The sequence below is a fragment of the Apodemus sylvaticus genome, chromosome 21 (assembly GCF_947179515.1).
Source record: "Apodemus sylvaticus chromosome 21, mApoSyl1.1, whole genome shotgun sequence".
NCBI classification, from domain to species: Eukaryota; Metazoa; Chordata; class Mammalia; order Rodentia; family Muridae; genus Apodemus; species Apodemus sylvaticus.
In genome coordinates this window covers 24,840,276-24,911,892 of record NC_067492.1, presented here as the reverse complement: position 1 = coordinate 24,911,892, position 71,617 = coordinate 24,840,276, and the positions used below count along the sequence as shown (strand labels likewise).

Genomic DNA, 71,617 nt, shown 5'->3' with positions numbered 1-71,617 from the left:
GCTCAAAGATATAAGTTTCTGACCTGGATCTTGGCATGGAGACCTTGAAGCATAGTGGCTAAGACAAGGAGATCTCCGAGTTCAAGATCATTTGGGATTAAAGGCATGGATGCACATACATTTAATCTGGGCCACACCCTCTGCTGGAGACCCACATGCCAATAATCTGGGCCACACTCTCTGTTGGAGACCTACAGCCTTTAATCTGGGCTACACCCTCTGCTGGTGATATATAAGGACATTGGAAGAAGGAAGACTTGCTCTCACTCTTCCTTGCCTGCTTGCTTTGTGGGACTGAGAAACTGCTAGATCCTTGGACTTCCATCCACAGCTGCTGCTGATCATTGTTGGGGAGTTGGACTATAGACTGTAAGTCATTGACAAATTCCCTAACTATATAAAGACTATCCATACGTTCTGTGACTCTAGAGAACCCAAACTAATACAACCTTCTCTGCTTGGGCCATTGTTCGGTCTGCTCACCCTATTTTCACTTGATCCAGTTTTATTCAATAAGCTGATGAACTTTCTGAAATGACTGATCAAATTCAATCTAAACCTATACAAGTTAATTATCAGCATCTAGCCTTAGCTGATGAGTAGTCAATGGTGGGTAATACTCACAGTGACAGCTCTACAGGGGGCATCATGTTTTTGAGCTAAGATAGAAGGCATCCCTTTTGCTGGATGTTCATTCAGAGATGGCTGCAACATGACCTGAAGCTGCTTGAATCAAGGAACTTAAGATAGGTTCTCATCCTTTGGCTTTTATTTTATTTTACAGAAGGGGGATATGTAGGAGACCACTGGAGTCAGACATGTCTTTCTCAGGCCTGAGCAGGGTCAAGGTGGGGGCATTAGTCACAGGAAGTGGTTTGGTCAGTCTGGAACTGTTGCTGTTGACTGTACCATGAGCTCTTGATGAGACACTGTGTGGTGATGTATACTTTATAGATTCTCTGTAAGGTCAGGTTGTTTATCTTTGCTCGTTGCTTACCACATCCTGTTTTATTTTTTTGCTGCCAAATGCTTTACCATATAATGGCTATGTGAACCTGCTTAAAGGAGACTTGATCAGAATCCTGTCTTGTCTCCATTTCTCGCACCTCTTGCCCCTAGGTCCTCCTTCAACCCTTCAGGAACCTCTTCGACAGTCCGCAGGTGGGTTCACATGAGGGTCAGACCAGGGAAGGCAGCAACAGAAGATTCACCAGGCCAATTAGGGGCTTTTAACTTCTCATCAGGTTTGTCAACTTCTGCAGTATAAGAAAGTGGTGTACTGGGAATGGGGGATGGCTGGAGGTAGGAGCTGGTGGAAATATCTCTCTCTCTCTCTCTCTCTCTCTCTCTCTCTCTCTCTCTCACACACACACACACACACACAGCAGAAGGAGGATCTCGCTGAGACCCTTGTGTATACTTAGGCACAGAAAATCAGGACTGCTTATGGATGACACAGCATTCAAACAGAACCTTTCCTGAGGTAAAGAATCAAAGCCATGGTGTCCAACTGCTTCTCATCCTCTAATATGAAGACTTGGAACATAGAGAAGTTTTAGGTCATTGGGTGTTTCTCCATCACCATTTCCTGCACAGCAGGTTGGGCATTTTATGTGCAGGGCACAGCTGCGATTTCCTAGCAATTCCTCATGTGAGTCCTGGCACAGACAATGATGAAGATGATAAAGATGTGTGTGTGTGTGTGTGTGTGTGTGTGTGTGTGCGCGCGTGTGTGTGTATTGGGTATGTATGTCTCTGGCTGTGTGTGCTCCTGGATGTGTCTGTGTGTTTGTGTCTGTGTATGAGTCTGTGTATACGTGTGGATCTGTGTATGTTTGTGTCTCTGTGTATGTGTGTGATGAGGGTGGTTGTGTCAGTGTGTATGTGTGAGTCTATATCTGTGTGTCTATGTGTACATCTGTCTGTGTGTCAGTCTGTCTGTCTGTCTGTCTGTCTCTTTCTGTGTGTGTGTGTGTGCATGTGTGTGTGTGTGTGTGTGTTGGAATGTGCTGAAGTTTCTTCCCAGTCCCCAGGGCTTAGAGATACTACAAGGTTCACGTTCACATGCTCAGAGCATCTGTGAATGTGTTTGACTATGAGGTATGTCTTGGCAATGGAATGGGAGCATTCCTGTCTCCCTGAGTGCCTGCCCTTGTATAGTCACGGATTTCTGACTTTCACAGACCCTCTGAGATTCTTTGGTTGCTTGTGACACAATCACTCTCCTTCAGCTTCCATATTATTAATTTATTGATGTCCGTAATCTTCTCTAGGCCCTCTATTAAAAATATTCTTTTGTACTTTATGCTATTATACAATAGTGTCAAATGTTACTCTATCTGCCTCTGTGTTCTCCTAGGCATGTTTTCTCTGTCCTTAATGGGCTCTATCTCTCCTTCTCTAGATCCCCATGTTTCCAGGCACTCTACATATGACAAACCTGTGTCTTCCCAGGGTGCTAGCTTTTGCAGGATTCATGCAGTAACATGAAGGCCAATTCTTGGACACTACTAAAATGATGATTCTTGTAATGTCAATCTTCCACAACAGGAAACACCTTGACTGTGTACCTATTGACAGGAGCCCCATAGCTTCTCCAGATACAGCTTTCCTTTCTCCTCCCCGATCTTCACAGCAACACCTATGTTTGGCCTGTGAATAAGAGAGATAGGGATCCTGATGACTCCATATGTGAGGTCAGGGATCCTGGCATTGCAGAAGGACCTCAGATGCCATGTTGTGTCTGTTCAAGAGGCCAGGGAAGGAACAGAATCTGCAGAGGTGACTTGGCACTGCCTTCTGGCTCTTGGCTTCCTGTGGCTTCTGCCTTATCAGTTCTTCTACAATAAGAACTTTGCCCCCATCCAATCAAATGTCCACACCTACACCCCAAAGGTACAAATTCCTGCCTGGGCCAGGCCAATCTGTTCTGTTTCCTGCTGTGAGACTCTCATCTACAGTAGCACAGGTTTGAGCCTGAGATTCAACCATGCCTTTGGCTGGACTTCCCGGTTGGCTGTATGTTGTCGCTTGTGGGCTCCTGTTTCTCTTCCAGCATGTGCATGGTGAGACTATCTACATGAGCAGAGGGGACCAGGGTCAGAGATGTCCCAGGTCTGCAAAGACAGAGGCTGAGCTTGGGAATGGAAGGCACCAGGGAGGGAAAAGAAGCTGGTAGAGAATGACAGGTGACAGCATGGGACTGTGTGCTTTCTAATGTCACACCAGGGCACACAGGGGTCAGAGATGTCTGAGGTTAGCACATACTGAGGAGGAAAAGGGACAGAAGAACAAGAACATGTTCCTCCTCTGAATGTGGTTGTGGCTAGAAATCCTACTGAACTTGGATAATGACAACAATTCCTTCATAATGCCAAGTGCTCTGAGGCTGTCATTTTGTTGACTATGGAACAACCCTGTCACTTTGCAAGAGGATCAGTGGACAAGGTTTCTGTCCCTAGGGAATCCAGAAGCCCTTATTTCCTCATCCTACTGCTGAACTGAGATGACCCAGGTTACCTTCTCCATGTACCATGGTGATGATGAGGTAGAAAGCCCAAGTGTGGTGACAGCTGACGGCATCTCTCCTCTTACAGGCCAGGACTCAGCCAGCCCCATCAGGAACACGCACACGGGCCAGGTGAGAGGCAGCCTCGTCCACGTGAAAGCCACTAAATCTGATGTCCACGCCTTCCTGGGAATTCCCTTTGCCAAGCCTCCTGTAGGACCACTGCGCTTCGCACCTCCTGAGGACCCTGAGCCTTGGAGTGGTGTGAGAGATGGGACCTCACAGCCGGCCATGTAAGTCCTGGGACCCAGGGGACTTCAGTCCTCATCTCTAGGCCAAACAGCTATCTGTGCTTCCTCCCCCTCATCTCTATAGCAGTGCTATAGAGCCTGTGCTGAGGGGCGTCTCCCATGCTTGTCCCTGATGAATGTGCTAGGGATTAGAGTGAAACAGCTGTGCCAGCCTGCTGGGTCAGAGCTTGGCACCTGTAGGGACTTAGTCGTAGGGACTGCAGTAAGGAGCACAGACTGAGGCCATTATTCACTGTCCACTGTTCATGTGCCATTGACTAAGGAACAAATACTCATGCTTCCAACTGGAGATGATGTGGAACAAGCAGGTACCTTATTGGTATGTGGAAGTGAAAAGAAGAATGTCTCACTACCCTATGGAATGGTGTTGTCCATTCATTCCTATAGTTGCTATGTGGGCACAGTACCCCAGTACCCCAGTATCTTAGTTCCCTTTCTGTTGCTGTGATAAAGTATTTTTTACATTAGCAACTTAGTGAGGAAAGACTTTATGATGGGTACAATTCCAGTTTGTAATCTACCATAGGTGGGAAAGCACAGAGGCAGAAATTTAAGAGAGCTGATCACATCATATCCATGAACAGGAACAGAGTTTAAAGGACACATGCATGCCTACTAACCTTCACTTACTCTGTCCATTCTTATACAATCCAGAAGACCCCATCCTGGGGAATAGTGCCTCCTACCATGGGTATTCCTATTGCAACAGGCATTTCTATTGCAATGAACATGATCTAGATAACTTCTCACTGGCATACCGACCAGTCACCAGGATCTAAACAATCCCTCAATAAGACTCTTTTCCCAGATGATTCTACAGTGTGTCAAGTCAATAATCTAAACTAACCACCACATCAGGACGTAAATTTTACACACAGGATTGAACGTTGGAACAGAAAGCCAATCATTTTCAATGAAGCTGTGGGAATTCTCCATATACCAGCTCCCAGAATCTTACTACATAATGACAGTCCTCCCTAAAATATCTGGGTCCCTTTCCATTTCCACAGACTTGGTGGCATTTACTGTGGTAGAGACTTTAGAGACAAATCTTGTGTTAGCAGGCCATAGTAGAAGGCAGTAGCTGTGAGTGGCCCAGGGAAAGTTCAGAATAAGAGATAGATCTGACCACTATAGATCTTGGACTACCTCCTTTCCTTCTTATTAGGTGTCTGCAAACTGATATAATGAATATGGAAGGTGTAAAGGAGATGGAGCTGACTCTGTCTCCCATCCCTATGTCTGAGGACTGTCTCTATCTCAACATCTACACACCAGCCCATGCCCATGAGGGCTCTAATCTGCCTGTGAGTATCAGGCTATGGTCAGCTGGGGAACAGGCCATTTATTTTCTGGAAGATGGAAGGGACAAAATCTGAGTTCCACTGTAGTTTAGTTCCAGATTAGTAGTTTTACCTTACTGGGTTCAGGAAGATCCTGTCAGCTGATGGTGAGCTGCACGTGCGTGCGCGCGCGCGCGCGTGTGTGTGTGTGTATCTCAGAGTCCTGTGGCTCTGGAGGTAAGAGAGTCTATGTATTTGATTAAACTATGAATTCTTCTATTAACTTGGCAAACCCACTCAGGATTGGGGAAGTGGGAATGGAAATATGCTCACGGGCCTAAAGCTCCCCATCTGTGGCTCACTTCTTGAGATCCTGAGGAGATCTGTTTGTAGGTCGCAAAGCAGTTGATAATCTAGTGGGCAGTCTAGATGAGCTTGGGCTGTGTGCGGGCCTCCTGGCATCTGAGTTGCTGTCTCCAGGTAATGGTCTGGATCCACGGTGGTGCACTGGTTCTAGGATCCGCTTCCATGCTTGATGTATCCCCACTGGCAGCCACTGAGGAAATAATAATTGTTGCCATCCAGTATCGCTTGGGTATCCTTGGCTTCTTCAGGTAAGCCTGGGACTGGGCTGGGTAAAGGGAACTAAGTAGCACATGGGCAGACATGCATTGCTCTTCCTGCTCCTTCACAGCACTGGAGACCAGCATGCCACAGGCAACTGGGGATACCTGGACCAAGTGGCTGCCCTACGCTGGGTGCAGAAAAATATTGCTTACTTTGGAGGCAACCGTGACAGGGTCACTATATTTGGAATCTCAGCAGGAGGCACAAGTGTGTCTTCCCACGTTGTGTCTCCCATGTCCAAAGGACTCTTTCATGGGGCCATTATGCAGAGTGGAGTGGCCCTGCTGCCTGACCTCATCTCTGACACGTCTGAGGTGGTCTACAAGGTAAGTGCTCTCAAGAACACCAGCTACCTCAGTCTTTGCCTCTGGTGCTCTGGTATTCAGTCAAATGGATTTTATGTATGCTAAGCACGTTATGTGACAGAAAAACTCTATCATGGCTTCTGTCATTAGCAAAAACTCTTGTGCATTCCTTCCTATTTTGTTTCTTAACCTTCTGATGAAGACTGTTGCCACAAGGTTCTTGAGGAGGAACAGGCTTATTTCATCTCACCGTTTATAATCTGACAGTATGGGAAGTGTGTACTCAGGCATGAACCTGGAGACCAGAACTGAATCAGAGGCCAAGGAGCAACATGTTTTCTGGCTTTTAACTCATGGCATTCTCAGCTAGATTTATTGTACAACCAGGGCACCTGTCTTTGGGTGACATGGCCCACAGTGAGATGGGCTCTTTTCCATCAGTCATTTCTCAGGAAAATGCCCAGACCTGCATATGGGCCAATATGATAGAGACAAAATTCTCAGTTGAAGTTCCTCTTTTCAGATGATTCTGGTTTGTATTCAGATGATAAAAAGGAAATCTAACAAGAATAAATGATTGACGTAAAGGGTCAGCTTGTAAAAATATTTGCTGTGGAAGCAAGAGGTCCCAAGTTCAAATCCTCTGAACCCATACAAAGTTGGTGGTGGCAATATGTGTTAGAAAACCCAGTGTTTCTATGAAGGTAAAGAAACCAAAGATAGAAGACTCTGTGGAAGGTCATAGGCCAGCTAAGCTCCTGTAGAGAGATTTGCAGAAGTGATAGGGTGACATGTAACAGCTGAGATAATTCTCTGGCCTTTACAGACAAAAATGTGCTTTCACACCTATTGCCACACATGCATAACACACACACACACACACACACACACACCAAAGCAACATCAAAATTGTATGAAGGCACAATGCCCTTTCCTAGCAGTCACCTCTGATAGACAGAAAATGTTAAGAATTCCAGTCACTACTTTCATATACAACAAACACTAGGATGTGCTATTTAGGAGTAATGACATCTACTGGAATAAAAAAAGACTCTGCTCCCTGCTGCTAGGCATGAGTTAACTATCATTTGTTCCATTAACAGACAGTATCCAACCTGTCTGGTTGTGAAGCCAAGGACTCTGAAGCCCTGGTGCACTGCCTGCGAGCAAAGAGTAAAGAAGAGATCCTGGCTATTAACCAGGTTGGGAGAATTGTGTGTCTTGGAGGACCTGATGAACAGGGTGTGGGATTACCATCAATCACTTACAACTCAAATGTGTTAACTTATCTCCATGGTTTGGTGTCTTTTCAGTACTGTGTACAAAAAGAACAAGACAGGCTAATTATGATTTCAAGTTTCTTCTAGAGTGTGCCTAGAACCCAGAGATGAGATAGGCTATAGGGAATTGCTGTGTATTTTCATGGGCATTAGAATATTTATAGGATTGATCTTCAGCACTGACCATCAATGTGTATAGGTCTTCAAGATGATCCCTGGTGTGGTGGATGGCAAGTTCCTACCCAAGCATCCTCAGGAGCTGTTGGCCTCTAAGGATTTTCACCCTGTTCCCAGCATCATTGGTGTCACCACAGATGAATGTGGCTGGGGAATCCCCCTGGTGAGACCTAGTTCCAAGCCCCTGAAAACATAAACACAAATGGTGGGAGGTGGGAACTCAGAGTTTGATATAGTTCCAATCCATCCAAAACTTAAGATTTATCTTCTTCCTCCCAGTTCATGGGCCTTTATCATATCATGGAGAACATAACCAGAGACACCCTGCCAGCTATTCTGAAGAGCAGAGCAGCACAGATGGTGAGAGAGACCTTGGCTCCTGTTCTGAAAGAGGGGGTTCCTTATATTTTTCCCAGATGTCATGCTCAGAAATAATGTGTGTGTGTGTGTGTGTGTGTGTGTGTGTGTGTGTTCCTGTACAGGATCACCCCAAAGCTTCTGCCTTTCCCCCTAGACCCTCTTTTATCCCTGGTCACATTCCTTATTTAGAGGCTGCTGTCTGCCTCTCATCATTCTTCCTGATTCCTATTGGTGTAGATGCTGCCTCCAGGATGCAGTGACCTGATAATGGAAGAGTACATGGGGGACACTGAGGACTCAGAGATCCTGAAAGCACAGTTCAAAGAGATGCTGGCGGACTTCATGTTTGTGATCCCTGCTCTCCGAGTGGCACATTTCCAGCGTGAGTACATCTGGGACAAGAGCAAGGACAGGGAGTGCTCAGAGCTGTGGGACCCTGGTGAGCTCTGCAGTGCCCAGGCCGGACTCATCTTGGTCAGGTCTCTGACAGCGGGCAGCTTTCCTCCACTAAATCTTTATGTCTAGTGTAAGGGCTGGCATCCTCTCCAGGTCTAGAACAGGAAACATGTTAGTTACACTCAATGTCTTGTCAACTACTCAGCTGGGAAATATAGGGTCCCTGTTTAACAAAGGTTTCCCATATCCAATGATCCAGTCTGAAAGTCCCCATTCAACTCTGATTCCAGGTGACTTTAGAGCAAGTTTTCTTGTCATCAAAGATTAGTCGAATAAGCTCCAAAGGAGAAATTACAATGTCTACATGTGTCCTCCCTTCCAGGTCCCCAGGCTCCTGTCTACTTCTATGAGTTCCAGCATCGGTCCAGCTTCATCAAGCATGCCAGACCATCCCATGTGAGGGCAGACCATGGTGATGATGCCCCCTTTGTCTTTGGCTCCCATTTGTGGGGCATGAATTGTGAGTCTTTCTTGTTTCCTTCAGCTGAATGGAGCATCAAATGAGTTCCCGAGGGATTATTGAGCTCTCTGTCCAGTTGGGGAAACTGGGAGTCTGGGTGGGGACAACATAAGTGTTCACCATATGTAAGTTACAAAAAAACTCAAGCTCCTCCCCCAAAATATACTAGAGCTCGAATGTGAACCTTTGCTTGTCTGGCTTGCTCTAGAAGGAATGAGAGCACACCGGTGTAGAAAAGAACCCGAGAAACGTCAAGTAGTGCTTTGGATGGATCCTAGATTCTGAGTGGGAGGGAAGAGGCAATAAACCAGCCCTAGGGTGCACCATTGGGCTGTGGATTCTGTAGGAGAACATGAGTTGGCACCTGCATGAGGCTAGGACTTGGACTCTTGTTCTCTGTTGGCAGTGGACCTCACTGAGGAGGAGGAGCAGCTGAAGAGGAGGGTGATGAAGTACTGGGCCAACTTTGCCAGAACTGGGTGAGAACACACCCATTCCTCAACCTCCTTATTTGTCAGTCTCCTTTTAGTGTCCCAATGTTCCATCAGTATGCATGTGTCCTTAATTACATGATAGTCTTCAACTCAGGACACACTCCGGCAAATACCTTCTAGCTTTCACTCACTGCTCATCCCCCAGAGACAGGATGGGGGAGTCACACTATTGTGGAACTGTTCTTTAGCTGTGTTGTCTCAGAAGGAGACATAAAACTGGCCTGCTCCCCTTGCTTCACCTGGAGTACACACACACTGTGGTGACACTTGTATCTATATGAGTACAGCAGGCCATCTGTCCCCTGAGACCCTTGGTCTGTTCATCCACTGCTCTGACTAAAGAAGGGGATCAGGCTTTGGGTCAGAGTGACCTCAGTCTCCCCTGCTGCCTGGCATATCCACAGGAACCCCAACAGCGAGGGTCTACCCTACTGGCCTGTGATGGACCAAGATGAGCAGTACCTGCAGCTGAACACCCAGCCTGCTGTGGGCCGAACCCTGAAGGCCAGAAGGCTGCAGTTCTGGACCAAGACTCTGCCCCAGAAGATCCAGGAGCTAAAAGGTTCTCAGGACAAGCATGCAGAACTATAGAGTCTTCTGTCAGGAAAGGTGTATGAGATTGAAAGCAGATGGGGTAATTCTGAGGTTACAAGTCCATTTATCTGTATTTATTTGCTCCAACAAGTGTATAACCATTTCAAACCTCAGCATTTGCCCTTGCAGACATGTATGAAAATCACTCTGTGTGTTGTTTCTTATTTCTGGGCAAACATTCACTAGAGTCAATAAAAGCTCTCATAATGATCTGGATGTTTGAGCCCCAAAATACCCCAATTTCTATAACACTTCATTGAGATGAGGCTTCTTTTTCCTTTCTTGCTTCCTTCTGTCCCTGTTTCCTTTCTTCCTTCCTTCTCTCTTACTTCTTTCCTTCCTTCCTTCTTTCCTTCCTTCCTTCCTTCTTTCCATTATCTTCTCCACATCCTCACTCTTTTCTTAAGTTCCAGACCCTCTTCATATGAAGTGGAGGATTCAGAGATTATGGACTGCAGCAACTGACTACACCAAATCCTGTACCTTCTCTCGGCAAGTTCGTCTTCTCATATATGTAATTACCATTAGAAAATCTACTTTCCGTAAGTCTTTTTGCCTTCAGAATTCTGTTCCTAACATTGTATCATAAAACAGCATTGACTATAAATAGGAATTAGTATCTGTGTCCTCAGATGTGTGGGGCTGAAATAGGAGAATGATATAAACCTGAGACAAGATAACAAGACCCACATCTCTGAAACAAACACAATATCATAACCTCAGTATCTTATAAGAAGTTACAAATATACAGCTTAAAGATTGAGAAATTCAGGTTCAAGATGCACACAGATTTGCTGTGTGGTGAGAAACATTTCTCTGGGATATCAGTCTCAAGGAATACTTCTTGTTCCCTCTCCTGGTAGGATGTGTAAACTAGGCCTTTACACGGATAATATTAAGTCCTTGCTGACTTGAACTGGTGGCAGGGAAGTCCAGTGAGACTGACCACTTTGGATGTTTCCTTTTATTTAAGTGCCTACCGCTGGCGTGCCTCTGCTCATCAGCTCTGTATATACACACTAAACCAATAACAGACACTCAGAATATGCTCTAGATCTTTAATAATCACCTCATTTTTGATAGCTTGAGTGTGGATTGTTTTTATGGTGCTAGGGATTGATCTTAGGACTTGTGCCTATTAGGCAATGATTCTGCCCATGAACTCTACCTTCAGACTACCGTGGATCATTTCATGCAATTAAATTGATCTATCTTAGGTGTGTGGTTTAGTAGGCCATGAGTAAGTTCTCTGCTTCCCTCGGGCTTTCTTCCTGCCATTCAGTATCTTTAACCCTGCTTCAGAGTAAACATGACATTACTTTATCTTACTATACTGGGACTAGTCTCGAATCCAGCATAAATAGAATGTTTTGTGACTGGTTGGGTCACTTTACATAATGTTTTTGTTTCCCCTTATTGTGGAATGCCATCCAAGTATGTACCCAACACAGGAAATATAAGGATCATGCAAAACCACCCAATGACCTGAAAGTCCTGTATGCTCCAAGACTTGATATTAGGGGAGACAAGCAGTTGGACACTATGGTTTTACTAATTCTTCTTCACCTCAGAAAAGGTTCTGCGTTTGACACTGTGTGGTCCATAAGCAGTCTTGATTTTCTGTGCCTAAGTGCATACACAGGTCTCAGTGAGATCCTCCTTCTGCTCTGTGTGTGTGTGTGTGTGTGTGTGTGTGTGTGAGAGAGAGAGAGAGAGAGAGAGAGAGAGAGAGAGAGAGAGAGAGAGAGATTTCCACCAGCTCCCACTTCCAGCCACGTCCTGCTCACAAAACAACACTCTCTGACACTGCAGAAGTTGACATACCTGATGAGCTGCCACAAGAGAAGTAAAAACCCCAAACTGGCCTGGTGAACCTTCTGTTGCTGCCCTACCTGATCCAACCCACATGAATCAGCATATTGGGCGCCATGTTTGTGGATGATGCCAGGGTCACAAAAGAGAAATTTTCAACATCTTTCTGAGTCCAAATTCTCATCCTGTCTCCTGTGACTTGCTGCCTACAAACAATGCCTTATATCTTCTAAGAAAAACTATGAAATCCTTTATGATCAGGTGAAATGTCCTTCTGGCTGTAAGCTAAAAGGCCATACCCTAGAACGGGAGCCAATGGTGGAACTCAAATTAGGTGAACACATTTCTTTTTTTGGTTTTTGGTTTTTCAAGACAGGGTTTCTCTGTATAGCCCTGACTGTCCTGGTACTCACTCTATAGACCAGGCAGGCCTCGAATTGGGAAATCTGCCTGCCTCTGCCTCCTAAGTACAGGGATTAAAGGCATGTGCCACCACCACCAGGCTATGAAGGAAGATCTTGAAAACAGGAGCCACTGGTGGAATTCAAATTACGTGAACACATTTTTTTCTTTTCTGCTTTCATTTTAGTTTAGTGTTTGAGACAGAATATTGTCTATAGTCCAGACTGGCCTGCTATCTCAGCTTCTTGGGTTCTGGGTTTACAGGTGTATCACAAAGCATCCGGCTAATACATCTGCTCTAGGTAATCCTCGGCATCCCCCATTAGGCTCCGACAAGTTGATGTTCCCAACTATGTTGCAGAAGAGGGTGAGATGGGAGAGGGGATAGGATTCAACTCCACCCTTCTTACTGCTGTCAGTGATTCTAAGCACAGGAATCCAAACAAAGAATGTTCCAAACAGTAGCCACAAGTGAGTCAGGCAGATCTTCCTGCATGGAGAACCCTGGTGACCTTCCAGAGTCTGGTGACCTACAGCAGGGGTCACAGGTGAGGCAAGTTCAGTATACTGGGCAGGCTTAGGAAGAGGTTAATGAAGTTTACAGTATCAGATTGGAGAGGCCAGGAGGAGGTATGGGTGGGGACATCAACTGCAGCACACACTCTCTGGGCAGAAAGCCATTCTGGCTCAGCTTCTGATAAGGGGGTGAAAGTTGCTGACAGGCTCAGAGCACACATGCCATTTGCATTGAAATCCAACCTGCCTTTGCCCCAGCTTGTGTGCATGGTGAAGTGAACCCAGGGACTGCTAAGGTCAACTGAGGCATGGTGGGTGCACCAGGAACTTCTGTTTACCCTAATAACTTTGTATAGTAACCTGTTGAAGGATGCCAGTCTGTTCTATACTAGGGCTTGGCACATACAGAGATAGTTGACAGCATGAATATATTATAATATTATTATTATCCAAAAGTCCAGTAGCAGCTACAGCTACAAATGCACTAAGGGTAAAGATCCATTTGATCCTTTATTCTCTGACTTGCAAGTCCAGCATAACTCAGATCCCCTCACTCTGGGCTGCCTCCTCAGCATGAGAGACCTGCTCTGGGATCCTTTGCTTGGTAGAGGGCTACTCTGTGTCTTTGGTTGTGTATTTCAGTCTGTGTACTTTGACCGGGGCATGTGGAGACAGTTATCTCTTTCCACAATGCCGGTTCTTGGGGTTGAACTCTAGCCACCAGTTTGGAGGCAGAGTTCCTTACTTGCAACGTCATTTCACAGGCCCTGGTGAGGGAATTTGGAGAAGCACATTTATAACAAGTTCTTCTGACAAGCTCTGTGAGTTACTCTCTCTCTGTGGCCTCAGCCTCTGAGTCAGCAGAACTCACCAGTTTTAACAAGGTTCCCTATAAGACCCTTAAGAGTCTCACCATGCATGAGGAGAGGGAGAATCAAGAGCACATAGGCTACAGCATTAAACCAGTTAGGAGGAAGTTGTTCTAGCAGTATGATGGGCTTGTCGGTCAAAGTCTGTTTCCTGTGAGTCATTGATAGGAAACAGAATATTGGGACTTTTCTCAGACAAGAATTTGGAGCCCACGTGGAGTAGGTGGAGAGTTTGCCGGGACAGGGCAAAGTCACAGAACATGAACTCACTAGGCAGAGACCACAAGAGCCAGAAGGCAACAGAGAGGTCAAGGCACCTCCACCATTCATGCTTCAAGTTTAGCCCCTGTAGAAGGCACAGCAGGACTCCTAAGGTCCTTCTAGGATACCAGCAATCCTCTCTGCAAACCCAGAGTCACTGTGTTCACAGTCCTCTCAGTAACAAGCCCAGAGCAAGTGTTGGTCTGGACAGGAGGCTATGGAAAGTCACAATGGGAAATGCCAGGCAGGCTCCTCTGATAGATGAATGCTGAGGATATCACAGGAGGAGAACTGGGTGCAGCTCTGAGAATATGACATGGAGAAAATGAGCATGCCCAGCACCCTGAAAACCACTCCCTGCTTTCTGGACTTTGTTTCCGGGGTCCCCCATCCACTACAATCATGATTTTACATCCACATCCTCTTCCTTGTAATAACACAGCTGTTTCACTGAAATTCACTGCTACTTGGAGCCAGCCCTGGTGAGAGGTGTTTCTTCTTTTTGGTTCTTCTTCAGGCAGCAGAGGGGGTAAAGGGCATCTGTGGGGGCCATTCCTATTCAAACCACTGTACCATGCTTGTACTGTTTGTCGTCCCAGCCCTTCATTGCAGATGTTCTCTCTACTCTTAATTATGATTTGACCAGGCAATTCGTGAGCTGGTGCTGAGGGAAAGCCTATTGCTTCAATCTCTAGCCCAAGGAACGACCTCCTTTATTTTCTGCACATCTTAGTGCTTCTTTTCAAGGCTGAAATCTGGCATCACATCTAATGGAAATGTATCTGCCATTTATAGAGCATCACTCAAAGGATGTTTATTGATGATTTTCTAAGATAAAATGTGAACTTTTGAGAAAGGTCTGGTTCAGTTTCCTTGAAAAAGACAGCCATAGATGAAGCCAATCTTTTTTTTTAATATTTTTATTGAATGTATTCTTCATTTACATTTGAAATGCTAAATCCTTTCCAGGTTTCCTCCTTCCCTGAAAACCCACAACCCGTCCTCCCACTCTGTGCCTGCAAGTGTTTGCCCCCCTATCCGTCCCTCTCCCACCTAACCCCCCCCTTGATTTGCCTTTATTTGGGGCATTTATTGAGCCCTCACAAGACCAAGGACCTCTCCTACCACTGATGCCCCACAAGGCATTCTTCTGCCACACTTTTGGCTGGAACAATGTGTACCCCTTGGTTGATGGCTTAGTCCCTGGGAATCCTTGGGCATCTGTGTGACCAACTTAGTTGTTAAAAGAAACCATTCTTAATAGGGATGAATGGCCTATAATTCATACAGAACCAGAGGCCACAGAAGTATGGCTGGTCTCAGCAGAGTGATCAAAGAGGACACCAATCATTTGGTTGTAGGTTCACTGGGAAAAATAAGGCAGAGGTTGGTGAAGCATGTTGCAAAATTCTTGCCCTCAGAATGCCATTCAGGAGGTCACTAGTACTGGCAAGTCAGTGGAGAGGCATACCCTGCAAGTAAATTTCCATTCTGGACAAAGGTACTCTCCCCATACAAATTCTATGAATAACATATTGAGGAAAGTTCCAGGTGAGCAAAAGGTATAGAGTTGGCTAAAAGAGAGGTGTTTTGGGGGTTATTGGAAAAGTTGCATTAATACCTGCCATTGAACCATTTATAAATGTGTACCAGAAATGAGTCATGGACTTATTACCTACAGAAGAAGCATAATTGGGAACAGCCCAACATCTCTGGAATCCATATCAAAAATTAGTCCCATTGCAAATATCACTTGTCACTTCTTTGGCTAGAGCAACAAAGTCCAGTGGACAAGCAGTTGCCTAGGCAGAATCCCACCAGGCCATGTGTAAGACAGTATGAGCCATTAAAGGCTACTTCTAGAGTGGAATTAACTGGAAAATGGTTTCCTCCCATCAGCAGGTTATTGCTGTACATTATAGGGAATCTGGAATCCCAACTCACAGGGAGTAGAATTGGTGGGTTTCTCACTGCTGCCCATAAAAGGGAGTAGTGCATCTCTGTGAGTTGACTATTCTAATTGCACATCTGAGCAAGAATAGGTATAGGGTCCTGCCCCTTTCCCTTCAGGGAACATTCTCTGGGGTTGGTTTATGAAGGCCTTGAGGGTCCCCCAAGTCACTTGAGTGAGGGCTGATTGAGGGTGTCCTCTCCTCCAGTGTGTGTTCCCTGTTGGTCTGTAGTATAGAGAGTGCTGCTCTGTAGGTGCAGTAGTCCCTCTTCCCCATCAGACTCCCTTAGAGAGAGGATCTGAAATTCGATCCTCAGAGATTCCATCTGTTCTCTCTAGGTCTTTGGCAGTACAGGGCTTGATGGATCAACCAGGAACCTGGATGAGGTTTTCAGCTACTTTTGGGGAAAAAAACCAAGCAAACCCTCATCCTATGATTGTCTGTGAGGCTGATCCTCCTAGATGTTGGTTAGGGAATCCTTCCAGTAAGCAAAGGGTAGAGGGGTGATGCAGGGCAACATGGTACCCCAATGCTTATAGGCAAGAAGCAGGCTTTATTTATCAAAGTTTTTAAAGTAAGGATAAATAAGGCATGTGTTAACTTGTCTTGAGGCTTTAGCCCTTGGGTTCCCTGTATCCCCTTCTTTAATTGTTATTTGAGGGATGAGTAGGCTGGTTCTACCATGCCTTTTCCATTGGGATTGTGAAGTATTACCAGAGGAGTGACCTATTCCCCGTTCTTTGTGCAGGCCAATTGTTTTTATAGCAAAGGGTTCACCCACTGTAACTACCATTTTCATGGATGCAATGACCATTTTTGTATTTTCCTTGGGTTTCCTGGGATGGCAGAAGTAATCAAACCCCAGGATAACATCAATAATACAGAAACAAACAGAAAATACCAAAAAAGATCAATAAAAAGAGAGATGGTTATTTTTTAAAAAATCAGGAAGTTTGACAAACCCTTTTCCAAAAATTTAAAAGTTTGAGAGAGACGATTCAAATTAACAAAACTAGAAAGGAAAAGCTGGACATTAACAACAAATGCTGAGGAAATCCAGAGAATCCTAAGAACATACTTTAAAAACCTGCACTCCACCAAATTGGAAAAGCTAAAAGAAAAAGATAATTTTCCCAGGACATACCACTTACCACAGTTAAATCAAATAAGATAAGCAATTCAAACAGATATATAACCCCTAGTGAAATAGAAGCGGCCTTTAAAAGCCTCCCAACCAAAAGAAACACAAGGGCAGATGGTTTTAGTGGAGAATTCTACAAAAATTTCACATAAGAATTAGTGTTAATGCTCCTCAAGTTATTCCACAAAATAGAAACAAAAGGAACCTTGTCCAACTCATTTTATGAAACCACAGTTACTCTGGTACTCAAACCATCATTTTCCTCATTAACACAGGTATAAAAATAATCCAATCCTTGCAATCTGAACCCAAGAACATATCAAAAGATCATGATCAAATAGACTATCTCAGAGATGCAGGGATGGCTCAACACAAATAAATTGATAAATGCAATGTACCATTCAAGCAAACTGAAAATAACACATGGTCATCTCTTTAGATGCAGAAAAGGCATTTGGGATACTCTTGGTAAAATTTCTGAAGAGATTACAGATGCATCTCAACATAATAAAGGTGGTTTAGAGCGAGGCTATAGGCAACACCAACGTAAATGGGGAGAAAGCTAAAATGATTTCACCAAAATTAGGAACAAGACAAATTTGTCTACTCTCTTCATGCTTATTCAATATAGTACTTGAATTGTAAACTAGATCAGTAAGACGACTGAAAGAGATCAAGGGGATACAGACTGGAAAGGAAGAAGTCAAAGCACCTGTATTTTCAGATAATGTGATAGTATGCATAGTGACCTTAAAAGTTCCACCAGGAAACTTCTAGAGTTGATATACACTTTCAGCAATGTAGCTAGATACAAAATTAGCTCACAAAAATCAATCACTCTCCTATATACAAAGACAAGTGACTGATAAAGAAATCAGGGAAAAGCTTTCATAATAGCTGAAAATAATTTACAATATCTGAGGTAACTCAAGATAAAAACTTCAAGTCACTGAAGAGAGAAATTGAAGAACATATAAGAAGATATAAAGATCTCCCCTGCTCATGAATTGTTAAGATTAGTGTAGTAAAAAATCCTGTAAAATGTATTCTAGGTTTCCACCTGCCCTTTCTGCTGCTGCAGACTCTTGCCAGGTCTGCCACAGTGACGGCACCAACTCCTGATACACCCTAGAGAACCAACTGCACTCAGGGCATTTGTAGTGCAGAGAGCTGGTCTCCCAGGAGTGTCTACAACATACTTGTGTGCACAGAGAGAACAGGAATCCCAGGAGTACAGATACACAGGATTGCAGGACAGATAAGCCATAGTCAGAGACAGTAAACAACAGAGATAACCAGATGGCAAAAGGCAAAAAGAAGAACATTACCAACAGAAACCAAGGCAACATGACACCATCTGAACCCAGTTCTCCCACAACAGCAAATCCTGAATACCCCAACACACTGGAAGAGCAAGTGCAGGGTTTAAAATCACATCTCATGATACTGATAGAGGACTTTAAGAAGGGCATACATAACTCCCTTAAAGAAAAACAGGAAAACATGTGACAACAGGAAGAAGCCCTTAAAGAGGAAATACAAAAATCCCTTAAAGAATTTCAGAAAAGCACAAACAAACAAACAAGTGAAGAAACTGAACAAAACCATCCAGGATCTAAAAATGGAAGTAGAAAAAATACAGAAATCACAAAGGGAGACAACGCTGGAGATAGAAAATCTTGGAAAGAAATCAGGAATCATAAATGCAAGAATCAATTAACAGAATACAAGAGATAGAAGAAAGATACCATAGAAACCATTGGCTCAACAGTCAAAGAAAATGCAAAATGCAAAAAGCATGTAACCCCAAACATCCAGGAAATCCAGGATACAATAAGAAGACCAAACCTAAGGATTATAGGTATAGAAGAGAGCAAAGATTTGCAACTTAAAGGGCCAGTAAATATCTTCAGCAAAATTATAGAAGAAAACTTCCCTAGCCTAAAGAAAGAGATTCCCATGAACATACAAGAAGTCTACAGAACTCCAAACAGACTGCACCAGAACAGAAATTCTTCCCATCACATAATAATCAAAACACCAAATGCACTAAACAAATAAAGAATATTAAAAGCAGTAAGGGGAAAAGGTCAAATAACATAAAGGCAAGCCTATTAGAATTACAACAGACTTCTCATCAGAAACTATGAAAGCTAGAAGATCTCTGGCAGATATCATACAGACCCTAAGAGAACATAAATGTCAGTCCAGGCTACTATACCCATCAAAACACTCAATTACCATAGACAGAGAAAATAAGACATTCCATGACAAAATCAAATTTGCACAATATCTTTGCACAAACCCATCTCTACAAAGGATAATGAGTGGAAAATACCAACACAAGGGAGGGTGTGTGAAACTACACCCTAGAAGAAGCAGTAATCTTCTTTCAACAAACCCAAATGAAGACAGCCACACAAACAGAATTCCACCTTTAACAATGAAAATAACAGGAAGTAACAATCATTTTTCCTTAATAGCTCAACATCAGTGGACTCAATTCCTCAATAAAAAGACATAGACTAACAGACTGGATATGTAAACAGGACCCAACATTTTACTGCATACAAGAAACCCACCTCAGTGACAAAGGCAGTCGCTACCTCAGAGTCAAAGGTTGAAAAAGAACTTTTCAAGCAAATGGTGCCAAGAAACAAGCTGAAGTGGTCATTCTTTTTTTTTTTTAATTTTATTCGATATATTTTTAATTTACATTTCAAATGATTTCCCCTTTTCTGTTTCCCCACTCCCCGAAAGTCACATAAGCCCCCTTCCCTCCCTCTGTTCTCCCACCCATCCCTTCCCACTTCCCTGTTCTGGTTTTGTCTTATACTGCTACACTGGGTCTTTCCAGAACTAGGGGCCTAGAGTGGTCATTCTTATATTGGATAAAATTGACTTTCAACCAAAAGTACTTGAAAATGATAAGGAAGGATACTTCATACTGGTCAATGGAAAAATCTACCAAGATGAACTCTCAATTATGAACATCTATGCTCCAAATGCAAGGGCACCCACATTCATGAAAGAAACTTTACTAAAGTTCAAAGCACACATTGTTCCCCACACAAATAATAGTGGGAGACCTCAACACCCCACTCTCAGCAATGGAAAAATCATAGAAACAGAAACTAAATAGAGACACAGTGAAACTAATTGAAGTTATGGACCAAATGGATCTAACTTAGATTTATAGAACATTTCATCCTAAAGCAAAAGAATACACCTTCTTCTCAGCACCTCATGGTACCTTCTTCAAAACTGACCACATAATTGGTCACAAAACAGGCCTCAACAGATACAGGAATATTGAAATGATTCCACACACCCTATCAGATCTCCATGGCCTAAGGGTGGTCTTAAGTTCAGACAAAAACAATGGAAGACACATACATATGGACGTTGAACAATGCTCTACTAGATGATAGCTTGGTCAAGGAAGAAATAATGAAAGAAATGAAAGACTTTTTAGAATTTAATGAAAATGAGGACACATCATACCCAAATTTATGGGACACAATGAAAGCAGTGCAAAGAGGAAAACTCATAGCTCTAAGTGCCTCCAAAATGAAAATGGAGAGAGCTTACACTAGCAGCTTGACAACACACCTGAAACTCTAGAACAAAAAGAAGCAAATGCACCCAAGAGGAGTAGATGGCAGGAAGTAAACTCAGGGCCAAAATCAACCAAAGAGAAACAAAAAGAACTATACAAAGAATCAACAAAACCAGGATCTGGTTCTTTGAGAAAAACCAACAAGATAGATAAACCCTCAGACAAAGTAACCAGAGGGCACAGAGGAACTACCCAAATTAATAAAATCAGAAATGAAAAGGGAAACATAACAACAGCAACTGTGGAAATTCAAAAAATCATCAGATCCTACTAATAGAGCTTATACTCAACAAAATTGGAAAATCTGGATGGAATGGACAATTTTCTAGACACATACCAGGTGCCAAAATTAAAACAGGAACAGAAAAACCATCTAAATAGTCCCATAAGTCCTGAGGAAATAGAAGCAGTTGTTAATAGTTTCTCTCCCCCTCCTCCCCTCCCCAAAGTCCAATACCAGATGGGTTAGTGCGGAATTCTATCAGGTCTTCAAAGAAGAGCTAATACAGACACTCTTCAAACTATTCCACAAAATATAAACACAAGGAACACTACCCAATTCATTCTATGAAGCCACAATAACACATTTACCTAAACTAAACAAAGACCAAACATGGAAAGAGAACTTAAGACCAATTTCCCTTATGAACATTGATGCAAAAATACTCAACAAAATACTGGCCAAACGAATCCAAGAATGCATCAAAACAATAATTTACCATGATCTAGTAAGCTTCCTCCCAGGGATTCAGGAATGGTTTAATATATGGAAATACATCAATGTGATCCCCTACATAAACAAACTCAAGGGAAAAAAAACCACTTGGTCATTTCATTAGATGCTAAAAAAACTTTTGACAAAATTCAGCATCCCTTCATGATAAAAGTTTCAGAGAGATTCGGAATTCAAGACCCATACCTAAACACAGTGAAAGCAATATACAGCTAACCGGTAGCCAACATCAAAGTAAATGGAGGGAAACTTGAAGCAATCCCACTACCTTTGCTACCTCAGTCTGTACCTTTGGTACTCTGGTATTCAGTTAAATGAATTTCATGTATGCAGATCATGTTATATGACAGCAAACTCTATCCAGTGGTTTATATCATTAGCAAAAACACTTATGCATGATTTCCCAGTTTGTTTCTTATCATTGTGTTGAAGATCCTTGTAAAAAGCTCTATGCAGAGGAACAGGCTTATTTCAGTTCACAGTTTATAATCTATCTTGAGGGGAAGTACATACTAAGACATGTACCTTGAGGCCAGAACTGAATAAGGGGCCAAGGAGCAACACGCTTACTGGCTTGTTACCCATGGTTTCCTCAGCTTTATTATACAACCCAGAATACCTGTCCATGTGTGGTACTGCCCACAGTAAGGGCTCTTCTGCAGTAGTCATTTCTCAGGAAAATGCCAAGACTTCCCTATGGACCAGTTTGATAGAGGCAATATTCTTAGCTAACGCTCCTCTTCCCCAGATGATTCTGGCATGAGTTCATAAAAAGGAAATCTAACAAGAACACATGAATTGAGGGAAAGGGTCATCTGGTAAAAGGATTTGCTCTACAAGTGCGATGTCCCAACTTCAAGTTCTCTGAACCCATACAAACTTGGTGGTTTTAATATGTTTCAGAAATTCCAGTGTTCCTATGGAGATACAGGAAATGAGAGAAGAATCTCTGGAAGATCATAGGCCAGCTAAACTTGTGTAGACAAATGTGAATAAGAGATATGACGACATATGACAGCTGAGATTATTCGAGATTATTCTCTGACCTTTACAGACAAAATGTGCCTCACCATACATATTGTCACCCATGAGTAACACATAAATACGTAAACACACACACACACACACACACACACACCAAAACAATTCACAGGTAGAAAGTCCTTTCCTAGGTATCAACTCTGAGAAACAGACAATGTGACAAATTCTACTTACTCCTTTCAAATACAACAAACACTAAGATTTGGTATTTAAGGGTAATGACATCTAATAGATCAAAGAAATTCTGCTCCCTGCTGGGAGGGATGAGCTAACCATTGTTAGTTCCATTTACAGACAGTAGCCAACTTATCAGGTTGTGAAGCCAAGGACTCAGAAGCCGTGATGAACTGTTTGTGAGAAAAGAGTAAACAGGAGATCCTGGCTATTAACCAGGTTGGGAGAATTGTGTGTCTTGGAGGAACTGATGAACAGGGTTTGGGATTATCATCAATTACTACTCAAATATGCAAACTCATCTCCATGATTTTGTATCCTTTTAGTACAGTGTGCAAAAAGAACAAGAGAATCTAATTTTGATGTACAGTTTCTCTTAGCGTGTGCATAGCATACTAAGATGAGATAGGATATAGGGATTGCTGTGAATATTCATGGACATTAGAATATTTCAGCACTGACTGTCAATGTTGTATAGTATAGGTATAGATGATCCCTGGTGTGGTGGATGGGAAGTTTCTACCCAAACATCCTCAGGAGCTGTTGGCCTCTAAGGATTTTCACCCTGTCCCCAGCATCATTGGTGTCACCACAGATGAATGTGACTGGGGAGTCCCCACGGTGAGACCTAGTTCTAAGTCCCTGAGAACACAAACTCAAATGGTGTGTGGTGGGAACTCAGAGTTACTTTGATATAGTTCCAAACCATTCAATATTTAAGACTTCTGCCCAGATCATGGGCCTTTATCATATCATAGAGAACATAACTAGAGAGACCCTGCCAGCTGTTCTGAAGAGCACAGCAGCACAGATGGTGAGAGAAACTTCGTCTCCTGTCTTTATAAGAGAGGGTTCCTGTATACCTAGATGTCTTTGCCTCTGTCTCTGTCTGTCTCTCTGTCTCTGTCTCTGTCTCTGTCTCTGTCTCTCTCTCTCTCTCTCTCTCTCTCTCTCTCTCTCTCTCTCTCTCTCTCTGTGTGTGTGTGTGTGTGTGTGTCTTTCTGTGCTGTGTCATCTCAAAGCTTCTAAATTTACCCATAAACCCTGTTTTATCCCTGGTCATATTCCTTACTTAGAGGCTGCTATCTGTCTGTCATCATTCTTCTTGATTCCTCCTAGTATAGAGGCTGCCTCAAGAATGTAGTGACCTGATAATGGAAGAGTACATGGGGGACACTGAGGACTAGGAGACACTGCAAGCACAGTTCAAAGCGATGCTGGCAGTCTTCATGTCTGTGATCTCTGCTCTCCAACTGGCATATTTCCAGCGAGAGTACATCTGTGACAAGAGCAAGAACAGGGAGTGCTCACAGTTGTGGGACTCTGGTGAGCTCTGCAGTGTCCAGGCCGGACTCATCTTGGTCGGGTCTCTGATCGAAGGCAGCTTTCCTCCATTAAATCTTTATGTCTAATGTAAAGGCTGGCATCCTCTCCAGGTCTAGAAGAGGAAATATTAGTTACCCTCAAGGCCTTGTCAATCACTCAGCATGGAATGCCAGGGTCCCTGTTTAACCAAGGTTTCCCATACCCAATGCTGCAGTCTGAAGCTCACCACTCAACTATGATTCCAGATAACTGTAGAGCAAGGTTTCTTTTCACCAAAGGTTAAGCAGATATGCTCTATTTGAGAAATCCATGATGTCAACATGTGTCCTCACCTCCAGGTTCCCAGGCTCCTGTCTACTTCTATGAGTTCCAGTATCTGCCTAGCTTCGTCAAGCATGTCAGGCCGTTCTATCCCAAGGCAGACCATGGTGATGACCTTGTCTTTATCTTTGGCTCCTATCTCTGTGGCATGAAATGTGAATCTTTCATGTTTTGCTAGAGCTTAAGGAAGTATCAGACGATTTCCCAAGTGGTTATTGAGCTCTTTGTCCGATTGGGGAAACTGAGAGTCTGTGAGGGGACAGAAACAAGTGTTCACCATATCTGAGCTGTAGTAAAAAAAAAATAAAATAAAAAAAAAATAAAAAACCCAAGTTCTACCTGAAATTTACTAGGGTTAGAATATGAACCTTGCCTAGTTTAGCTTACACTAGAAGTAATGAGAGCACTCTGATGTAGAAATGAATGGCGAGAAACTGCAAGTAGTGCTTTGGGTGAATCCTAGATTCTGAGTGGGAAGAAAGGGGGTATAAAGCAGGCCTAGGGTTCACCATCGGGCTGTGGTTGCTGTTGGTAGCATGAATAGGCACCTGCAAGAGGAGGCTAGGACTTGGACTCTTTTTCTTCTATCTGCAGTTGACCTCACTGAGGAGGAGGAGCTGCTGAAGAGGAGGGTGGTGAAGTACTGGGCCAGCTTTGCAAGAACTGGGTGAGAACACATCCCTTCCTCAACCTCCTTATTTTTGAGTCTCCTTTTAGAGTCCCAATGTTCCATTAATATGCATGTGTCCTTAATTACATGATAGTCTTCAACTCAGGGCACACTCAGGCAAATACCTTCTAGATTTCACTTACTATTCATCCCAAAGACAGGGTGGGGAAGTCAAACTATTGTGGTACTGTTCTTTAGATTTTACATCAAAGAAGGAGACACAAAACTAGCCTGCTCCCCTTGCTTCACCCAGAGTAGACACTGGTGGTGACACTTGTAATTATATAAGTACACCAGGCCATCCGTCCCTTGAGGATCTTGGTCTGCTTATCCACAGTCCTGACCAAGGAAGGGGATCAGGCTTTCAGTCAGAGAGACCTTCACTCTACCCTGCTGCCTGGCATATCCACAGGAACCCTAACAGCAAGGGTCTACCCTACTGGCCTGTGTTGGACCAAGATGACAGTATCTGCAGCTAAACACACAGCCTGCTGTGGGCCAAGCCCTGAAGGCCAGAGGGGTGAAGTTCTGGACCAAGACTCTGCCCCAGAAGATCCAGGAGCTAAAGGGTTCTCAGGACAAGCATGCAGAGCTGTAGCGTCCTGTGTAAGAAAGGTGTGTGTGGTTGAAAGAAATGGTCTAATTCTAAGTTTTCAAAGTCCACTTATCTATATTAATGTGTTGCAACAAGTATATAACCATTTTTAACTTCAGAATTTGCCCTTTCAGACATGTATGAAAACCACTCAGTGTGTTTTTCCTTATCATTCTGGGCAAACATTCATTAAAGTCAATAAAATCTCTCAAAACAATGTGGATGTGTGAGCCCCAAAGTACCCCCACATTCTATAACACTTCATTGAGACAAGGTTTCTCTTTCTTTCTTTTTTCCTTCCTTCTTTCCTTCCTTCATTCTTTCCTTCCTTCCTTCCATTACCTTCCTCCCATCTTCCTCTTTTCTTAAGTTCCAGATCCTCTTCACATGAAGTGGAGGATTCAGGGACTATGCACTGCAGCACCTGACTGCAATCAAATCCTGTACCTTCTCTCGGCAAGTTCACGTTTTCTCATATATATATAATTACCATTAGAAAATCTACTTTCTGTAAGTCTTTTTCCCTTCAGAAATATGTTCCTAAAACATCATTGGATATAAATAGGAATTAGTATCTGTGTCCTCAGATATGTGGGGCTGAAATAGGAGAATTATATAAATCTGAGACAAGATAACAAGACCCACATCTCTGAAACAAACACAATGTCATAACCTCAGTATCTTATTAAAAGTTACAAATATACAGCTTAAAGATTGAGAAATTCAGGTTCAAGATGCACACAGATTTGCTGTGTGGTAAGAAACAGTTCTGTGGGAAATCACTGTCAAGGATTACTGCTTGTGCCCTCTCCTGTTAGAATGTGTAAACAAGGCCATTACAAGGATAATATTATGTCCTTGCTGACTTGAACTGTTGGCAGGAAAGACCTTCTTCTCAGTGAGACTGACCACTTAGGATGCTTCCATTCTATAATAGAAAAAGGAAGAGAAGACACAAAGAAAGAGGAAGTGGGGGAGAAGGAGAAACAGTGTCTTGAAAAAATTACAAAACAATCTAAATTTTTGATTTAACTTAGTGGGTTATTAAAGAAGATACTTAAAAAAGTAAAAGAAGAAAAACAGAAAGAAGAGGAAAAGGAGGAATCGGAGGAGAAACAGCGAGAGGAGGTGAAAACAGCAGCCTACGTACAGATTCTGTAAAGATCTTCACCAACCCTACATCTGACAGAGGCTCACTATCCAAAATATATAAAGAACTCGAGAGGTTAAACACCAACAACCCAAATAACCCAATATTAAAAAGGGGTACAGAGCTGAACAGAGAATTCTCAATAGAGGAATCCCTAATGGCTGAGAGACACTTGAAATGTTCAATATCTTTAGTCATCAGGGAAATGCAAATTAAAATGACTCTGAGATTCCCCCTTATATTGATCAAAATGGGTAAGATAAAAATCTCAAGGGACAGCACATGCTGGTGAGGATGTGGAGTAGGAGGAGTTCTCCTCTACCACTGATAGGAGTGCAAATTCATATGACCACTCTGGAAATCAATTTGGCTTTTTTCTCAGAAAATTGGGATAGTGCTGCCTCAAGACCCAGCTATACCACTCCTGGGTATACCCTAAAGATGCTCCACCATCCCACAGGGACACTTGCTCGACTCTGTTCAGCAGCTTTATTTGTAATAGCTTCAAACTAGAAGGAACCCAGATGTCCCTCACATGAAGAATGGATAAAGAAAATGAGGTTCATTACACAATGGAATACTCTCAGTTATTAAAAACAAGGACATCATGAATTTTTCAGGCAAATTGGTGCAACAAGAAAATATCATTCTGGGCTGGAGAGATGGCTCAGCAGTTCAGAGCACTGACTGCTCTTCTGAAGGTCCTGAGTTCATAACACAGCAACCACATGGTGGCTCCCAACTATCGGTAAAGAGATCTGACTCCCTCTTCTGGAGTGTCTGAAGATAGCTACAGTGTACTTACATATAACAAATAAATAAATCTTTTTTTTTTTGATAATGCAATACACATTTTTTATTGATATATGTTTTTATTTACATTTCAAATGATTTCCCCTTTTCTGGGTCCCCACTCCCACCAAGTCCCATAAGCCCTCTTCCCTCCCCCTGTTCCTCCATCCACCCCTTCCCACTTCCCTGTTCTGGAATTCCCCTATACTCTTGCACTGAGTCTTTCCAGAACCAGGGGCCACTCCTCCATTCTTTTTGGACATCATTTAATTTGTGGATTATGTCCTGGGTATTCAAAGTTTCTAGGCTAATATCCACTTATCAGTGAGTGCATACCTTGATTGATCTTTTGAGACTGGGTTACCTCACTTAGTATGATGTTCTCCAGCTCCATCCATTTGTCTAAGAATTTCATGAATTCATTGTTTCTAATGGCTGAATAGTACTCCATTGTGCAAATATACGACATTTTTTGTATCCATTCCTCCGTTGAAGGACACCTAGGTTCTTTCCAGCTTCTGGCTACTACAAATAGGGCTGCTATGAACATAGTGGAGCATGTGTCCTTATTGCATGCTGAAGAATCCTCTGGATATATGCCCAGAAGTGGTATAACAGGGTCCTCAGGAAGTGTCATGCCGAGTTTTCTGAGGAACCACCAGACTGATTTCCAAGGTGGTTAGATGCTGAAAAAGCATTTGACAAAATTCAGCATCCTTTCATGCTAAAAGTCTTGGAAAGGACAGGAATTCAAGGCCCATATCTAAACATAGTAAAAGCAATATACAGCAAACTGGTAGCCAACATCAAACTAAATGGAGAGAAACTTGAAGCAATCCCACTAAAATCAGGGACTAGACAAGGCTGCCTCCTCTCTCCATATCTTTTCAATATAGTTCTTGAAGTTCTAGCTAGAGCAATTAGACAACATAAGGAAGTCAAAGGGATACAAATTGGAAAGGAAGAAGTCAGACTATCACTATTTGCAGATGATATGATCGTATACTTTAGTGACCCTAAAAACTCTACTAGAAAACTCCTACAGCTGATAAACAACTTCAGCAAAGTGGCTGGCTACAAAATCAACGCAAGCAAATCAGTAGCCTTTATATATTCAAAGGATAAGCAGACTGAGAAAGAAATTAGGGAAATGACTCCCTTCACAATAGCTACAAACAGCATAAAGTATCTTGGGGTGACTCTAACCAAACAAGTGAAAGACCTATATGACAAGAACTTCAGATCTCTGAAGAAGGAAATCGAAGAAGATCTCAGAAAATGGAAAAACCTTCCATGCTCGTGGATTGGCAGGATTAATATAGTTAAAATGGCGATCTTGCCAAAGGCAATCTACAGATTCAGTGCTATCCCCATAAAAATCCCATCCCAGTTCTTCATAGAGCTAGAAAGAGCAATTCTCAAATTCATCTGGAATAACAAAAAACCCAGGATAGCTAAAACTATTCTCAACAGTAAAAGAACTTCAGGGGGATTCAGTATCCCAGACTTTAAACTTTACTGCAGAGCAATAGTGATAAAAACTGCATGGTATTGGTACAATATCAGGCAAGCGGATCAATGGAATAGGATTGAAGACCCAGAAATGAACCAACAAACCTATGGTCACTTGATCTTCGACAAAGGAGCTGAAAGCATCCAGTAGAAAAAAGATAGTCTTTTCAACAAATGGTGCTGGTTCAATTGGAGGTAAGCATGCAGAAGAATGCGAATTGACCCATTCTTATCTCCTTGTACCAAGCTCAACTCCAAATGGATCAAGGACCTCCACGTAAAACCTGACACACTGAAACTAATCGAAAAATAAATCTTTAAAAAAAAAGAAAAAAGAAAGAAAATATCATTCTGAGTGAGGTAATCCATACCTAAAAGTACGCGCATGATATGAACTCATTTGTAAGTGGATATTAACCAGAATATACAGGATAACCATGCTACATTCCATTGAACCTAAGAAGCCAAAATAGCTAGAAGGGCCAAAGGAGATGCTCAGATTTTTCTCAGAAAATGAAATAAAACATGGACGGATGGAGGGACCTGGGTGGGAAAGGGAAGGGGGAGAGGAGCCAGGCTGAAGGGTGATCAGGTGTAGGGAGATCAGGGGAGAAAGAATCGAACCTGGTGGCAGGTGGCATCTCTAGGAAATGCCAGAGACCTGGGAGGGGAGGAGGCCCCAGGGAGCGTATGGGGGTGATTCTAGCTGAGACTCCTACCAGTGAGGGATATGGCATCAGAAGTAACCACTTCCTGTTGCCAGGTAAGACTCCCAGTGGAGGAAGAAGCACAACAACCCATCCACAAAACCTTCCAAAACTTTCCTGCTTTCGATGTGCAGGGACAAAGATGGAGTGGAGATGGAGAGAATGTCCAACCAGTGACTTTCCCTTATTGAGACCCAGCCTATGGGCAAGAAAGAACCAATCCCTGACACTATTAATGATACTGTGCTATGCTAACATCGTAGCATAACTGTCCTCTGAGAGGTTTAACACAGACAGTGGAAGCTGATGCAGAGACCCACAACCAAACATTAGATGGAGCTTGGGGAGTCTCACAGAAGAGAGGTACACATGATTCCAGCCAAAAATGTGTACAGAGGAACGCCTTGTTGGACATCAGTGGGAGGAATGGTCCTTGGTTAGGTAAAGGCTCAATAGAGGTCCCAACAAAAGGAAATCAGGGGAAGGAGGTGGCAGTGGGTTGGGTGGGGGAGCATATACTTAGAGACAGGGGCTGGGAAGAGGGGTTGGGGGTCTTTGGGGATGGGGGAATCAGGAAAGGTTTTTCCATTGTCAATGTAAGACAATATTCAATAAAAACAAAACAAAACAAAAAAACAAAATTAGGTTCTCTTGTTCCTTTTGCCCATTGTACTAAAAGGACATGAAACCATGGAGACGAGTTAGCACATTTGAGTAGTAAGTGATTGATGGAACACACCCTGTTCATCAGGTCCTCCAAGACACACAATTTTCCCAACCTGCTTAATAGCCAGGATCTCTTCTTTATTCTTTGCTCGCAGGCAGTGCACCAGGGCTTCTGAGTCCTTGGCTTCACAACCAGACAGGTTGACTACTGTCTGTAAATGGAACAGACAATGGTTAGCTCATCCCTCCCAGCAGGGAGTATAGGTTTTTTGATTCTAGTAGATGTCATTACCCCTAAATACCACATTCTAGTATTTGTTGTTTATGAAAGGGATGAGTAGAATTGTTCACATTTTATGTTGCTCAGAGGTGACAGCTAGGAAAGGACATTCTACCTGCATATTATTTTGATGTTGCTTTTGGGATATGTGGGTGAAAATAGGTATGAAAAAAACATTTTGTTTGTAAAGGCTAGAGAACTAATAAGCTGTTACATGTTACCCTATTCTTTGTTCTAATTTGTATACACTAGCTTAGCTGGCCTATGACCTTCCAAGGAGTCTGCTATCTTTGGTTTCTTTACATCCACAGGAACACTGGGTTTTCTGACACATCCTGCCACCACCAAATTTGTATGAGTTCAGAGGATTTGGACTTGGGACCTCATGCTTGCACAGCAAAAATTTTTACCAGCTGACCCTTTTCCTCAATCATTTATTATTGTTAGATTTCCTTTTTATCAAATGAACACAAGCCAAGACAATCTGGAAAGAGGAGCTTCATCTGAGACTATTGCCTCTATCAGGTTGGCCCATAGGCAAGTCTGGGCATTTTCCAGAGAAATGACTGATGGAGAAGAGCCCATCTTACTGTGGGCAGTGTCACCCATGGGCAGGTGTTCTGCTTTGCATAATAAATATAGCTAAGAACACCATGGGTAACAAGCCAGTAAGCATGTTGCTCCTTGGCTTCTGATTCAATTCTGGCCTCCAGGTACATGCCTGAGTGCACACTTCCCATCAAGACAGATTATAAAATGTGAGATGAAATAAAACTGTTCCTCTTCAAGGAGCTTGTGACAATGGTTTTCATCACAACGATAAGAAACAAATGAGGAAGCAATGAACAAGTGTTTTTGCTAATGACAGAAGCCACTGGATAGAGGTTTGCTGTCATATAACTTGCTCAGCATACATAAAATCCATTTGACTGAATACCAGAGCACCAGAGGCAAAGACTGAGGTAGCTGGTCTTCTTGTGGGAAATTACCTTGTAGACCACTTCAGACATGTCAGAGATGAGGTCAGGCAACAGGGCCACTCCACTCTGCATAATGGCCCCATGAAAGAGTCCTTTGGACATGGGGGACACAACATGGGAAGACACACTTGTACCTCCTGCTGAGCCACCAAATATAGTGACCCTGACATGGTTGCCTCCAAAGCAAGCAATATTTTTCTGCACCCAGTGAAGGGCAGCCGCTTGGTCCAGGTATCCCCAGTTGCCTGTGGCATGCTGGTCTCCAGTGCTGTGAAGGAGCAGGAAGAACAATGCATGGCTGCCATGTGCTACTTGGTCTCCATTACCCATCCCAGTCCCAGGTTTACCTGAAGAAGCCAAGGATACCCAAGTGATACTGGATGGCGACAATTACTATTTCCTCAGTGGCTGCCAGTGTGGATCCATCAAGCATGGAAGCCAATCCTACAACCAGCCCACCACCGTGGATCCAGACCATCACGTGGAGACAGCAACTCAGATGCCAGGAAGCCCACGTACTGCCCAAGGTTATCTCGACTGCCTACTACATTATCAAATGTTTTGCTCTGTGCTCCAGCCTGCAATGGTTTTTGACAGGGACCCTAGGAGAGAAGGGCAGGGAAATAGAGACAGGAGACACCAAGAATGAGGCCAAGACTGACTTGGTTCAAGGCCCCTTTAAGTGTGGCTTGTGTAGATAATCAGTCCCTAGGAGGACTTCTCTAGCTGCACTTGACTCCCAGCCACAGTGCAGGGTAACTTAGTTTTTGCTGTGCAAATTGAGACTGCCTTTTAAAAGAATTAAACTAAATTAAACGGTGTATAGCCAGCAAATAAAGTTTTAACCATTTTTTAAATTGTGGAATGCAGAACAACAATCATTCAAACAACAAAACAAAAACAAACACAAATTGACACACATGGACAGACTGGTACACCAAGGACAGACAATAGACAGAGAGGAAAGAGAAATTGATGTCCCAAAGAGATCCAGATAGCCTAACCAGAACTAAGGATATCTCCTGCTTTCCTTTCGTCCCCAGGAGACACCTGAAATAGCTTATAACCATTTTCCTTCTTTTGATACAACATCCCAGACACAGAACAGCTGCTTTTCTGAAACTCTCTCTCTCTCTCTCTCTCTCTCTCTCTCTCTCTCTCTCTCTCTCGTTCAAGATCTAACTCTTTATCTCCTTCTTCTTCTGGGAATTCTGTCAGAGAAGGGAGAGGAGGCACAGTGGCAGCCATTGAAAGTTGCTCCCCAGCGCCCTGTTTTTCTAAGCTCTCCAATTTCTTCTCAACACGTATAAGTTTTTTATTTATATACTTACCATTTCTACTTCTGAGAGCCATGCACAGTATAAACATATTTGAGCTAAGGATTTTTCTAGCATCTGTTTTTTGTTTTGTTTTGTTTTTTTAGTCTTTTTGTTTTATATAAAAATAAAACTTTTGTGAAGATCTCATTTTTTAAAAAATATTTTTATTTTCTATATTCTTTGTTTACATTCCAAATGATTTCCCCTTTCCCAGATCTCCCCTCCCCATATGTCCCATAAACCTTCTTCTTTCCACCCATTCTCCAATCACTTCCCTCCTTTTTCTCTGTCCTTAAATATCATCCTAAGTGAGGTAACCCAATCACAAAAGAATACACATGGAATGCAATCTCTGATAAGTGGATATTAATTAGCCCAGAAGCTCTGAATACCCAAGGCACAAATCGCATAACAAATGACTCCCATGAAGATCTCATTTTTAACCCTTATTCTTCACACCTTGAGGACCTTTTTGAGACAATAAAGAAAAGCGTCCTGATTAATTAATGCCTGTCCCATAATGTGTTGTCTGACTTACTCCAGATCTCCCACAGACAGGCAATTCTGTGGTGACCAACTGATCCTAGATCTCCCACAGACGAGCATTTCTGTGCTGACCAATTACCTTCGAACTCCCACAGAAGAGAGTTTAAGTGGAGACCAACCATGACCTGATGAGTTGGAGGTTCCAAATGATGAGCGGCTGCTCCTTAAGGCCAGAAGTCCTGTGGAAATGGAAGTGGAGCCAGATATTTCAGGGAGGCCTCTTGATACATAATGTTATTCTAGGAGCTATTATACAGAGACTTCTTGCAGACCCTATGAAAATGCTAGGCTTCCTGTTACAACATTCAGTCCTTATATGTGTGCAGTTTAAATCCTGGGGTGGTCATTAGTTTTGGTTGTTGACTTGACACACTGGAGAATCACCTGAGAATAAATCTTACTGAGGGATTGTCTAGACCCTGTTGGCTGGTCGGCATGCCAGTGATGTTATCCCTATCATGTTCTTTGCAAAAATAATACCTGCCCATGGTAGGAGGCACCATTCCCTAGGAAGGGGGCTTCTGGATTGTATAAGAATGGAGAGAGTAAGTGAAGGTTAGTAGGCATGCATGTGTCCTTTAAACTCTGTTCCTCATTATGGATGTGATGCAATCAGCTCTCTTAAATTTCTGTCTCTGTGTTTTCCCACCTAAGGTTGATTATAAACTGAATTGTGACCTATTATAAAATCTGTCTTCAATAATTTGTTCATGTAAGGATACTTTACCACAGAAATGTAGGGGAAGTAAGACACTAGGGTATCATGGTACTGTGTCCACATAGAAACTATAGGAATGAATGGACAATATCATTCCATAGGGTAGTGAGACACTCTTCAGTTCACTTCCAAGTACCAATAGGTACCTCATTGTTCAACATCGTCTCAAGAAAACTGCTATAGAGCTGAGGGGGAGGAAGCACTGTAATGTGGCCTAAAGGCTTACATGGGTCCCAGGGGTTACATGGCCATCTGTGAGGTCTCATCTTTCACATCACTCCATGGTTCAGGGTCCTCATTAGGTGCAAAGCTCAGTGGTCCTACAGGAGGCTTGGCAAAGGGAATTCCCAGGAAGGCGTGGACATCAGATTTAGTGGCTTTCACGTGGACAAGGCTGCCTCTCACCTGGCCTGTGTGCGTGTTCCTGATGGGGCTGGCTGAGTCCTGGCCTGTAAGTGAAGAGATGCCATCAGCTGTCACCACACTTGGGGATTTCTACCTAATCATCACCATGGTATGTGGGACCTTGTAAGGTAGTCTGTAGCCTGGATGAGCAAGGCTTACTCTGGAGACCCAGAAGAACATTCTACAAGTGACAGAACCTATGAGCCATGCTCCCAAACTACTGGCCCCTCAAATCCATAATTCTGTGGCTATCAGTCATGTATGGCCATGCCCCAGGCCCCTAGCATTCTGGCTGTACTCCACCCCTACAGTCACCTGGCTACGCCAGGCTTTCCTTACCCCATTGTTATCTGGCTGTTGCCAGGCAACCTGGCCTACTATTAAAAAAGGCTTCATTCCCATCCTCTCTCTCTTGCCTCTCTCTCTTCTTCCTCTCATCCTTGCCCTTGTCTCCCTGTTTCCCCTCTTTCCATGTGGTAATGGCCAGCTCTCATCCCTCTATCTTCTCTTTCTCCCTTTACTTTTCTATCTTCTTTTCTCTTCCTACTTTTCTACAATAAAGCATTGAAACGATGAATTGTCTCATCTTATCAAACCCACTGTATAAGAACATGGAGCAGGCCTCAGCAATTCCAGCCACCAGGGAAGAACACAGCTTCTTATCAGTTAAGCTTCCTCTACAGGTACCCCGGAGGCCCATGCCAGAATGGCACTGCCTTCTGAGCAAGGACTCCCCCTCCCCACTAGCCAGGCAGCCTCTTGGTCTACGGGTACTCAGGTACCCACACCCGATCAAGTGTGTGAGCCTAGTCAGTGTTCCCTGATGCATGCCTTGCACACCAGTGTTCCCCCTATGTGGGCTTTGCCCGCTAGTCTTCTCCTATGCAGGCTCTTCCACCATCTCTGCTTCCCTTTTTGTCCCACAAGGGTACATGGGGAAGGTAACCTGTTTCATTTCAGTTCAGCAGTAGGATGTGGAAATGTAGGCTTCTGGATTCCCTGGGACAGAAACCTTGTTCACTGACCCTATTGCAAACTGACAGGGCACTTCCTGAGTCAACACAGTGACAGGTTCTGAGCCACTTGGCATTATGCAGGAACTATTGCCATTATCCAAGTTCAGTGGGATTTCTATCCACAACCACACACACAGGAGGGACATGTCCTGCTTGTTTGTCTGTCCCTGTTTCCTCCTCTGTATGTGCTAACCTCAGACATCTCTGACCCCTGTGTGCCCTGTTGGGACATTAGATAGCACACAGTCCCCATGCTGTCACCTTTCATTCTTTACTAAGCTTCTTTCCCCTCCCTGATGCCTTCTATCCCCAAGCTCAGCCTCTGACTACGAAGTCCTGGGTTATCTCTGACCCTGGTTTCCTCTGCTCATGTAGATAGTCTCACCATGCACATGCTGGAGAAGCAGGAGCACAGTGGCTACAACATACAATCACCAAGTCTAGCCAAAGGCATGGTTGAATCTCAGGCCTAAACCTGTGCTGCTGCAGATGAGATTCACTCAGCAGGAAACAGAACAGATTGGCCTGGCCCAGACAGGAATTTGTTCCTTTTGGGGTGTAGGTGATACAGTGTTGTTCCTTTAATATATGATTGTTCAATCTGTGACATTTGATTGGATGGGGCAAAGTTCTCCTTGTAGAAGAACTGATAAGTTAGAAGCCACAGGAAGCCTAGAGCTAGCAGGCAGGGCAAAGCCACCTCTGCATATTGTGTTCCATCCCTGGCCTCTTGAACAGACACAACATGGCATCTGAAGTCCTTCTGAAAGGTCAGGATCCCTGACCTCCAAAATGGAGTCATCATGTTTCCTAGGTCTTTTACATTACAACATATCACAAGTGTTGCTGTGAAGATAGAGGAACAGAAAGCTATAACAGGAGAAACCGTGGGGCTCCAGTCATGATCATAGTCAATCACAGTCATGATGCCAACATAAAAGATAAGTACAAGGGCCAGAGCTCCGAGTGTGCCTTTCAGCCTCAAGAGTCCTCTGTGCTGACAGCAGTCATAGAATAGTGAGTCCACCCTGGAGGCCCTTGTCCATTATGGTGACCTCAGACTCAGATATACAATCCCCCAACCTCAATTAGGTCATGATAACTTCATTGAAAGACACTGAAATTCTGATACTTCTGCCTCCACCTCCAACATGGCCTCTCACACTGCCAGCTCCTGTTTAGATCAACTTCACAGTCATGTGTCCATTGGCAAATATTTTACCCTTTCCTACCATTTAGTTATGTGTTGTGTGCCTGTATGGGTACTTAGGTTCCAGCACATACATACAGAGTTGGGAAAACAATTTATAGCAGTCACTTCTATCTATTCACCATATGGGTTCAGGCACCAAACTTATGCTATTATGCTTGGCAGTAAACTCCCTAACTAGCTAAGTCCCAGTGCCAACCTCACCCCACCCCACCCCACCCCACCTCCACCACAATCTGACCTCGATGGGTTCTGGTATACATGTCCAGAATAGGAGTTTCAGAATCAAAAGTCCTAGTAAGCTATATAAAAGAATATACAACCGGGAGTTGATAACTAGCCACACCTGACTTCCTGGAAGAAGTGGTGTAGAAGTCAACATGGGGTAGTCTTTTGCATCTGAGATTTGGCTTTGGTTCTATGGGTTCATCACCAGAGACTATACAATCCCATAGTCCAGCACTGCAGGATTTCCTTTATAGCCCTGGGTTCTCCTTCCTCCCTGATAAAGTGTTGTTCTTCCAATAGATGCTTGTCCAATCTGTAATCCCAGGCTTTTCTGGAGGATGTTCTACTTTAGGGGATTCAAACATTTCCAACTCCTTCAATCTCTGAGCCAAGCAGTTAATTTGTTTCCTGAACCTTCTTGTGCTTTTACCTAAGTCTGAACTGTTTTGTAGTTCAGCTGGAGGAATGTCCTCTTATCCTCTGCAAAGGACAGTTACCAGCATTCACAGGCCAGAGACATGGTAAAAAATGTTGATTGGAGAAAGCCCAGGTTCTCTTCTGTTGAGGGAGTCAGGGACACAGGCCAAATGACAGACAGACAGACAGACAGACAGACAGACAGACAGACAGACACTGAAACAGAGGTCGAAAGGCAGAAGCTCAAAGTTCATCGAAACATCTGCATTGAGACACCACTCCACACCCATTTAGCATATTCAGAATACTAGGCAGTATAATCAATCCTGAGCATTCTGCCAATTTCTGTCCCTGTGGATAAACCAAGCCTGGGAGGTATAGAGGGGGATGGGCCATAAATCTTTTTCCTCTTCTTGTTGCCAGTGGTTCTGTTCCCAGCTGTTCAAACAAACAACATTTAGAACAACTGGCCACCAGTGAATCTGCCTAGAAGGTACTGATGACCTCGCAGAACCTGGCAACAGCAGGCAAGAGACCAAGGGGGAGGCAAGTCCAGCCTGCTTTGTGGGGAAGCTGCTTTTATGGGGCTAGAGTTCACCAGAGATCTCAAATGGGGGTTTGGAGTAAGGTGCTGCCCACACACACCCTGATCACACCACCTTGCTATCTCAGCTCTAAGAAGGACTTGAAATGGTTAACACACCCAAAGTACATGCTGTTTATCCTGGAAACCAAGCCCCAAGTGAGGTTCATGGGGAAGGAAATCCAGGGTTTCTTGGTTCAGCTGTAGATTATAGGCCTGGGAGCTTCTGCCTGCCTTAGAGGCAGCCAGTACCTCATGCTTTTGAAGAGTCCTTTTGAAGAGTACCATTGCACCTCCCTATTCTGAAAGCAACACATCAGTATTCTTTAGCTGCATGAAGTTATACTGCTATTGTCCAAGTCAGTAGCAGCTACAGCTTCAGTCATACAGAGAGTAAACATCCCATTTCCTCCCCTGACCTTTAGATCCAACACTACTAAGAGCCATTCATACTCGAATGGCTCCTAGTATTGGTGTTGGGGGAGGGGCTCTGGCATCACAGACCTTTTGTTTGGTAAATGGGCTAGCCCTTTGGAGTTAGTAGGGCATTAGGCGATGCCCATTTCCCATACTGCCATCTCTACCAGCTCCTTCCTCACTGGCACTTTCCCTCCTGTGGTCTCAGCCAACAGCTCTTCATCAAGTAAGTGTTGGCAGCTTGGACATGGGTCCCCCATTCCTCCCTTAGTAGTCTTGCCATGCACATAAAAGAGAGGAGAAGCAGAAGCTCTCAGGTTGTAGTATTGAGCCATACAGGAAGTCTGTCTGATAGCAGAATTCCCTTCCAGCCCTGAGTCTGCACTGCTGTGGGATTGACCATAGATGTATGAACTTTGCCCTGACAGGAGCTTGGCACTGAAGGAGAGTAGGCAGAGTTGGGCCAGGCGCTAAGACAGGCCAAGGTCTATTGAGAGGGCCGTGTGCTGGGAACCAATGACCAGTAAGTGAGGCAAAGCTGCCTCCCATTCCTGCTCTTCCTTTAGTCCCCTTGGAAGGCACAGCAGAGGTTCTGATGCCCCCTCTCCAAACCTAGAGGCACCATTTTCAGAATTATTGCGGTGAGAGGTCAATGGAAGTACTGGGGTAAAGAGGAGGGGGCAGAAGTTACAAAGTGAGAAGTCAGAGGGTTTTCCTGAATAGATTGGTAATCGGGATGTCACAGGTGCCAAGGAAGTGGAACCTGAGGGTCTGTGATCTGGGGAAAGGGGAACTACATGTATGTGCTCATCACCTTGAAAACTCCTCCCCGTTTTCAGGACTTAATCGTTTCCTGCCTTGCTGTCTGTACTGGCTGGTGTTATGTGTCAACTTGACACAAGCTGGAATTTTCACAGAGAAAGGAACCTTCCTTGAGGAAATGCCTCCATGAGCTATAAGACATTTTCTCAGTTAGTGATCAAAGGTCAGTGGGCCCAGCCTATTGTGGGTGGTGCTATCCCTGAGCTGGTGGTCCTGGGTTCTATAAGAAAGCAGGCTGAGCAAGCCAGGGGAAGCAAGCCCAGTAAGTAGCACCCCCCCCCCCCCATGGCCTCTATATCTGCTTCTGCTTCCAAGTTCCTTGCCTGTGTGAGTTCCTGTCCTGATTTTCTTTGGTGATGAACAGCAACGTGGAAGTATAAGCTGAATAAACCCTTTCCTCTCCAACTTGCTTCTTGGTCATGATGTTTTGTGCAGGAATACAAAACCTGACTACAACAGTGTGTTTCCATAAAAAGGCAGAAATTGTCCTTTGTAGTTCTGAGAAGAACTGCACTGGAATTTTTTCGTGGGCAGTACATTGAATCTATAGAATCTTTTTCATAGGATTTTTTCCTATGTTAGTCATAACAGTTCATGAGCATGGGAGATCTTTACATCTTCTGATATCGTCTTCAATTTCTTTCTTCAATGACTTGAATTTTTATCTTGAGTTTCCTCAGACATTATATATTATTTTCAGCTATTGTGAAAGATATTTCCCTGATTTCTTTATCAGTCACTTGTCTTTGCATATTGGAGGGTGACTGATTTTTGTGAGCTAATTTTGTATCCAGCTACTTTGCTGAAAGTGTTTATCAGCTTTTGAAGTTATCTGGTGGAACTTTTTGGATCAAATATGCATATTTTCATAATAAGTGAAAATACAGGTGCTTTGACTTCTTCCTTTCCAATATGTATCCCTTTGATCTCTTTCAATTGTCTTATTGCTTTAGCTTAGAATTCAAGTGCGATAGTGAATAGGCATGGAAAGAGTGGACAAATTTGTCTTATTCCATTATAATATTGGTGGAATCGTTTTCATTTTCTCTCCATTTAAGTTGGTGTTGCCTATGGCCTCATGCTAAACCACCTTTATAATGTTGAGGTACATCTGTAATCTCTTCAGAAACTTTATCAAGACACCTATTGGACTATGTCAAAGGCCGTTTTTGCATATAAGGAGTTGACCATGTGGTTTTGTTTTGGTTTTTTTTTGTTGTTGTTTTTTTTGTTTGTTTGTTTTTAGTTTGTTTGAATGGTACATTACACTTACCAATTGTCTGTGTTGAGCCATCCCTGCATCTCTGGGATAGAGTCTACTTGATCATGGAGGATGAACTTTCAATATGTTCTTAGGTTCAGATTGCAAGTATTTGATTATTTTTATACATATGTTTATGAGAAAAATTATGGTTTTAGTACCAAAAATAACTGTGGTTTCATAAAATGATTTGGACAAGGTTCCTTCTGTTTCTATTTTGTGGGATAACTTGAGGAGCATTGACACTAACTCTTTTTTTTTCTTTCAATGTCAATTTTATTCGATATAATTTATTTACATTTCAAATGATTTCCCCTTTTCTAGCCCCCCACTCCCCGAAAGTCCCGTAAGCCCCCTTCTCTTCCCCTGTCCTCCCACCCACCCCTTCCCACTTCCCCGTTCTGGTTTTGCGGAATACTGCTTCACTGAGTCTTTCCAGAACCAGGGGCCACTCCTCCTTTCTTCTTGTACCTCATTTGATGTGTGGATTATGTTTTGGGTATTCCAGTTTTCTAGGTTAATATCCACTTATTAGTGAGTGCATACCATGATTCACCTTTTGAGTCTGGGTTACCTCACTTAGTATGATGTTCTCTAGCTCCATCCATTTGCCTAAGAATTTCATGAATTCATTGTTTCTAATGGCTGAATAGTACTCCATTGTGTAGATATACCACATTTTTTGCATCCAGACACTAACTCTTATTTGAAATTCTTGTAGAATTCTCCACTAAAACCAATTGGCCTTGTGCTTCTTTTGGTTGGGAGGCTTTTACAAATTGCTTCTATTTCACTGGGGGTTATAGATCTATTTGAATTGCTTATCCTATTTATTCAACATTGGTAAGTGGTATGTCCTGGGAAAATTATCTTTTTCTTTTAGCTTTCCAAAATTGGTGGAGTATTGGTTCTTAAAGTATGTTCTTAGGAGTCTCTGGATTTCCTCAGTGTCTGTTGTTATGTCCCATTTTTTATTTCTAGTTGTGTTAATTTGAATCTTCTCTCTCTACCTTTTAATTTTTTTGGAAAAGGGTTTGTCAAAGTTCCTGATTTTTTTAAATAACCATCTCTTTGTTTTGTTGATTTTTTTAGTATTATTTTTTTGGTATCTGTACAACTGATGTTTTCCCCTGGGTTTGATTACTTCTGCCATCCCAAGGAACCCATGAAAATTGCATCCATGAAATGCGATTACGATCAGTGTACCCTTTGTTTTAAAAACAGACAACCAGCCTGCAGAAAAAACGGGGAATTGGCAACTCCTCTGGTAATACCTCACAACTTCCATGGACAAGGCATCATAGAACAAGCCCATTTATCAATCAAATAACAATAAAAGAAGGGGATACAGGTAGACATAGGGCTAAAGTCTCATGACACATTAACACATGCTTTATTGACACTTAGTTTTTAAAACTTTGATAAGTTAAGCCCATTTCCTGCCTATAAGCAGTGGGATACCATGTTGCCCTGCATCACCCCTCTATACTTGATTTCCTGGAAGGATTTCCTACCAACATCTGGGAGGATCAACCTCACAGATAATCACGAGATGAGGGTTTGCTTGTCCTTTTCCCTAAAGGAGCTGAAAGAGGGAACAGATGACACCTCTGAGGATCAAATTTCAGATCCTCTCTCTAAGGGAGTCTGACGGGGAAGAGTACTACTGCACCTATGGGGCAGCACTCTCTGGACTACAGATGAAGAGGGGGAGGCCAACAGAGAATACACTGCAGGAGAGGATGTCCTCAATCAGCCCTTGTGCAAGTGATTTGGGGGAGCCTCAAGGCCCTCATTAACCAACCCCAGAGAATGTCCCCTGAAGGGGAAGGGACAGGACCTTATACCTATTCTTGTTCCTGTGTGCAATTAAAACAGTCAGCACACAGACACAAGCTACTCCCTTTTATGGGAAGTAGTGAGAAACCCACCAATTCTACTCCCTGCGAGTTGGGATTTCAGACTCCCTGGAAGGTGCTGCAATAACCTGCTGATGAGAGAAAACCCTTTTCCAGTTAATTCCACTCTAGAAGTAGCATTTAATGGCTCATACTCTCTTATGGAGGGCCTGGTGGGGATTCTGCCTATGAAATTGCTTGTCCACTGCACTTTGATGCTCTAGCCAAAGTAGCAACAAGTGATATTTGCAATTGGACTAACTGTTGATGTGGACTCCAGAGATGTTGGGCTGTTCCCAGTTATGCACCTTCTGTAGGTTATGACTCCATGACTCATTTCTGGCATGTATAAATGGTTCAATGGCAGGTATTAATGCATTTTTCTCAATAACCGCCCCCCCCAAACACCTCTCTTTTAGACAACATCTTTGCTCACCTGGAGCTCTCCTCAATATGTGATTCATGGACTTTGTATGGAGGATGGTACCTTTGGACAGAATGGAAATCTACTTACACTGGATGCCTCTGAACTGACTTGCTGGTACCAGCAGCCTCCTGAATGGCATTCTGGGGGCAAGAATTTTGCAACACATTTGACTAATCTCTGATTTATTTTTTCTCAGCAAGCCCCATGACCAGATGATTGCTGGCCTCTCCTATCACTCTGAGGCCAGCCATACCTCTGTGGCCCCTGGTTCTGTATGGATTATTGGCCATCCTTCCCTATTAAGAATGGCTTCGTTTATGACTTACTCTTTGAAGACCCAACCAGAGCTTTCTCAGAAGTTCATTGGACTACCAACTGCATCTCTCTTGGCTGTCCAGATCCCAATTTGACCTATACAGGACATCCCTGTGTGAGATCTCCTTTTTTCTTTCTTGCCTGGTTCCAAAGTGACACTTTTCAATGCCAAGTTAAACTTTTCAGAGATGAACTGCATTCTCTTCCCTTGTGGGGATCCAGTGAATGGGGATACTGCCATGTTTCTCCGAAAACTTCCACCAATCTGGGTCCTGGCAAATGCCTCTGATGGCTGGACTGGGTAACTTGTCAGCTTCAATCATGTCCCATCCCTACATTGTTAAAAAAGAGATTTTGGTATATCTGCCATCATTGTTGACACAGTGGTAGGACTCTTAGCTGTAGCTAAGAATTTCTTGGAAAAGCTGGCTATTGCTGCAGGAATCTTGGCACAATAAAGGGGTCATGATAACCTAACCACAGGTGAGCACCATTTGACCTAGCCCACTCAAGTGAGCTTTGCATGTACTGATTATCTAACTATTTGATTAATCTTTAAGCTAGGATATTTCTTTCTAAAAGCAGGCCAGAAAAGGCAGGCTAGAAATGGCTGAAAGGAGGGGGTTTTGAAATCTAAGTAAGAATGGCTCCTGGTATCGAGATCTCCTGGCATCGAGATCTAAATGAGAATGGCTCCTGGCATCTCCTCCTTCTCTGTATTAGAGAGCAGAGGTCAGATGGCCATTGAATAAAAGCAGATGAGGCACTAAGAGAATGGGGCAGCGCCTGTCTTAGGATCATCCCAGTCATCCATAATCCCGTTCCCATCTGGATGTCTCTGCCAGCCCCCAGAGACTCCTGTCTTAGGTGGGAGTGGCCCTGGGAAGGTGCCTGTCCTTGGCTAACTGCCCAGCAATGTTATTATTACTGGTGCCTTGAGCTTGTGGGCTCCTTCTGGAGTCCTGGCTGGAATGGCTGTGACAGATATGCTCTCTCTGCCAGGACACTCAAATGTGCTGTTTGGGCTCTTCTGCCCTGGGAGTTTGGGTAACCATCTCTCAATCCTCCATAGGCAAACGATGATAATGAACCTGAATTGGCTTGGCTGCCAAGTTATCTACCTATTTTTTTTTAATCTGGGTAGTGAGGCATTTAAAAGCCTATGGTCCAAAAGAACATAACAATAATAGTCCTACAAAGGGTCCTAGGATATTGGGTAAAAGTGGAGTGAGCCATGGAGAGGTGGAAAACCAATTTTTATACCAACTTTTTTTCTGTTCTCTTTCTCTCTTACATTTTTCTAGTCCTTTGACTTTTTTCATGCTATCTCTTACAACTCCTGTTATACTAGTATAAAAAGAGCATTCTTCTTTTAAAGCTGCACAAAGTCCACCCTGTTGGAGGAACAAGAGATCAAGTCCTTGCCTATTTTGGAGGACAACCTCAGCTAGGGAGTTAACGGAGTTGGAGAGATCAATTATCTCTTGTTGAAGTCATTGGGCATCTTGATCTATGGTGGCACTTAGCTCTGTGTACCTAGAGTTAGAAAGAACAAGGGAAGAAATACATGTCCCTGCTCTCACAGCTTCAAGGCCAAGTAGGACAGAGATAGTAACAGCAGAGATAAGTTCTCTGCAGGAGCGGCTCAGAGTGGTGGAGTCTCCAGTGGATGTGGATTGATCCCACAGGTGAAAAAATTCTTCAGAGTGATAATAAACTAAACAAGAAACCATCTTAATAAGGATGTAAAACTCAGGGCTCTCTCCATTCTTTCGATTTTGAAAAACCGAGGTGGAGAGGCAAGGTGTAAGGCTATCAAGGCACAATCACCAGGTTCCATGGGGGGAGGGAGAATAAAATAATTGCCAGGAGGGGGAAATAGGTTTCATTACACAAGTGAGTGTAAACTGATGGGACATTTGTTCCACTAGAGATCACACAAAGTCCCAGGCCAGATATTTGGGTTAATGAAAGACCTGACCAAGTGCCCTTTTGCCAACAGCAGTGTGTCAGCATGGAGGGGATCAGCAAGAACAGCAAGTCATTCATAAAAGGGTGGTTGGGAATAGTAGCACAACCAGCAATCTTGAACAAGTTCAGGGGAAATTTCATTTAAGGCAAGAAAAGTCTGATTACTAAAGAGAGGACAAGATTTTTAGTGGGAGCTGGCTGCACAGGCAGAATAGTGGCTGATGGCCTAGCTGGTGGCTGGAGGGGAAATACAGAAGGTAGGGGGTGCCTTTAAGAGAAGGAGCACAGGTGGTGTCCTAGTCAATTCCTTTAGGAGGAACAGGACGAGGTACTAACACAGGATTAGGTCCCATTGGAACTGGCTGGGCATGATGCAAAGGCTCTTTAAGGAGCTTAATAGAGAAAATAATACCTGCATCAAAGCCAAGTACATAAAGATGAAGACCCCATTCATAACCTTTTTGCCAATATAGATTAGGAGATTTTGCATAGGTGGTAAACTTAATTCGTAAAGGTGTGCACTATCCCTTTGTAGAGGGATTAGAGGACTTGCAAGTTTCATCATCTGTTAGAAAACTAGCTGGGGGTATAAAATTGTGTTTTACATGGATGTAATCCCACGAGGAGAAGTCCAGCAGCTATCCCAAGGGTCCCAAACAACCAAAGTAAATCCTGTGAATGTCTTAAAGAAAATAAATGGCAGGCCATATTCTATTTGGCCTACACTTGAGATCTGTAAAATTTAAATATTTTGCCTTTGATACCCTGAAGAGGGGGGCAATCAGCAGTAGCCAATATCTCCCCTTTAATCTGTTTATAATTTGTCCAATTTTCAGCTAAATAAAATTGACATGCAAAGAGGGATGTTGAGTCTGTAGATGTCTGTGATGTTAACATTAGTAGGAGGCATCCAAAGGTGATGAGGACTGTGGCCATTTTTAATGATTACAATCAGCACCATTCTTTGTCTCACCATTAGCATATTCTGGCAGTTAGCATGTTCCTTTGCCATCCTGCAGAAAAAACACAAACATGCCCTCTTCTCCACACTCAGAGAGTTCCCTGGCATTGAAATTTAAAAATTTTGTGATATACAGAGATGTGATTCTCCCCTCTTTTATTATAAAAATATTGTTTTAAAGTTCTATGGGCCTGTTCAACAATATCTTGTACTTGAGAATTATGAAGAATCTCAGTAATATGACTACTATTAAATTGTTAATATTAAACATCTCAAATGACTGACTGTAATAGTCAGTTATAATATTTGTCTTAATCTGATTTGGAACATCTAATATAGAAAAATAACATATGTAATGACTAATTTTATTTTGTTGTTGTTGTTTCTTCTGTTAAAACAGTTATAACTAGAAAGCTTGAAAAGCTGTCAATATTCATATATATATTTTTAATTAATATTTTTAACTTGAATTGTATTTGTGTAAATAATTGTAAATTTTAAGAATTAGTAGAATTAAAATAAGAAACAATTTCAAGCAATGGTAAGCCATTATATATATACATATATATTATCAATATATAAATTAAAAGTTTGATTTTTAACATTTAAAAAATAGCAGCTAGAGCACCCAATTTAATTATCTGTGTTGGCCCTTTCAGAAGCAGTTTTTTCCCTCCAGCTGTGTTTGATTCCTAGCTAAGAATGTGGGGCACCTTAAATCAGCTTCCTCTGTGTAAACTGTGACTAGCAGGACTGCCAGCAGATAATTTTTTTTTACCATTGTTTTCTTTTTAACATGAAACATCAAATAATCATCCACACAACAGACAAACATAAATTGACAGACATATAGACAGATTGGTGCACCAATATACAGACAATAAGCAGAGAGGGAACTTGATGTCCCAAAGAGATCCAAATATCCTAACCAGAATTAAAGATATCTCCAGTAGGATCCAGAGAGGAAGCATGATGTCTCCTACTTTCCTCTCCTCCCCAGGAGACTTTTGAAATAGCTTTTAACCATTTTTTTGATACCACATCCTGAATGTGGAAAAACTGCTTTCCTGAAACCTGCTTTTTCTCTCTCTTGTTTAAGATTTAACTCTCTGTCTTCTGTTTTTTTCTGGGAATTCTTCCAGAGAAGGGAGGGGAGGCACAGAGGCAGCTACTGATAGTTTCTCCCCAGTTCCCTGTTTTTTTAACCTCTGTTGGGTTCATAAAAGAGAAAGGGTTAGAGAATGTGGTATATAGTGGAGTGGGGGAAGGGGGGTGCCTGGGAGAACACACACAGACATGGTATAGAATAGAGTTTATTTAGAACAGAGGATGCAAGTTAATGTGGTAGTGGAGGCAGAGAACATCAGAGAGAGAGCATGTAGAAAAGTAGAGATCAGCCATGACCCTGTGGTGAGAGGTGGGAGGGGAGGAGAGCCCAGGAGTTTCTTTGCAGGACTTACACTCTGCCAGTGAACAGTTTTTACTTTCAATTTCTCTGGCCACTTTAGCTGCCTCTAGCTTCTAAAGAACAAATTCTCCCCCAGAGAGCTCAGCTTGGGCAAGCTGGATAAATTCCTCAGGTGTGAGCCAGCCCTTAGTGGAAGATTCTAAGTGCCAAAGTGAAGGGAGCAGTCTGCCCATAGGACTTTAATTTTTCTAACATTTTAAAGTCAAGGTGCTTGCTTTGGCTCTGGCTTTTTCTGTGTATTTGTCTTTGAAATAAATCCTGAAGTTAGAGTCATCTGTCTCTCTAAATCTCATAGCACCTTTAAGAGGGCTACTTGCTCCCTGCGGCTCTCTACCATTTGGCAGTGAGAAGAAATTTCTTCAGTGGCTCTTCTGCTGGCAGCTTTCTCCTCCAAGTTGGCTTCTTCCCTGGAAGATAAAGTGTCAGCACCTGAATTATGACTAGATTTTAGAGTTTGTAAAGAAAGATAGACTTTGGTCCTTTTGAGAAGTTAGGGGGAAAGAGCAGATGAAAACAGAGACTGTTTTAAATCTCCCTCCTCCATTTCAATCACAACAGAAGCGGGAGGGATAAGAGAGCACAGAGTCAGTGTCCAGACGAGTGCTTTTTCAGAGAACGTTCTCCCTCAGAAACTAAATCCTGGAAGCAGTAGGAATTCTGAATAATATCATTAATCAGAGACTAGTAGTTAAAGGCAGTGACCAGCATTTTTTCCAGAGCAAAAGTTGTATAGTAATCTCTAAAACAGTCACCTACTATAGTCCATATTTTCTTATCTATGGTTCCTTCCTCTAGGAACCAGGGACTGATTTGTCCAACTTTTTTTTTCAACATAGCCCCTCGTGTCTTGAGAGATTCCTTGAGCCTTTAAACAGGCTGAATAAATGCTTGTCCCATGTCTCACCTTCCTGAGACATCACTGTGGAGATTTTTCCCTGGCCAAGCACTGGCAGGTCAACCATGCCTCAACCTAATCCGCCCCTGGAGCTGAGTGTGAAGAGCTCTTCCCTGGGTCCTACAGCTCCTTCTCCTTGATGACTCCACAGGGGCCTCACTGTTGGGCACCAGAGTGTCCCAACCCGCAGGACAGTCAACAGGGTCTCCAGACCACCTAAGAGAAGGCGAGAGACAAGAGACATGAGAGACAAACAGCAAGACAGTACTCTGATAAAGGTGTCAAATTTTATTTTTTACACAAGGCAATTTAAAGGGAAGCACACAAGGTTTGGGAGAGGTAAAGGGGGAACAATCTCAGGGGGCTTGCATCATTTCAGAAACAGTTTGTCAGAATTTCTGAGAAAAGCTGTCTATTGCTGCAGGAATCTTGGCACAATAAAGGGGTCATGATAACCTAACTACAGGTGAGCTCCATTTGACCTAGCCCACTCAAGTGAGCTCTGCATGTACTGATTATGTAACTATTTGATTAATATTTAAGCTAGGATATTTCTTTCTAAAAGCAGGCCAGAAAACGCAGGCTAGAAATGGCTGAAAGGAGGGGGTGGGGTTGAGATCTAAGTAAGAATGGCTCCTGGAAAAATCTTGCATGCTCATGGATTGACAGGATTAATATAGTTAAAATGGCCATCTTGCCAAAAACAATATACAGATTCAACACAATCCCCATCAAAATCCCAATTCAGTTCTTCATAGTTAGAAAGAGCAATTCTCAAAATCATCTGGAATAACAAAAAACACAGGATATCTAAAACTCTTCTCAACAGTAAAAGAACTTCTGGGGGGAATCAGCATCCCTGTCCTCAAGCAATACTACAGAGCAATAGTGTTAAGAACTGCATGGCATTGGTACAGTGACAGGCAGGTGGATCAATGGAACAGGATTGAAGACCCAGAAATGAACCCACACACCTATGGTCACTTGATCTTCAACAAAGGAGCTGAAAATATCCAGTGGAAAAAAGATAGCCTTTTCAACAAATGGTGCTGTTTCAATTGGAGGTCAGCATGCAGAAGAATGCGCATTGATCCATTCTTATCTCCTTGTACTAAGCTCAACTTCAATTAGATCAAGGACCTCCACATAAAGCCAGATACACTGAAACAAATAGAAAAGAAACTGGGGAAGACCATTGAGGACATGGGCACAGGGGGAAAGTTCCTGAACAGAACACCAATAGCTTTTGCTCTAAGAATTGATCAAGAATTGACAAATGGGACCTCATAAAATTACAAAGATTCTGTAAGACAAAGGACACCATCAAAAGGACAAATTGGCAATCAACAAATTAGGAAAAGATCTTCCCCAATCCTACATCTGACAGAGGGCTAATATCCAATATATACAAAGTACTCAAGAAGTTAGACCTCAGAAAACCAAATAACCCTATTATAAATGGGGTACAGAGCTAAACAAAGAATTTTCACCTGAAGTACTTTGGATGGCTGAGAAGCACCTTAAGAGAACCCTGCTATACTACTCCTGGGCATATACACAGAGGATTCCCCAGTATGCAACAAGGACACATGCTCCACTATGTTCATAGCAGCCCTATTTGTAATAGCCAGAAGCTGGAAAGAAACCAGGTGTCCCTTAACGGAGGAATGAATACAAAAAAATGTGGTATATTTACACAATGGCATACTATTCAGCCATTAGAAAAAAAACTAATTTATCAAATTCTTAGACAAATGAATGGCGCTGGAGAATATCATACTAAGTGAGGCAACCCAGTCTCAAAAGATCAATTATGGTATGCACTCGTTGTATATTAGCTCAGAAACTTGGAATACCCAAGACATAATCCACATATTAAATGATATCCAAGGAGAATGGAGGAGTGGCCCCTGGTTCTGGAAAGACTCAGTGCAGCAGTATAGGGGAATACCAGAACAGGGAAGTGGGAAAGGGTGGATGGGAAAATAGAGGGAGGGAAGAGCGCTTATGGAACTTTCGGGCAGTGGAGAGCTAGAAAAGGGGACATTATTTGAAATGTAAATAAAAAATATATCGAATAAATAAAAAAAAAAGAAATGTTCAACATCATTAGTCATTAGGGAAATGCAAATCAAAACAACCCTGAGATTTCACCTCACACCAGTCAGAATGATTAAGGTTAAAATCTCAGGACACAGCAGGTATTGGTGAGGGTGTAGAGAAAGAGGAACACTCCTCCACTGCTGGTGGGATTGCAAGCTGGTACAACCACTCTGGAAATCAGTCTGGCGGTTCCTCAGAAAACTGGGCAGGGCACTTCTGGGGGACCCTGCTATACCACTCCTGGGCATATACCCAGAGGATTCCCCTGCATGCAATAAAGAAACAGGCTCCACAATGTTCATAGCAGCCTTGTTTATAATAGCCAGAAGCTGGAAAGAACCCAGATGTCCCTCAATAGAGGAATGGATACAAAAATTGTGATATATATATATATATATATATATATATATATATATATATATATATATATATACACAATGCAGTACTATTCAGCCATAAGAAACAACAAATTCATGAAATTCTTAGACAAATGGATGGAGCTGGTGAGGTAACACAATCTCAAAAGAACACTCATGGTATGCACTCACTGATAAGCAGATATTAGCCTAGAAGCTTGGAATACCCAAGACACAATCCACATATCAAATGATGTCCAAAAAGAAGGAAGGAGTGGCCCCTGGTTCTGGAAAGACTCAGTGCAGCAGTATAGGGGAATACCAGAACAGGGAAGTAGGAAGGGGTGGATGGGGAAACAGGGGGAGGGAAGAGAGCTTATGGGACTTTCAGGGAGGGGGGATCAAGGAAAGGGGAAATCATTTGAAATGTAAATAAAGAATATATCGAATAAAAAAAAAAGACATTGCCCCCATTAATACTACTTATGTAGATGTTATTACCTTGGTCCAAATGGCCAGATTCTTTAAGTAGATAGGGTCAAAGCTACTCCCACTAGTTTCCCCTGCAAACCTTTTCATTTATGCTATTATTCTTGTTGGAGGTGAAATTGTGTTTTTCATAATCTGGGGGTGAAGTCATGGGTGTACCGTGCCAGTGTAAACACTCAGAAGAGCTGAGAAGGAACCCACACTGCACCAGGCTGCAGATGTTTGTGAGACTATTAGGGGCTGGACATGAAGAGCCATGGTGAGGACAGCCAGGAGTGCAGGGAAAAGGAGCAGCAGAGCAGCTGGGTCCATCAGGGCTCCACCTGCATCCAGGAGTGTCACGCCCACCCTTGCCGGCAAGGAGGTGGCAACACCAGGCAGTTTCTTCCTTCTTATGGTTTATTTTGGGAACCTTGAATTAACCTTATTTCTTGAATTAACTTTATTTCTTCTTTTGGTGGCCCCCAACTCTCTCCCTGCCTGACCTTATATAGCCTACTCAGCCCCGTCTGCCAAGAGAGATAGCCAGCCGCTTCCTCATTGGTGAACTAAGTGAGTTCTGCATTAGCATGTGTGATAACGAATACAGCACACTGCGCATGTACTAAAGTAATTTACTACCAGCTGCATCTGGCCAGCGCCATCTTGTAATGGAGATGAACAAAGGGTGCTTACTACATATCACCCTTTTTGTTTTAATAGAAGCCGTCCCAGGTCAGGGCTAATCGGGTCACTTGCATTCTGCTGACCAATGACCCCTGACTTTGGTCATCTCTGCCACGACTTGGTCTTACCCGTCAGAGGGTTACCCTATCGCTCACCGGGCCCCATATCATAGGTTGATCCAAGCGCCAAGAAGTTGCCCGTCTTTGGGTGTCATTGGATTCCAGACAGTATAGTATGTACAGTACTATATGCTCAGTGTACCCTGGAGAGAAGGCTTCTAAGATTTTAGAGAGGCCAGCCAAACAGAGACATCTTCCTGAGCGTCCATAGCTGCAAGAGCCTGATAAACTATGGCTCTATGAACTGCATGATCTCATCTAATGCGGCAGAAGCACAAAGGCAGACGAAAGCTGTTAAGCACATAAGGGCAGCTATAGCTAACATCCCAGCCCACTCTTTGATCCAAGAAAAGGCACTGGAAATCCACGAGGTCAGGTCCTCCATGGTGATTGGCTTTAGTCTTGTGGCATTAAGCGAAGCTATCTGAAATACAAACTGTTTGGTTAATAATTCTCCCTCAAGAGACCAATTTCCTTTAAGGAATTCACTGATATTGTACTGACTTTCTTTTAGAGCTGTCATAATCACCTGGAGAGGAGTAATACACAATCCTGGGGTATGTTTAACGCAAGATACCTACACCATTGTTACACGTGCATCAATTTCTTCTTGTAGGATATCTACTCTCTGATTCAAAAGTCGTATTCCAGCTTCTAAATGGGAATTATATTGATTTTGAGTCTGTAATGATCATGCAGACCACTCAACTATACTATTCACTACCTCTGCAGTCTGTACTTGAGATGCCATGGCAACTGCAGCAGTAGCAGTGGCTGCTGCAGATATAGTAATGGCTGTAATAATGGCAGCAGTAATACCAAAATCTCTCTTGACATGGAACAATTATCCTACAGGAAAAGTGTATGGGTCTTCTATAACTGGAATGGGCACAAACATGGGTAGGTGAACTACCAAGGCAGATCATTGCTGCCGTCCCAACATTCCGATAGCATTGTGTATGAGTACTGTTACAATCTGATACACCGCCGAGCTGATCCATGATGACAGTCCTTCAGCCAAAGACACATCCACTCGAGTGGAATTCATGGTCACGATGGCTATATGGAGTTGGTCCATCAGGGCGTCAAATTTACTAGCCCTATTTCCTAAAAGATACTTAGACATTTGTTTAGACAAATTCGCAGCTCTTGTAAAATTTTCATACTGAAAGTTGGTAATACATAAACTAGAATATTTCCACTGACATCCCAATTGGGCTAGCTGCCACAAGGTCTCAATTTGTTCTTGTACTAAATCAATTCTTTGGTTTATAACCATTAAGCCTCCTTTCAGTTGACCATTAAGGCTACTTGCACATCAATTGCATGAGCAACGCTAGATGACAGATTATTTAGGGTATGAGCCATCAGGTAACGTATTATCTCCAAATGCAAAGCATAGGCTACCAGACAAGGTCATATTTCTATTTTCACCTATTTTAGCTATTTCTTTATCTAAAGGTAAATAGGGAATATCAAAAGTTTTGTTAGCACTAAAAAGACTGGGAAACAATTTGGCATCATGGCGTATCAGCATGGGTTTGGGAAACACGGAGAGTATTCCCCATCTCTGCTCCATCCAAACCATCATCTGGCTCCTGCTGAGGATCAGTAGCAACAATAGGATCTTTATTTTTGTTGCACTTCTGGATCAATCTCTCAGGAATCCACACTGGGTCTTGTCGATCCTGAGGAAACACGCAAACAGAACTCCTCGCCCATGCTAAAACTGGGTCTGGGCCATTCCATAGACCAGTAAGCACATCTTTCCATTTTACCATTTCAGTCGATTGAGGGCAGTGAAGCGAATGTCGCTCAGCTGCAGACCGATTTTGTGAGTGCAGATTTAAAAAATTTAAAGTGAAAAGAGCTAATGAGAGTCGTTCCTTTGGTGTTCTTCCATTCCCTATTCCTCCTTTTTGTTTTATTAAACATTCCTTCAAGGTGCGGTGGGCACACTCCACAATGCCCTGACCTTGGGGATAATAGGGAAGGCCATGATTTAACTGTACATTCATTTGTTTGCAGAAAGACTGGAACGACTGAGCAGTATAAGCTGGACCATTATCTGTTTTTAACTGACAAGGCTGCCCCCAGGCAGCCCATGCTTCAAGGCAATGTCCAATCACATTGCGAGCCTTCTCTCCACTCATTACAGTAGCATAGATAATGCCAGAGCATGTATCCATAGAGATACATACTTTAAGGTTCCAAACTCAGATATATGAATCACATCTATCTGCCATAATTTTAGGCCCTTTGGATTAACTCCTAGACCTGGGGGATTGTGGAAAGCCGCGTGTATTCGCCATTACAAGATGGTGCCGGCTTCCACTGTGCCAGCTTCGCTTTCTTAGTAAACAAGCTATCTGCGCATGTGCAAGAGTATTTTTGCGCCAAATCTCTGCCCGTCCCGGGGCACTCGAATGAGGTCATGAGTAAACAGCCAATCAGGTGTGTACACGTCACACCAAAGGGTATATAAACCGCGTCCATGTTGGGTGCGGCGTCTCCCTCCACGAAAAGCGTCAATAAAGCTTGGCTGCAGAAGGATCCTATGTGCCGCATCGTTCTTGCTGACAAGACGGAAGCGCGGGACAGGGGATGGTGAAAAACTAAACACTGTTGGCACTCTAGCATGATCTGTCGTGCATCTGCACGGGAAAGATGGAATTTTTGTTGTAATGTCCTAGCTGAAACATAAAATTGTTGATGAAATTTTCGTGCAGCTTCCAGGGATGAGGCCAGGAAGGCATATTCCATTCTGGTGCATCGATCAACAAGGTCATTGCCCTTACTCAGCTGGCCTGGCAGACCAGAATGGGCTCTAATATGTTGTATAAAGATTTTGAATCCCTGGACCAGATAATTTTCTGTAATTCCTTCATTAGGTGGCTCACCGTACCTAACAGCATTCACCACATAAGATGAATCCGAAAGTAAATTACATGGAAAGGAGCATTTTTTGAAAACTTCTAACACAGTTTGCAACTCAACCACTTGTGGGGAGCCAGGCTGATATTGGCACAAAACAGGCTCATTATGCTCGATCATATAAGCTCCACAGCCTGTTTTTGATCCATCTGTAAATATATTGGGGGCACCCGGCAAGGGTGCTTGTGCAGTTACTTTAGGAAACACCACAGGATGTTCCTTAAAAAATGAAAGCAAAGGATGTCTGGGATAATGATTATCTATTAATCCATCAAAACAGCAGCGCAATATGGCCAAGTCATCAATCATCCCACACAAAACCTGCACCTGAGAGGCAGTATATGGAACGATCAGTGATGTAAGATTCTTCCCAAAAAATTGTAGACATTGTTGTATCCCTAGAAGGGCCAATTTAGCAACTGCAATAGGGTAATGATCAATAGATTTTGCTGGTGAGGCTCTAGGATGCACCCACAACAGGGGACCTTCCTGCCATAGCAGGCCTGTAGGCTGCAAAAAGGTAGACAAACTGCATAAAGCAATTATCTTTCCTTCCTTGCAGCGAAAGAATACTGCGTTTCACAACCCTTGTTCTACTCTCTTGAGGGCTACTCTAGCCTCCTGTGTTAATATTCGGGGTGAATCCAAGGCTGAATTTTAATGCATTTATAATTTCTATATAGTCTTGTTAATGTTTTGTAGATCTAGGTTTGAACTTTATTTTGAACCACATCTGAGTGAATCTGTTAAAAATGTTCTTTTGGCCATAACTCTCTAGGTGAAGCCTGTAAGATAAGGCCAGACCTACACCCATCAGTCTTGTAAGGAGTAGCCTGTAACCAGACCCCATTGTATGAAGGTCAAATAACAAAAGGAACCTATAATATCAAAGCATAACTACAATTTTTTGAAAGCAAAACCCAGTTTTAAACAATCTTTTCTCCTTAAAATAATAGCAAACACATTATTTTCATATTGCAAAGTTTGTCTATCAGCTTGTGTGTTTGAGTGTATGACAGTGTAACTTATTGAAGAGACATTACTTTAAGTCTTATTTTTTATAAGTCTGAGTTCTAGGATAAGAATCTCATAAAACATTATGTCAATTTAGAAATACCTTAGAGACCTGTATTTCTTGGCTTCTGTCATGCCACGTGTTGCTTAAGATAGCTTTAACCCTAAATTGTCAGTTTTAAACTTACCTTTTGTTACCATCATTATATTTTTTAAATCATGTCCAATAACTTATGAGCCAATACTCTATAGTCAAGGCATGTAAAACATTTATACCTTTAAGACCAATTAGAAATAAAGATGAAGTGATTACACAAATCTCATTAATTTAAACCAAATATATATATTTTTTTCCAGCTCTAATTTCAGGGGAATAAAACACCTTGAGCCCAACCATCACCATGGTAGAAATTTTTCCAGGAGAATTAACCATTGAGGTTGAGGCTGCTGGCTTCTTAAAAAGTAGCTTTTTCTCCAGATGTGTCTAACTCATAGTTAAGAATGTGAGGCACCTTTAATCATCTTCTTCTGTGTAAATTGCAGACTGGCAGGACTGCCAGTAGATAACGCCTTTTTTTTTTACCATTTTATTTTTTCTTTTCAACATATAACATAAACACAACAATTATTCAGCCACTCAAACAATAGACAACATGAATTGACACACATATAGACAAGTTTGGTGCACCAAAGATAGGCAACAGACAGAAATGGAACTTGATGTCCCAAAAAGATCCAAATATCTTAACAAAAACTAAGGATATCTCCAGTAGGATTCAGAGAGAAAATAGGACGTCTCCCATTTTCTTCTCTTTCTTGGAGAGTTTTGAAATTACCTTTTAACCATTATTATTATTATTATTATTATTATTATTATTATTATTATACTTTTTGATACCATGTCCTGTACATGGAAAAACTGCTTTTCAGAAACCTGCTTTTTCTCTTGTTTAAGAGTTAACTCCTTGTCTTCTTTTTCTTCTGGGAGTTCTGCCAGAGAAGGAAGGGAAGACATAGTGGCAAACACTGATAGCTATTCTATAGTGTCCTGCTTTTTTTTAAGCCATATTAGGTTCATAAAAAGAGAAAGAGGTTTAAAAAATGTGAAGAAGGGGGTGCCTAGGCGAACACACACTTCCCAATAAGTTTCTTTATCACTGCTATTGCGTAATTAGTGGCAGAATCTAAAACCACTCCCCCAAATAACCACACAGGCTAGCAGAAAGCACACTGCTTTAAAAGCAGGGTTGTGAACTTTCTTGTAATTCCCATGGTTCTTAACTGCTGGGGTTTGTTTTTAGTTCATTACTATACAAATCCCCTTTCCTTTTGTTCCACCTTGAACTTTTTCCTTCTCTGCCTTAATCTGCAGGGCGGGGCTAACTAGCCACACTCTCCTCCATTGTCTGTACTTCAGACCGGAGACTCTGTGGCCTCTTTTACCGATTAATTTTTCTTTTTTACTTTCTTTTATAATTTAAACTTGTCCCAAATACCGGGAACTTCTTAGCCTCTTAATACCGAGAGCTGTAGCTTGTCCCATTACTGGGAACTTCATAGCCTCTTCATACTGAGAATTACTGGGAACTTCATAGCCTCTTAATACCGAGAGCTGTAGCTTGTCCCATTACCGGGATCTTAATTCCTCCCATATATCGGGAATTTTTAATGAACCCCACTTACCGGGAACTTGCCAGTGCGCACTACCCCCGACCATAGAAGGTTCTGAACACTCCCCGTACGGACCACCAAAATGTCATGCCCACCCTCGCCAGCAAGGAGGATGCAACACCAGGGAGTTTCTTCCTTCTTATGGTTTATTTTTGGAACCTTGAATTAAGCTTATTTCTTCTTTAGGCGGCCCCCAACTCTCTCCCTGCCTGACCTTATATAGCCTACTCAGTCCCGTCTGCCAAGAGAGATAGCCAGCCGCTTCCTCATTGGTGAACTAAGTGAGTTCTTCATTAACATGTAAGTGTGATAACGAATACAGCACACTGTGCATGTACTAAAGTAATTTACTACCAGGGAGCTGCATCTGGCCAGGGCCATCTTGTAATGGGGATGAACAAAGGGTGGCTTACTACACAGGAGGAGGCCAGGGCCACAGTTGTCTGTGCACCTATCCCACCAGGGGAGAACCACTCTGCAGGGACTGATTTGACTCCTGGCTTTGGAGGTGAGGCTGCCATCTTCTCTCCAGCAACTGAGCAGGCAGATACAGCAAAGAGCACATGGAACACAGGAGTGGCAGAGCAGCTGGGACAGGGTCAGTCCAGGCTCCACCTGCACCCTGGAGCTGTGCAGCACCACAACACTCTGTGCCAGGGGAGAGTTGGTCATTCAGGGGTGCTGAGACAGGCTTGTAGGCCCACAGGAGGGACAAGTGCCATCCTGAGACAGCAGGACGAACTAACATCAGAGATAACCAGATGTGAAAGGCAAATGTAGGAACATTACCAAAAGAAATCAAGGCGACACGGCACCATCCAAACCCAATTCTCCCACAACAGTGAGTCCTGGATACCCCAACACATCAGAAAATCAAGATTTGGATTTAAAATCACAGCTCATGGTGCTGATAGAGGGCTTAAAGAAGGACATTAAGAACTCCTTTCCTTAAAGAAATATAGGAGAACAGAAGTAAACAGGTAGAAGCCCTTAAAGAACTACAGGAAAGCACAACAAAACAGGTGAATGAATTGAAAAAAACCATCCAGGATCTAAAAATGGAGGTAGAAACAATAAAGAAATCACAAAGGAAAACCACTCTGGACATAGAAAATCTAGGAAAGAAGTCAGGAGTCATGGATGCAAGCATCAACAACAGAATACAAGAGAGAGGAGAGAGAATCTCAGATGCAGAAGATGCCATAGAAAGCATTGAAACAGTAGTCAAAGGAACATGAAAAATGCAAAAAGTACATAACTCAAAACATCCAGGAAATGCAGGAGAAAATGAGAAGACCAAACCTAAGGATTACAGGCATAGAAGAGAGTGAAGATTTCCAACTTAAAGGGCCAGTAAATGTCTTCAACAAACTTATAGAAGAAAATTTCCCTAACCTAAAGAAAGAGATGCCTGTGAACATACAAGAAGCCTACAGAACTCCAAACAGTTTGGAATAGAAAAGAAATTCTTACCATCACATAATAATGAAAACACCAAATGCACTAAACAAAGAAAGAATATTAAAAGCAGTAAGGGGGAAAAGGCCAAGTAACTTATAAAGGCAGATCTATTAGAATTACAACAGACTTCTCACCAGAGACTATGAAAGCCAGAAGATCCTGGGCAGATGTCATACAGACCCTAAGGGAACACAAATGCCACCTATATGCAGGTTACAATATTCAGCAAATCTCTCAATTACTGTAGATGGAAAAACCAAGGTATTCCATGACAAAAACAAATTTGCACAATATCTTTCCACAAATCCAGCCCTTCAAAGGATAATGAATGGAAAACACCAACAAAAGGAGGGAAACTACACACTGGAAAAAGCAAGAAATTAAACTTCTTTTAACAAACCAAAAAGAAGAGAGACACACAAACATCACCTCTAATAACAAAAATAATAGGAAGCAACAATAACTTCTCCTTAATATTTCTTTATATCAATGGACTCAAATCTCCAATAAAAAGACATAGACTAACAGACTGAACACATAAGCAGGACCCAACATTTTGCTGCATACAGGAAACATCCTCAGGTACAAAGATAGACACTACCTTAGAGTAAAAGGCTGGAAAACTATTGTCCAAGCAAATGGACCCAAGAAACAAGCTGGTGTAGCCATTCTAATATTGAATAAAATCAACTTCCAACCTAAAGTAATCAAAAAAGATAAGGAAGGACACTTCGTACTCATCAAAGGAAAAATCGACCAAGAAGAACTCTCAATTCTGAACATATATATTCCAAATACAAGGGCACCAACATTCATGAAAGAAACTTTACTAAAGCTCAAAGCACACATTGCACCCCACACAATAATAATGGGAGACTTCAACACCCCACTCTCATCAATGGGAAGATCAGGGAAACACAAACTAAACAGAGGAACAGGGAAACTATCAGAAGTTATGAACCAAATTGATTTAATAGATATCTATAGGGCATTTTATCCTAAAACAAACAAATATACATTCTTCTCAGCACCTCATGGAACCTTCTCCAAAATTGACCATATACTTGGACACAAAACAGACCTCAACAGATATAAGAAGATTGACATAATTCCATGCACCCTATCAGATCACCATGGACTAAAGCTGGTCTTCAATAACAACTAAAACAACAAAAAGCACACATACACATGGAAGCTGAGAAATATTCTACTTAATGATAACATGGTCAAGGAAGAAATAAAGAAAGAAATTAAAGACTTTTTAGAATTTAATGAAAATGAAGGCACAACATAACCAAATTTATGGGACACAATGACATCAGTGCTAAGAGGAAAACTCATAGCTCTTGAGTGCCTCCAAAAAGAAACTGGAAAGAGCATACACTAGCAGCTTAACAGCACAGCCGAAGACTCTAGTACAAAAAGAAGCAAATACACCCAAGAGGAGTAGATGGCAAGAAATAATCAAACTCAGGGCTGAATTCAACCAAGTAGAAACAAAGAAATATACAAAGAATCAACCAAACTGGTAGCTAGCTTGTTCTTTAAAAAAAAAAAAAAAAAAAAAAAAAAAAAAAAAAAAAACCAAAAAAACAAGGTAGATAAACTCTTACCCATACTAACCAGAGGGCACAGAGACAGCATCCAAATCAGCAAAATCAGAAATGAAAAGGGAGACATAAACAAGAAATACTGAGTAAATCCAAATAATAATCAGATTCTACAACAAAAACCTATACTCAACAAAACTGGAAAATCTAGATGAAATTTTCTAGACAGAAACCAGGTACCAAAGTAAAATCAGGACCAGATAAGTGATTTAAACAATCCCATCTCTAAGGAGCACAACAGTGATTGATACTTGCTAACCCCACCCTCACAGTCACTGTGAAAACCTATAAGGCGAAGTGTCACTGACCAGGGAACAAGTATATGTAATTAATTCCCTCTGGAGACACTGCAGACAAGAACGGTTCCCTGAGAGTCTGCACATGTGGCTACCCACTACCCTTTAGGGCAGCACTGTCCACTGAATCCTCTAGTACCTGTGTGAGTCCAACACCCAAATATTGTGATCTTGGATTGTTTTCTGTTGCTGTAATAAAGTACCACCAAAAGCAAGTTAGGGGAGAAAGCTACTATTATAAGCTCCAGATTACAATGAATCCTTTGGGTGAACACAGTGAATCAAAGCTACAGGAGCTGTTTACATCATAGCCATGCCCAGGAAGAGATGAGAAAATCCTCGCATGCCTGCTAATGCTCAGATAACTTTCCTATTCTTCTACAATCCTATGAACTTCACTATGAACAGCCAACCCTCTCCAAATGGAGACCTAGATGTTTCTCTATCCCTGACTCAGAAAGAAAAATCCAGTCCTATCCAGAGCAATTAGACAAAAAAGGAGGTCAAAGGGATTCAAATTGGAGAAGAAGAAGTCAAAGTATCACTATTTGCAGATGATTTATTCCTAAGTGATCCAAAAATTCCACCATAGAAGTCCTAAACCTGATTATCAACTTCAGCAAAGTGGCTGGATATAAAATTAGCCCAAACAGATCAGTAGCCTTCCTATATTCAAAGGATTAAGAGGCCGAGAAAGAAATTAGGGAAATGACACCCTTCACAATAGTCACAAATAATATAAAATTCCTTGGTGTGACTCTAACCAAGCAAATGAAAGATCTGTATGACTAGAACTTCAAGTCTCTGAAGAAAGAAATTGAAGACAATCTTAGAAGTTGGAAATATCTCCCATGCTCATGGATTCCAGGGCTAATATAGTAAAAATGGTCATCTTGCCAAAAGCAATCTACAGATTCAAGGAAATCCCCATCAAAATTCCAACCCAATTCTTCATAATTAGAAAGAGCAATTTCCAAATTTATCTGGAATAACAAAAAACCCAGGATAGCGAAAACTATTCTCAACAATAAAAGAACTTCTGGCAGAACCAACATCCTTGACCTCAAGCTATACTACAGAGCAATAGTGATAAAAGCTGCATGGTATTGGTACAGTGACAGGCAGGTAAATCAATGGAATAGAATTGAAGCCCCAGAAATGATGCCTCACCTATGGTCACTTGATGTCTGACAAAGGAGGTAAAACCATCCAGTGGGAAAAAGATAGCCTTTTCAATAAATGGTGCTGGTTCAACTGGTTGTTAGCTTGCAGGAGAATGCAAATTGATCCATTCTTATCTCCTTGTACAAAGATCAATTCCAAATGGATCAAGGACCTCCACTTAAAACTCTTAAGGGGACATAGGGAACCTTAGTTAAAACTGGTGAGTTCTGCTGACTCAGAGGTTGAGGCCACAGAGAGGAGTAACTCACAGAGCTGCCAGAAGAACTTGTTAAAAATGTGTTTCCAAATTCCCTCACCAGGGCCTGTGAAATGACTTGACAAGTAGGAGCACCTGACTCCAAACTGGTGGCCAGGTTCAACCCCAAGAACCCGCATTGTGGAAAGAGGTAGCTTACTCCAAATGTTCCAGCCAAAGTACACAGACTGAAATACACAACCAAAGACACAGAGTAGCCCTCCACCAAGCAAAGGATCCCAGAGCAGATCACCCATACTGAGGAGCCAACCCAGAGGGAGGGGATCTGAGTTATGCTGGACCTCAAGTCAGAGGATAACAACGGAAAAGATGCATCTTTTCCCTTACTGCATTTGGAGCTGTAGCTGCTACTGGACTTTTGGATAATAATAACACTAACAACAATAACAATAATATAATATAATATAATATAATATAATATAATATAATATAATATAATATAATATAATATAATATAATATAATTAATATAATATATTCATGCTGCCAAGTATCTCTGAGTATGCCAAGCTCTAGGATTGAACAGACTGGTATCCTTCAACAGGACACTCTAACAAGTTATTAGGGTATACAGAAGTTCTTGGTGCACCCACCATGCCTCAGTTGACCTTAACAGTCCCTGGGTTCACTTCACCATGCACATGAGCTGGGTCAAGCGCAGGCTGGATTTCAGTGCAAATGGCATGTGTGTTCTGAGCCTGTCAGCAACTTTCAGTCCCATATCAGAAGTTGAACCAGAATGGCTTTATTCCCAGAGAGTGTGTGCTGCAATTGATATCCCCACCTACACCTCTTCCTGGCCTCTCCAATCTGATACTGTAAGCTTCATTAACCTCTTCCTAAGCTTCCCCAATCTGATCCACTGAACTTGCCTCACCTGTGACCCCTGCTATGCCATGGACTGTCCCAATCGGGACCCCATGGGACTTCGAGACTGTGGGGAACCAGGGCTTTGGTACTCAGGAAGGCACAGGTAATGACAGACACACCAGAATCGGTTTGAATCTACTGCAATTTTACTTTTTAGCCAGGCATTTTTATAATACAGCAACAAGGAACAGATGGAGTTTGGCACACCTCCAAGAGCAGAAGAAAAATACATATCCATCTTAATTAGAACACTAAGTAGGCATTGCATAGTGCCCACAGGAACTCTTACCCTGTGAACCATGGTCAAAAGCAGACTATGGTCATGAACCTTAGACATGTGGCATTCGAGTCTAACTTGCTTACTCATTAAAGTTGCGTTAATAACCAATAGGAGAACCTGGACCTTCAGGCCAATTTGTATGTTATAAGCCTTCTTCTGCCACCAAAAGTCAGAATGTCTTAAGAATAAGCACATATTCACTACAAAAGCCCTCTGTACTGCCCTGGACAGCAAACACCAAGGTGGTCTGGCTCAAGCTAATCTCTAAAATTTAAAGAATACTATAGGACCTTCTGCCCTTCAAAGCTTTTACCCATCTATTACCTTCATTATCATAAGTACCTGTATAAGGCCCTTTTGAAGGCCAGAGGTGGGTACTCTGCCAGGGACCTCCAGGAAGCCTAGCCCAAAGGGGCACTTATCTCCTGTCTGCCTTAATGAAAATTGTCATGTTACACAGATGGCACTGGAGTTGGTGTGGCACTGCTGTGGGTCACCAGACTCTGGAAGGTCGCCAGGGTTCTCCATGCAGGAAGATCTGCCTGACTCACTTGTGGCTGCTGTTTGGAACATTCTTTATTTGGATTCCTGTGTTTAGAAACACTGACAGAAGTAAGAAGGGTGGAGTTGAATCCTATTCCCTCTCCCATCTCACCCTCTTCTGCAACATAGTTGGGAACATCAACTTGTCAGAGCCTAATGGGGGATGCCCAGGATTACTTAGAGCAGATGTATTAGCCGGATGCTCTGTGATACACCTGTAAACCCAGAACCCAAGAAGCTGAGATGGCAGGCCAGTCTAGACTACAGACAATATTCTGTCTCAAACACTAAACTAAAATGAAAGCAAAAAAAGAAGAAATGTGTTCACCTAATTTGAGTTCCACCAAAGGCGTTCTAGAGCATGGCCTTCTACCTTACAGCTAGAAGGACATTTCACCCGATCACACAGGATTTCATAGATTTTCTTAGAAGATAAAGCTTTGTGGGCACAGCAAGCTCTAAGCATGACATTTTCAATATTTGTTGTCTGTTACAACAACTATCAGGCATCAGTGGCTGGTGCCATCAGTAAGATATGTGGACAAAGAGGCTGTGTGGTAAGCCATTGTAGGCAGCAAGTCACAGGAGACAGGGTGAGCATTTGGAATTAAAATGATGTTGAAAATTGCCCTTTGGTGGCCCTGGCATCATCCACAAACATGGCGCCCAAGATGCTGATTCATGTGGGTCGATCAGGGAGGGCAGCAACAGAAGGTTCACCAGGCCAGTTTGGGGCTTTTACTCCTCTTGTGGCAGCAGCTCATGAGGTGTGTCAACTTCTGCAGTGTCAGAGAGTGGTGTTTTGGGGGTAAAGGCTCCCAGGTCATGGGAGGTGGTGGAAATATCACACACACACACACACACACACACACACACACACAGCAAAAGGAGGGTCTCACTGAGACCTCTGCACACTTAGGCACAGAAAATCAGGACTGATTATGGACCACACAGGATCTAAAGCAGAACATTTACTGAGGTAAAGAAGAATTAACAAAGCCATGGTGTCCAACTGCTTATCATTCCCTAATATCAAGATGTGGAGCATACAGGACTTTCAGGTCATTGGGTGGTTTTCCACCCCCATTTCCTGATCCTTAGTACAGCAGGTTGGGTGATTCATGCGCAGGATACAGCTTCGATTTTCCTAGCAATATCTCATGTGAGTCCTGGCACAGACAATGATGATGATGATGATGATGATATGATGATGATGATGATGATGATGATGTGTGTGTGTGTGTGTGTGTGTGTGTGTGTGTGTGTGTGTGTGTGTTGGGGTCTGCTGAAGATTCTTCCCAGTTCCCAGGGCCTGGAGATACTATAAGGTTCATGCTCACATGCTCAGAGCATCTGTGAATATGTTTGACTCTGAGGTATGTCTTTGCAATGAAATGGGAGCATTAGAAGACCCAGATATGTCCAGGAGAAGATCATCCTATTCCTGCCTCCCTGAGTACCTGCCCTTGTATAGACACTTATTTCTAACTTTCACAGACCAACTAAGACACTTTGGTTGCTTGTGACACAATCACTCTCCTTCAGCTTCCATATTAATTTATTGATGTCCTTAAATCTTCTCTGGGGCCTCTATTAAAAATAATCTCTTGTACTTTATGCTATCATACAATAGTGTCAAATGTTACTCTATCTGCTTTTGAGTACTCCTAAGCACATTTTCTCTGTCATTAACGGGCTCTATCTCTCTTTCTCTAGATCCCCATGTTCCCAGGCAGCCTACATATGACAAATCTGTGTCTTCCTAGGCTGCTAGCTTTTGTAGGATGCATGCAGTAACGTGAAAGCCAATTCTTGGACATTACTAAAATGATAATTCTTGTAAAGTCAATCATCTACAACAAGAAGCACCTTGACTGTGCACCTATTGATAGGAGCCCCATGGCTTCTACTGATACAGCTTTCTCCTCCCTTATCTTGACAGCAACACCTGTGTTGGGCTGGTGAGTAAGAGAGCCAGGGATCATGATGACTCCACATTGGAGGACAGGGATCCTGGCACTGCAGAAGGACTTCAGATGCCATGTTGTGTCTGTTCAAGAGGCCAGGGGAGGAACAGAATCTGCAGAGGTGGCTTTGCCCTGCCTGCTGGCTCTGGCTTCCTGTGGTTTCTGCCTTATCAGTTCTTCTGCAATAAGAACTTTGCCCCATCCAACCAAATTTCCACACCTACACCCCAAAGGTACAAAATCCTGCCTGGTCCAGGCCAATCTGTTCTGTTTCCTGCTGTGAGACTCTCATCTGCAGTAGCACAGGTTTGAGCCTGAGATTCAACCATGCCTTTGTCTGGACTTCCTGATTGGCTGTATGTTGTCACCTGTGGGCTCCTGCTTCTCCTCCAGCATGTGCATGGTGAGACTATCTACATGAGCAGAGGGGACCAGGGTCAGAGCTGTGCCAGGTCTGCAAAGTCAGAGGATGAGCTTGGGAATGGAAGGCACCAGGGAGGGAGAAGAAGTTGGTGGAGATTGACAGGTGACAGCATGGGACTGTGTGCTTTCTAATGTCACACCAGGGCACACAGGGGTCAGAGATGTCTGAGGTTAGCACACACTGAGGAGGAAACAGGGACAGGAGAACAAGAACATGTTCCTCCTCTGCGTGTGGTGGCTCAAAATCCTACTGAACTTGGATAATGACAACCATTCCTTTATACTGCCAAGTGGCTCAAAGCCTGTCATTTTCTTGATTAGGAAAGAGCCTGGTCACTTTTCAAGAGGGTCAGTGGACAGGATTTCTATCCCTCGGGAAAGCAGAAGCCCTTATTTCCTCATCCTACTGCTGAACTGAGATGACCCAGGTTACCTTCCCCATGTACCATGGTGATGATGATGTAGAAAGCCCAAGTGTGGTGACAGCTGATGGCATCTCTCCACTTACAGGCCAGGACTTAGCCAGCCCCATCAGGAACACGCACACAGGCCAGGTGAGAGGCAGCCTCGTCCACATGAAAGACACTAAATCTGATGTCCATGCCTTCCTGGGAATTCCCTTTGCCAAGCCTCCTGTAGGACCACTGCGCTTCGCACCTCCTGAGGACCCTGAGCCATGGAGCGGTGTGAGAGACGGGACCGCACAGCCGGCCATGTAAGTCCTGGGACCCAGGGGCCTTCAGGCCTTAGCACTGCAGTGCTTCCTCCACCTGAGCTCTATCTGCCTGTGCTGAGGGGCGTCTTCCATGCATGTTTCTGATGAATGTGCTGGGAATTCAAATAGAAGAGCTGTGCCAGCCTGCTGAGTCAGAGCTTGGGACCTGTAGGCACTTAGTTGTAGGGACTGCAGTAAGGAGCACAGACTGAGCCCATTCTTCACTGTCCACTGTTCATGTGCCAGTGAGTAAGGAACAAATACTCATGCTTCCAACTGGAGACCATGTGGACTAAGGAGATTCCTTATTGGTACTTGGAAGTGAAATGAAGAATGTCTCACTACCTTCTGGAATGGTATTTTCCATTCATTCCTCTAGTTGCTATGTGGGCACAGTAACCCAGTGCCCAAGTATCTTAGTTCCCTTTCTGTTGCTGTGATAAAGTATTCTTACATAAGCAACTTAGTGAGGAAAGACTTTATGATGGGTCCCAATTTCAGTTTACAATCACCAATAGGTGGGAAAGCACGGAGACAGAAGTTTAAAGGACACATGCATGCCTACTAATCTTTACTTACTCTCTCCATTCTTATACAATCCAGAAGCCCTCTTCCTAGGGAATGGTGCCTCCTACCATGCACAGATATTCTTATTGCAATGAACATGACCTAGGTAACTTGTCACTGGCATGTCTACCAGCCAAACAGGGTCTAGACAATCCCTCAGTAAAACTCTTCTCCCAGGTGATAGTACAGTGTGTCAAGTCAACAATCCAAAGTAACCACCACATCAGGACTTAAATTTTACACACAGGATTGAATGTTGGAACAGGAAGCCAATCATTTTCAATGAAGCTGTAGAAAGTCTCCACATACCAGCCCCCAGAATCTTACTGTAGATGGACAGTCCTCCCTGATAAATCTGCCACATTTCCATTTCCACAGGGCTGGTTGCATTTACTGTGGTAGGGACTTTAAAGACGAATCATGTGCTAGCAGCCATGGTGGGTGGAAAGCAGTAGTTGTAGGTCGCTGAGAGAAAGTTTAGTCTAAGATATAGATTTCACCACCTGGTAACATGGACTTCCTGCCTTCTGTTTTCACTAGATGTCTTCAGACTGATATGATGAGTTCAGAGGGTGTGAAGGAGATGCAGTTAACCATGATTCCCATTTCTATGTCTGAGGACTGCCTGTATCTCAACATCTACACACCAGTCCATGCCCAGGAGGGCTCTAACCTGCCTGTGAGTGTCACACTATGGTCATCTGGTAGAACAGGCCATTTATTTCTCTGGAAGATGGGAGGGGAAAAATAATTCTGAGCTCCACTGTAGTTTAGGTCCTGCAGCTCTGGTAGGTAAGAGTATCTAGGTTTTTGATAAAATTATGAGTTCTTCTATCAACTTGGCAGACCCACTCAGAATGGTGAACAAAGGCTGAATATTGACATCATCCAAATTTCTAGCTCCAAATTATGTGTTCTGCTAATGGGATCTGATGGCCATTCTGATTAGCAATCAGGAAAGCTCCTCAGGAAGGCTCTCCTCTTTTTCTTATTGTTCTAATTAGGTGGGTATGAGAGTGACTATGACTTTAATTTAGATCTAGAGTCATTGATCCATGCTGAGACCTCCTTTTGGGAAAGTGGGAATGGAAATATGCTCACAGGCCTAAAGCACCCCATCTGTGGCTCACTTCCTGAGATCTTGAGGAGATCTGTTTGTACATCAACTTGTATAGGACAAAGCAGTTGATAATCTAGTGGGCAGTTTAGATGAGCTTGGACTGTGTGCGGGCCTCCTGGCATCTGAGTTACTGTCTCCAGGTGATGGTATGGATCCACGGTGGTGGGCTAGTCCTAGGATCAGCTTCCATGTTTGATGTATCAGTATTGGCAGCCACTGAGGAAATAGTTATTGTTTCCATCCAGTATCGCTTGGGTATCCTTGGCTTCTTCAGGTAAGCCTGGGATTGGGCTGGGTAATGGGGACCAAGTAGCACATGGACAGCCATGCATGCTTCTTCCTGCTCCTTCACAGCACTGGAGACCAGCATGCCAGAGGCAACTGGGGATACCTGGACCAAGTGGCTGCCCTACGCTGGGTGCAGAAAAATATCGCTTATTTTGGAGGCAACCGTGACAAGGTCACTATATTTGGAGTCTCAGCAGGAGGCACAAGTGTGTCTTCCCATGTTGTGTCCCCCATGTCCAAAGGACTCTTTCATGGAGCTATTATGCAGAGTGGAGTGGCCCTGCTGCCTGACCTCATCTCTGACACATCTGAAGTAGTCTACAATGTAAGTGCTCTCAAGAACACCAGCTACCTCAGTCTTTGCCTCTTGTACTCTGGTATTCAGTCAATTGGATTTTATGTATGCTCAACAAGTTATATAACAGCAAACCTCTATCCAGTGGCTTCTATCATTAGCAAAAATACTTATGCATTGCTTCCTAGTTTGTTTCCTATTGTTTTGATGAAGACTGTTGTCACAATATCCTTGGAGAGGAACAGGCTTATTTCATCTCACAGTTTATAATCTGTCTTGGTGGGAAGTGTGCACTCAGGCATGTACCTGGAGGCCAGACTGGAATCAGAGGCCAAGGAGCAGCATGTTTACTGGATTGGTACCCATGGTTCTCAGCTACATTTATTATACAACCTAGAACACATGCCCATTGGTAACACTGACTACAGTGAGGTGGGCTCTTCTGCATTAATCATTTCTCAGGAAAAAGCCCAAAATTGCAATTGCCTATGGGCCAATCTGACAGAGGTAATATTCGCAGCTGAACTTCCTTTTTCCAGATGATCCTGGCTGTTTTGAGTTGATCAAAAGTAAATCTAACAAGTACAGATGATGGGAGAAAAGGGTCAGCTGGTAAAAATATTTGCTGTGTTAGCATCAGTTTCCACATTCCTATTTTCTGAACCTATACAAAGTTGGTGGTGGCAATATGTGTCAGAAAATTCAGTGTTCCTGTGAAGGTAAAGAAACCAAATACAGAGGACTACCAGGAAGGTAATAGACCAGCTAAGCTGGTATAGATAAATTCAAGCAAGTGATAAGGTGACATGTAACAGCTGAGATTGTTCTGTGACCTTTACAGACAAAATGTGCTTTCATACCTATTGTCAACCTTGAGTAACACACACACACACACACACACACACACACACACACACACACACATAAGAGAGAGAGAGAGAGAGAGGGGGGGGGAAGCAACATCAAAATTATATGCAGGTAGAATGTCCTTTCCTAGTTGTCACCCTGAGTGACAAAAAATGTGAAATATTCCACTCATTTCTTTCATACACAACAAACACTAGGATGTGTTATTTACAAGTAATGACATCTACTAGAATCAAAAAATCTTCTGCTCCCTGGTGGGAGGGATGAGCTAACCATTGTCTGTTGCACTTACAGACAGTAGCCAACCTATCTGGCTGTGAAGCCATGGATTCAGAAGCCCTGATGCACTGCCTGCAAACAAAGAGTAAAGAAGAGATCTTGGCTATTAACAAGGTTGGGGGAATTGTGTGTCTTGGAGGACCTGATGAACAAGGTGTGGGATCTCCATCAATCACTTACTACTCAAATGTGCTAACTTATCTCCATTGTTTGGTGTCCTTTCAGTATTGTGTACAAAAAGAGAAAGAAAAGCTAAGTGTGATTTCAAGTTTCTTCTAGAATGTGCACAGAACCCAGAGATGAGATAGGCTATAGGGAATTGCTGTGTATTTTCATGGGCATCAGAATATCTATAGGATTGATCTCTAGCACTGACCGTCAATGCTGTATAGGTCTTCAGGACGATCCCTGGTGTGGTTGATGGGAAGTTCCTACCCAAGCATCCCCAGGAGCTGTTGGCCTCTAAGGATTTTCACCCTGTCCCCAGTATCATTGGTGTCACCACAGATGAATATGGCTGGACAATCCCCAAGGTGAGACCTAATTCTAAGCCTCTGAGAACATAAATTCAAAGGATGGGAAGTAGGATCTTAGAGATATTTTGATGATGTTCCAATCCATCCAAAACTTAAGACAATCTTCTGCCTCCTAGTTCACAGGTTTTAATCATATCCTAGAGAACATAACCAGGGAGACCCTGCCAGATATTCTGAAGAGCACAGAAGCACAGATGGTGAGAGATATGTCGGCTCCTGTCCTCATAGAGAGGGTTCCGTATATTTTTCCCAGATGACATGCCCAGAAATAGTGTAATAGTGTGTGTATGTGTGTGTGTGTGTGTGTACGCACACATGGGGAATCATCCAAAAGCTTCTGTCTTTCCCCCTAGACCCCCTTTTATCCCTGGTCACATTCCTTACTTACAGGCTGCTGTCTGCCTGTCATCATTCTTCCTGATTCCTATTGGTGTAGATGATTCCGCCCGGAAGTAGT

At 42.9% G+C, this 71,617-nt stretch overlaps 3 protein-coding genes and 1 pseudogene across 7 annotated transcripts in view; 3 read left to right on the top strand and 1 right to left on the bottom strand.

Annotated features, from left to right (window-relative positions):
• The first annotated feature begins 2,989 nt into the window (after positions 1-2,989).
• On the top strand, positions 2,990-9,852 carry LOC127671923 (pyrethroid hydrolase Ces2a). Of its 3 annotated transcripts, none has more exons than XM_052167040.1 (12): positions 2,990-3,065; positions 3,597-3,801; positions 4,988-5,126; positions 5,583-5,716; positions 5,797-6,055; positions 7,138-7,236; positions 7,514-7,654; positions 7,771-7,851; positions 8,089-8,233; positions 8,630-8,767; positions 9,174-9,246; positions 9,666-9,852. In XM_052167040.1, exons 1-12 carry the CDS (start codon positions 2,990-2,992, stop codon positions 9,850-9,852), a joined length of 1,677 nt encoding a protein of 558 aa, XP_052023000.1. The 3 variants fall into 3 exon arrangements, with proteins under 3 accessions (XP_052023000.1, XP_052023001.1, XP_052023002.1); XM_052167041.1 differs by having other exon boundaries at positions 5,797-6,059; positions 7,142-7,236; XM_052167042.1 differs by lacking the exon at positions 7,138-7,236.
• Positions 9,853-12,563: 2,711 nt separating this feature from the next.
• Positions 12,564-25,290, top strand: LOC127672104 (pyrethroid hydrolase Ces2a-like; annotated as a pseudogene).
• A 4,859-nt stretch (positions 25,291-30,149) lies between these two features.
• On the bottom strand, positions 30,150-31,852 carry LOC127672103 (pyrethroid hydrolase Ces2a-like). Its single transcript, XM_052167306.1, has 3 exons — positions 31,722-31,852; positions 31,384-31,642; positions 30,150-30,326 (listed from the first exon to the last, which is right to left on the bottom strand). Exons 1-3 carry the CDS (start codon positions 31,850-31,852, stop codon positions 30,150-30,152), a joined length of 567 nt encoding a protein of 188 aa, XP_052023266.1.
• A 34,545-nt stretch (positions 31,853-66,397) lies between these two features.
• Positions 66,398-71,617, top strand: part of LOC127671919 (pyrethroid hydrolase Ces2a-like) — a 6,964-nt gene continuing 1,744 nt past the window's right edge. The window contains exons 1-9 of one of the 3 annotated variants that reach the window (XM_052167030.1): positions 66,398-66,473; positions 67,004-67,208; positions 68,316-68,454; positions 69,036-69,169; positions 69,250-69,508; positions 70,640-70,738; positions 71,017-71,157; positions 71,277-71,357; positions 71,597-71,617. The exon at positions 71,597-71,617 is cut by the window's right edge and continues 124 nt beyond it. In XM_052167030.1, the coding sequence (XP_052022990.1) occupies positions 66,398-66,473; positions 67,004-67,208; positions 68,316-68,454; positions 69,036-69,169; positions 69,250-69,508; positions 70,640-70,738; positions 71,017-71,157; positions 71,277-71,357; positions 71,597-71,617 (1,155 nt within the window). Of the gene's footprint in view, positions 66,474-67,003; positions 67,209-68,315; positions 68,455-69,035; positions 69,170-69,249; positions 69,513-70,639; positions 70,739-71,016; positions 71,158-71,276; positions 71,358-71,596 lie in introns of all 3 variants that reach the window. The other 2 variants (XM_052167031.1, XM_052167032.1) reach the window with 2 other exon arrangements.

Excerpts from the sequence above, each read along its gene's own strand:
- LOC127671923 (XM_052167040.1), top strand. The coding sequence starts at position 2,990 with ATGCCTTTGGCTGGACTTCCCGGTTGGCTGTATGTTGTCGCTTGTGGG. Across the intron at positions 5,127-5,582 it reads ATGAGGGCTCTAATCTGCCT|GTAATGGTCTGGATCCACGG; the intron begins GTGAGTATCAGG and ends TGCTGTCTCCAG. Across the intron at positions 7,852-8,088 it reads AGAGCAGAGCAGCACAGATG|ATGCTGCCTCCAGGATGCAG; the intron begins GTGAGAGAGACC and ends CTATTGGTGTAG.
- LOC127672103 (XM_052167306.1), bottom strand. The coding sequence starts at position 31,852 with ATGGTCTGGATCCACGGTGGTGGGCTGGTTGTAGGATTGGCTTCCATG. Across the intron at positions 31,643-31,721 it reads GGTATCCTTGGCTTCTTCAG|CACTGGAGACCAGCATGCCA; the intron begins GTAAACCTGGGA and ends GCTCCTTCACAG. Across the intron at positions 30,327-31,383 it reads TGTCTGAAGTGGTCTACAAG|ACAGTAGTCAACCTGTCTGG; the intron begins GTAATTTCCCAC and ends TTCCATTTACAG.